The 72089-nt window shown below is 42.0% G+C and overlaps 1 protein-coding gene across 1 annotated transcript; it reads left to right on the forward strand.

Moving 5' to 3' along the window:
• The first annotated feature begins 1568 nt into the window (after positions 1–1568).
• Positions 1569–31735, forward strand: GABRA6 (gamma-aminobutyric acid type A receptor subunit alpha6). The gene is made up of 8 exons (XM_075009403.1): positions 1569–1650; positions 2172–2239; positions 4582–4802; positions 4888–4970; positions 6812–6955; positions 7392–7544; positions 15466–15713; positions 31445–31735. The coding sequence occupies exons 2-8, from the start codon at positions 2237–2239 to the stop codon at positions 31733–31735; spliced, it is 1143 nt and encodes a 380-aa protein (XP_074865504.1). The 5' UTR covers positions 1569–1650; positions 2172–2236.
• Positions 31736–72089: the final 40354 nt, after the last annotated feature.

Here is a 72089-nt window from a genome sequence, read left to right on the forward strand (position 1 = left end):
ATCTGTTTTGTTGAACCTTAAACTTTGGGACAGGGAGACACCTAATAAACAAACCACCTGTTGTACTACATCCAGTAAAATAAAGATCTCTGTTGTGACATGGACATTCATTGCCACCAGACTCATAGAATCACACTGTCAAATGGGAACTTAAATATATTTGCTTGCAGCCACAGGGAAGGAAATGCCTTTTAAGCAAAAAAATAACAGTTAGTTTGCTTTGATCCTGTGACTTGTTTTCTCTGCCTATTACTGTTAGGAGAGAATACAGCTAGTTATGTATGTTTTGTATGCTCATTATGCAGGTATGCTAGTTATGTATGTTTTGTATGTAACTGAGCAAGATGCATGTATGCAACATCAAGTGGCTTTAGAAGAGTAATAATATCACTGATAGACATGCAAAGCTCTGATCTTACTATCCTTTTGAACAGGCTCTATTAACACAAGTATTGAAGAATGGGATCCCTAGTGTTCCAATCAGTCGTACCTATCATTACTACATTAGCAGCACTACACTAAACCCCTGCATTTAAAAGTGGATAGCACCATCCTGGCATGTCCTATATTGCTCAGGTTTAAACTGAGAATAAATAGTTCTACGTGCAACTCCCCAGGAAAACCCCGTATTAGGAAAGAAAACCAGCTTTCAGTGAGCGAATGTACACTTCTTACCAGAGGTTCAAGAAACCTTACAGCAGGCTAAATGCCTTGTTGCCTTAAATCTGTTGGGAAAAGTCAGAAAACAGCCTACTGGGAAACCTAGATTTTTATAAGTTCTAATGATGCAGAAGCTGCAGAATAATCTCTCTGTGAACCACAAAAATAATAAAAGCTGAGGCCATTTCTAACATAATCTCTGTCAGCAAGATGCCAGTGCTTTTCCAGATTTCCTAACGGGTCCCTGCTAATTCCATGCCAAAACTAGCAGTGGATTTCTTCCTTTTAATCTCCCCTAATGCCTTATTCGATTATTGTCACTGCTCTCTGACTGTGCATCGTCTCTTCCAACTCTAATTCCTCCACTGCAACAGTCAGAAAAGGCAGAACCACAGTGCAGAAGTCAAACCGCATGCATACACACACTCTGTGAAAGGAGGGAGGGGAGAAGAGGAACCAGAAAAGGAGGAAAAACAAACAACACCATCTGCACAACTGCACATTTACATCATAAACCAGTGGGAATTACCAGGGGTGAGAGGAAAAGATGAGCTGTGATATTCGCTCCAGTTGACTAGGCAGAAGGATATCTGGGAACCCTGTCCACAGTGCTGAAGGATGGCTTTGTTGATTTCTTGGATATGGATCACTATCTGGTGAGTAAATTCTTCAACAGTACTCAAGATAAACAAGACCTAACAGCCCATCTTCCCTTCATGGAGTAAAGTCACCTGGGTAGAAGGATGTGTGTGGGGTGTATGTTTCATTCTGCATTTCTCTGATGGTCTTGGCAAAAGAAAGGCAACTTTTGACTTTGCATGGACGAGAAAGTCCTGGCTGGATGATGGCATTGTTGGTGTGTTAATTGCAGTATAGACAAGGTGCTGGGGAGCCAGACTGAGGAAGGGAACCTGTACTCTGAAAATATTACCCGAATTCTGGACAAGTTGTTGGATGGATACGACAATAGACTCCGACCTGGATTTGGAGGTAGAGAAGACTCAGTATGCTTAACGGTAGCTCTCCACTCCCCTTGTGTTTTGTATGTTGTTGAAAAGTAAATCAATCCTAGAGAGGAAACAACTCCATGCCCTGCATTTCTAATCCCTTCTCCTATGGAAAGTCACACAAGTGGAAGGAGTTTTTCCCCATACACTTGAATATAGATGTGTCTCTTTGAAACACATGTAGCACGGTTTGCAGAAAGTTAGCATCTAAATGTGGCCTCTTCATAATGGAGTTGTTTACAGGAAAAACAGTTACCTTTGATTTACATAAAACATTAAAAATCCAAAAGATCAAAGTGACAATTGCTTGTTCCCTGCACCCAGTTTGTTTTGCTATGCACTAGAAGTTCCTACATGGCATCTTTGCTGTGCCTTGGGTACATGCTTATGCCGTTGACAAGTTGCTGCATAGGTGTGCAGATTGTTGAGTGAAATCTTCTCAATAGCATACATCTCATTCCTTCCAACCCTGCAGTGCTCTGAGCTTTTTTAAATGTTCTCTAGGTGCTGTCACAGAAGTCAAAACAGATATCTACGTGACCAGCTTCGGTCCTGTGTCAGATGTGGAAATGGTAAGACCCATTATGAAATACGCACATTAGGATGTAATAAGTAGCAGTTCCATTTCTGACATTAATGCCACACAAACAGTGGGATCTTTCCAGCACAGGAGCTTCACATGTCCCTGGCTCTGGTCTTGTTTTTCAGGATTCATTACAGTGGCATCTGAGTGGACTGTCATTAGAGCAGATTACAAGGCTTAATCTTTTTGACAATCTGTGTCTCTGAGGGACTGAGCAGAGCATTTTACTGTTGCGTTCAAGATAGCTAGTTCCACAGTTTTGTTCAGGGACAGCAGGTTTGAATAATTTTTGGTGGTGCCCAGACCAGGTGCTAGTATCTCCCCCACCACCCGCCTCTTGCCTTGTAAGTCAGTAAAGTGATACAAAAATGTACTAGAAGCAGTAAGTATTTAAGTTTCCCTATGTTGCACAGTGGCAAGAGGGGGTGAGGACTGAGGGGTGTGGTAGGGGACTTGGGACTAGAGTAAATGGTTGGGATATAGGGGGATAAAGGCTCTGGCTGGGGGTGAGGGTTCTGGGGTGGGGCTGGGACCAGAGAAGAGGACTCTCCTGGTGCCCCCTGGCAGCACACTCACCCTGCACCACTGTCACTACACATATCACTGCACCCCAGGAGAAACCCTGAAAGGACAGCTGCTCAAATGCAGAAGGGGCAGTGAGAAGTCATGCTGTGGAGTGCTGGCCATGGGGGAACAGGAGGCTGCACTGCACACAGCGACCTCAGAAGCTGGGTTAGTGGGTGGAGGGAGGAGGGGAAACAGTGAAGCTGTTTGCAGTGAAGCAATAGAAAACAGCCCAAGTTTCTCGCCACAAAGTGGAGACAGGCAGGAGGAAGCCTAGCATCGAGAGGTGGGTTTGAGTGACTTGCCTACAGGCACAAAGAAGTGAAACTTGGAAAAGAAAAACAGAAGCAAGGTAGGGAAAGAAAAAGCCCACAGCAGGCTGACCAATAACCTGGGGATCCCTGAGCTGCTGCACTTATTCCTCAGAACGCCCAGGATGCTCAGGGGTAGCATGTGGGGGTGGCAGGCAGGGCTTGAGGGAGACACCCTGCCCCCAACTTTGGTGGAGCTGGGCTCCAGGCTCAGAATATTCCTGGAACCTGGGCACCACAGGCTTATAGAATTCGCTGCCCCTGGTTGTGCCATGCAGTTTTGGCATGCATTTTCTACATCATTTGCAAGGAAAACTGGAGAGAAATGTCTTGCAAAAAAGATTGTTTAACAAGCTACAGCTATAAGAGCAATTGTTGATTTGCTGAGCTGTGACAAAATGAAAGCATGGATGGGTTAAAGATACATTAACAGCATTAGGAAGATTGAGGCATCAGAGTTTTTTAATTCAGAGATTTACAACACGGCTATGTGTTACTACTCAGACTAACAGGCATGCCATAGTAAAATAAAGCTATGAATAGTTAAGAAGGCTGATGAGCTCAACCCTTTCCTTTTCTTAGTCAAATATGCAAAGCTATGAAGTGTGGCACCAGAATACAAGTAGCTACAGACTCCTATAAAAGTTATTTGTTAACAACAACATACTCAGAAACCTATAATAAGAGTTTATCAAAACTGATCCCCAATTATCACAAAACAGATCTTCATTCTAGAAATGGTGTTCACTTTCCAGCTATGTTTCAGTCTTTAGTTTGTGAATATTGTGTCATAGTAGCTGTATATTTTATAACGTGGCTGGTTAGGTTAGATGTCTATATTTGGGCTCCTGAATAATTTATTTCAGCGCTGAATTTGGGCAACTAACTTTACATACCCCTATCTGAAAAGTTGAGACGTGAAATTAGAAAAAAAGGTTTTGCAAACATCAATTTGCAATAGTACTATAAACTAACTTGACACATGCTGTGTAATCACACTACAATGAATATGTATAAGACTTTGTAGCAAATCTGCAAGATAAACTGCATAAGAAATATTGAAGGCATCTTTTTGTTAACTGTCACTAAGTACTGAAAGTTTCTTTAAGCTGTTACAAAGCATATAAAATTAGACATTTGTGTTTCCTTACAACTGCTATCATTTGAATTAAATTAAGTTTTGTGAGAACAAAGAGAACTTTCTTTGTATTCACATCAAATTATCTGTTCAATGTTTAATTTGCAAATTTGCAGCTGTTCATTAAAATAATACAAAAATAAGGTGTTTTTCTCATAGACTGGCTTCTTTTTTTTAGTAACTACTTAATGATAATAGGATTAAAATGATTGAGCCATGGTGAATGAAAGGTAGTTATCATGGGTGCTAGTTCCTCCACTGAGTTATAGTAGATCAGTCCTGTTAGCCATGAACTCTGCTTGTTTTATTTTCCTATAGGAATACACAATGGATGTTTTCTTTCGTCAGACATGGACTGATGAGAGGTTGAAGTTTGGTGGTCCAACTGAAATTCTTAGATTGAACAATTTAATGGTCAGTAAAATCTGGACACCAGACACCTTTTTCCGAAATGGAAAGAAGTCAGTTGCTCATAATATGACAACTCCTAACAAACTTTTCAGAATTATGCAGAATGGAACTATTCTCTATACAATGAGGTAAAATCCTGCTCTACGGTTTCCTATTATTTTTTTTCTTTAGATAATGAAGGAACTGAGTGCAATTTATTTTATTGTGTTTTAGACTGACCATTAACGCTGATTGTCCCATGAGGCTGATAAACTTCCCCATGGATGGGCATGCTTGTCCACTGAAGTTTGGGAGCTGTAAGTTTTGTAAAAATTTCAGATTTTTTAATATACATTCATATTTGAACAACAGGATGTATGGCCTGTTAGTGACTTTAAGTACTTTGTAAATGGAGTCTTAAGGCAGTCCTTAATAGGAGTTAATTAACATAGGCTCACATCCCAATATCGGAATCTATTCATGCACACCACTAGGACCAGGGCTTTGCATAGACAGAGGTATCCAAGCTAGTGGATCTCATTGCAACCTCATGGCTATAGTTTGTTTTGCTTTTTGCTATTCCAATTGAGTCTATAGTAGCACCTTTTAAACAAATCTGTTGTTTTAGCAGTGAAGGGCCGCGTCTACACGTGCATGCTACTTCGAAGTAGCAGCGCCAACTTCGAAATAGCGCCCGTCACGGCTACATGTGTTGGGTGCTATTTCAAAGTTGAAATCGATGTTAGGTGGCGAGACGTCGAAGTCGCTAACCCCATGAGGGGATGGGAATAGCACCCTACTTCGAAGTTGAACGTCAAAGTAGGGCACTTGTAGACGATCCGCGTCCCGCAACATTGAAATAGCGGGGTCCGCCATGGCGGCCATCAGCTGAGGGGTTGAGAGACGCTCTCTCTCCAGCCCCTGCAGGGCTCTATGGTCACCGTGTGCAGCAGCCCTTAGCCCAGGGCTTCTGGCTGCTGCTGCTGCAGCTGGGGATCCATGCTGCATGCACAGGGTCTGCAACCAGTTGTCAGCTCTGTGGATCTTGTGTTGTTTAGTGCAACTGTGTCTGGGAGGGGCCCTTTAAGGGAGCGGCTTGCTGTTGAGTCCACCCTGTGACCCTGTCTGCAGCTGTTCCTGGCACCCTTATTTCGATGTGTGCTACTTTGGCGTGTAGACGTTCCTTCGCAGCGCCTATTTCGATGTGGTGCTGCCCAACGTCAAAGTTGAACGTCGACTTTGCCAGCCCTGGAGGACATGTAGACGTTATTCTTCGATGTCGCTACATCGAAATAAGCTATTTCGATGTAGCATGTACGTGTAGACGTAGCCAAGAAATGTTATCATTAGATGCCCTCACTTATTACAGAAATTGGTATATTTTGAATGAAGAAATATGCTGAAATGATCACTTGCAATCCACAGACTTTCTACACTCAGCTGAAGGAAACCACCCTTCCACCGTGGGCAATAGCAAAGTCAGTGTAGTAACTCTCAGGGACCTGCACGTGGCAGATACACCACATTAAGAGGTTATCCTGAGAGAAGTGGGGGATCCATGATCCCATGAAGTATTAATGATAACTTATGTTTTTTAATAAGGCCTTTTAATGTTAGCTAGATAAGTGGTTGTTGTAGTCTATATAGCAAAGGCAGAAAATAAAGACAAAGGCTATACACTCAGGGACACCTTTTCTTTTTACAAGGTGCCCATTACAAATATGTAGGGAACACAAAGCATTATGTGCTGATAGGAAAATTTTAAAATTAGAATTTGAATTATTAGAGTAATTTAAACCATCAAGCTGAGGGTTATGGTTAGTCTGCATCATGAGTTCTCAACCTGGGCACTATCACCCTTCTGCCCTTCCTATGTTGCTAATGGGAGAAAATGGGCCTGTGTAGCTGTAGGGAGATAGCATAGAAGTAGAAGTTTGAGAAGAAGAAGCTATTATTACTGTTAACCTCATCCTTCCTGTCCCCTCTCCTTTTTGTTGTGCCCACAAACTGAATGTAATTTTAATTAGATTAGAAAGTGTGTGTAATGGTAAGGACCATGTCTCCTTGTTTATATAGCATCTACCACAGTGGAACCATGTCCTTTGAACACTACTGTAATATAATTAATCTATTGATTCTTTCCTTCATGATACCTCAGATGCCTATCCAAAAAGTGAAATCATTTACACATGGAAAAAGGGACCTTTGCATTCAGTAGAAGTACCACAAGAGTCTTCCAGTCTCCTCCAGTATGATCTTATAGGACAAACAGTATCTAGTGAAACAATTAAATCTAACACAGGTAAGACATGCTCTCTTGCAGAACTGACACATTATGAGATGCTCGCTGGAAATGAACTAAATTGCTCTCATTTTCCTCCATTACTAAAATCTCTGAAAAGATTCCATTTGTTTCCTGCAAAAGGCTGATTTTCCACATATTGTTCATAGGTGAGCAAGTCTAATACAATTTTTAGGAGCATTGCTTTTTAGTAGCAAAGTGATATATATATATATATATATATAAACTAATAACTGATTCACCTTTTATCTTTATCTCCATTGATTCACTTTAGCTTCTACTGATCAGTTAAACTTCGGCATATGGTAGGAGGCTCATGATATGTCACTGCTTCCCTCAAAACATGGCATGTTAATTTAAGACATTCCAAGGTTTACTCCAGTAATGTTCTTTAATATTTTGGCAAAATAATCCTGATATAGTTGTCTCCTAACAGGTGAATACGTAATAATGACAGTTTATTTCCACTTGCAAAGGAAGATGGGATACTTCATGATACAGATATATACTCCCTGCATTATGACAGTCATTCTTTCCCAGGTGTCTTTCTGGATTAATAAGGAGTCTGTTCCAGCTAGAACAGTTTTTGGTATGCTGTGTTAAAGTCTCTGCAACAACTCATTTGATCATTCCATTTATTTATCACCCTTCATTGCTTGTTTGTTGCAGGTGAATATTCACTTCAGCTGCTCTATTTTCATCTGCAAAGGAAAATAGGCTACTATCTCATTCAGACATACATTCCATGCACCATGACTGTAGTCCTCTCTCAAGTTGTGTTTTGGATCAACAAAGAATCAGTTCCTGCAAGAACTGTGGCTGGTATTCATGTTTTTATCATGAAATTCATTCATTGTATTGAACATCTACTGTAGTATGATGGGAACTTGTGTTTAATAGAGAAAGAAAAAGCTTAGGTCCCAGGGAGCAAAACTAAGTTCAGAATAAAGACCCACCATTCATATTTGAGAACTGAATCCTCCCTCTGTTTGTATTCTGTTAAAACCAATCCTTTGATTCAAATAAAGTCTTACCAGTAAAAATAATGAAAATTAAATTTATAGTTTTAAACTGGAAAAATCTATGAAAATTATGTTAAAAACTGAAAAAACAAACCAAAATCCCATCACAAACACTCATTTCTGCTGATGTTTCTTAACGTTGAGCTGCCTTCTCTCCAATAGCCTGAAATAATGATGGAGTATCAAGTTGTACATTTTATTCCCTGATCACTGTTGTTTTGGTTCGTATTTGATTTTGATTTTGTAAGTTAAACTCTTCTTCTGTTTATAGCATTCTTAATTTTGAACCTGTATTCTGCCCAGCAGCATCAAAGACAAAACTCCTATTGACTAAATGACTGAGTAGGACTAGAGTATAATTAGAGCTGAAAAGAAAATTCTCATCAAAACTATTCACAGTGAAAAACTAAAACTATAGTTTTAATGAGGTTTTCCCTATGTAATTGTTCAAGTTCTAGATATATTATTGTTAATTTTTGGAGCTCTGTCCTATAGTCATTGTACAGACCAAATTCCTGTATTTGCTTTTTATAGTAAGACTGCCGTGTCTAGGGTCGCATTTTCTGCAGTAGCCTACAATATTGGATACCCAATATATATGCAGGTATTCTTGTGCATATTTGAGCCACTGGACACCTTGGGCCCAATTTTGAAAAGTGCCAAGTGCACATAACTCTTATTAGCTTACAATAGGGTTGTGTGTGCTTGTTTGTTTTTATAATCCCAACTGCAATTGGGCACCCTTAAAGATAATAAAAGGGAATCTAATATTAGAGGCCAGTTTCAAAAGTTTGGGGATTGATTTTTATTTTCTTAAGCATTCAGGCAGACTGAAGGATATAATTATGTAGTAGAATGAGTTGATATAACAGACCTTAAAGAGTGCTTTACCACTGTTGAACTGCAGTTTGTACAGTGTAAATGTGGGTTTACAATCGGACATCATAATATAACACTCCCAGTATTGTGTAGCTCATGGAATACTTACAGATGATCAGAAACATAGCACAGGATATTTGGTAAAATATATGCTATTTACCTGACAGACTGAATGGGTGACTTGCAACTGCTCAGTCTATTGGGTAAATAGGAATTCAGACTGATGTTTTTGAACGTTAACAAAAATCTGAAATTACAGCGCTTATAAGCCCTTTCAGACTGAAGAATAAATACAGAATTAGCAACAGAGGAATATTCTTAGAAAACATAGTAAATGCAACTGCCATTGCCAGTTTTGCTGCAAATCAGTAATACCAAGCCTGACTCCTTACATAAAGAGCACAAACTCATGGCACTCAGTCCAATGACTGTACCAGAAGGGCTGAAGGATTTACCCCCAATAAAGCCTGAACCTGCAGTCTTTATTCAGACAAAACTCCATTGACTCCAGAGAGTTACACCTGCAAATGATTGCACATTCAGTTCCTTGCTGCCTACAGCAAAATTTCAGGCCCAGTGACAAATTAGAAATTTAAAATGGAAGGCATCACATCCTACTCTACATATAATCGAAAAACACTTATAATTACTATTTAAATACATTTGTCTAGAAAAGTCATCTGAATTCCCCCAAATTAGTTTACAAAGAGGGAGAAGAGAACTTAATGATGGGAGATTGATTAATGCTAGCCTGATAAAACCACTTCTAATATTATATAAATGGGACAATAGTGTAAACAGATTGAATCATTCAAAAAAGGGGTGCAAAGTTATAGTTTACAGAAATTATAAGGAATGCTGTGAGTCCAAGATGAAGGAGAAGAAGGGCCATAAACATTTCCTTGCTAAAGACTCCTGAAAGAAACAATATGGTGGGCAGAACCCTTTCAGGGAGAGTAGGGCTATGGTGTCATTACAGCGAACTGTTGAAAGGAATCAGTCAGAAGAGATTAACCGACAAAACTTCTGTTGACAGAGTGCAGCCACACACAAAAGCCAACTGCAAGAACGCTCTGCTATATTGCCAGAGCATCTGGACTGCCTAGCTGCTCTCTCAACAAAACAGGCACCTGGAAGCACAGCAGACAGGGCTGTGCATTGTTCTGGATGCCTGTCTGTCAAGAGAAGGCCCTCAGAATGTCCACACAGCGTTTTTGCCAACTGAATCTGTCAACAGCAGCATTATGCCTCATGGCTGAGCTGCAGAACACTGCTGGCAAAAGTGCTGAGTTTTGTCAACAAACTGCTGACAAACCACATTTTGTGTGTGGACATTCCACCAGTTTTTTTTTTAACAAAACTATGATTTTGTCAGCAAAACTTGCTAGTGTAACTGTAGCCTATGGCTACAGCTACACAGGAAGCATCTGTTGATGGAAGTGACTGCCTGGTCCTCTCTCGACCGAACAGCTGACTGGAAGCTCTGCAAACAAGGCTGCATCATGAGCCAAAAGCCCTTTCTGTCAACAGAGGTGCCCTGGAGCATCTACACGGATATTTTGTTGACAGGAAACTGTAGAGAAAGGCATTATACCTGAATGTGGAGAGGTATAATGATGCTGGCAGAAGTGCTGAGTTTTGTCTACAGACTGTCGACAAAGCACATTTTATGTACATACGCTCTGTGAGATTTTCCTACAAATACCCAGTTTTGCTGCAAAACCCTCTCATGTCAATGTAGCTGAGGTATATAGCTACACAGCAAAGTTATTTCAGAATAATGGCTGATATTCCAAAACAACTTTGTGAATGTCTACACAGCAAAACCTCTATTTTGAAATAATTTCGAAATAGCGGATGGCTTATTTCAAATTCTTTAAATCACATTCTACAAGGAATAGCGTCTATTCTGAAATAAATATTTTGGAATGGGGCTTTACATACAGGGAATAGGGGCTATTTTGAAATAAGCTATAGTGCTTCCAGATGATCTACTTTGAAATTGGCTCTATTGTGTATGGAAGCTCGATTTCAAAATAGAATAGCTGAATGCTATTTTGATATGAATTTTGTGTATATATGTATTATTTCAAAATAGAATAGCTGAATGCTAGTTTGATATGAATTTTGTGTATATATGTATTATCTCAAAATAAGCTATTCCAGAAAATCTCTTCCAGGATAGCTTATTCCAAAATAATGCTGCTGTGTAGACATAGCATAGTACTGTGTACTGCTCTGTATTTGAAAAGGGCAGTGGATTGCCAGAATGCATTTCTCCATATGCATGTTATGCCCAGCTAGGACTGGAATAAAAGTTTCAGGTTTTTGGGGCTTATAGCTAAGTTTGCCTCTCTAAGGGTCATATGCAAGTTTTCCTTGAGCTCACACCCACTGCGCTCATGGTCTCACCACTTCATCCAGCTGCCATCTCTGTCTCAGGCTGTGTCTAGAGTGCTGAAAATTGTTGGCAGAAGATACAGAAATTGTGCAAAGCATGATGAGTATCTTCTGCCGACACTCCTGTCAGGAGAGGCTTTCCTGACATTTGCTTCTCCACATTGGTCCAAATGTCAGGAAGATCTCCCTCTGCCAAGACATCTTTTCTTCCTCATGGAGTGAGGATGACCAGGATGTCTGCAGAATGCTCCTGGAGCAGCAGATTTCTATTGGGAGACCTCCAGGCTCATATAGCCTTGGAGTCCTCCCAACAAGTCCCTTCTATCTGAATATTTTGCTAATAGGTTCAGGATGAAAAATCTTACAGCTGATGGTTACACTTCAGTGCTCTGTCAATAGAAGTCACTGTCAGAAGAGATTTGCTGACAAAGCTTCTGTTGACAGAGTGCAGCCACACACTAAAAGCGGAATGGAAGAGCACTCCACTCTGTCAACAGAGCAGCTGTATTCCCCAGCTGGTCTCTGGACAAAACAGGCACCCGGAAGCATAGCAGACAGGGCTGTCCATTGTTCTGGATGCCCTGTCTGGCGAAAGAAGGACTCCCCCCAGCATCTACACAGCTTTTTTGTCAAGAGAATCTGTCGACAGCAGCATTATGCCTCACTGGCAAAAGTGCTGAGTTTTGTCAATAAACTGTCAACAAAACACATTTTGTGTGTGCACGCTCCACAAGTTTTGTTGACAAAACCAGGGTTTTGTCAGCAAAACTTGCTAGTGTTACTGTAGCCATAATCTTTCTCTTTGTTTTTTGTGTCATGATGGGAGTCAGAATTTGACCTTTGAGATATCACATTCGTTAAAATCTCAGATGTGGAAAGATTCTGAAAGCAAAATTTTATAATGCAGGTAGTGAAATAAAATGAATGTTTTACAGTTATGCTAACTGAGCTCCCTTAAAACTCACTGAGAAATATTGAAAATCTAATGCCAAAGATAAATATCAATGCAAGATGTGGAATTTTGATTCTGGCTTATTCATACTTTTGTGATAAAATATCTGCCAGGTTTGGGGTGATGTATATTTAAAAATATCTTCAATTTGCATATTATTAATATCATATTACTACACTCAAACAGTGGTATTCAAGTAAAAATTATTAACAAGCTGCATCTTTTGAGATTTTCAGAAAATGCTAAAGTAATCAAATCACATCGTCCAGATGCAGCAGTGAGATGTTACATCAGTATGAGATGACACTGCATCGTTATCACTCATAGGATATCGATACATCAATACAAAATAGCATAACAACATCTGCTATTTTCCCACCCACTCAACCTTTTTTAATGACTGGGAAGGAGAGAAGTAGTGCTCTGAGTATTGACAGAGAGGTAGCCGTGTTAGTCTGTATTCTATCAAAACAAGAAAGCAGTCATGTAGCAGTCTTTTAAATGCTACATGACTGCTTTATCATTCTGCAACCTGTTTACTTTAATATATGCTTTCCCTAGATCCACCTGCAACAGCAAAGAGTGAACATTGATCTTGGAAGCCTGCAGGCAATGACATCTCTTTCTTTTGTCAGGCACCTGTGGGGAATAAATGAGCCTGCGTCTACACTACAGTGATTTTTTGAAAGAAGTTCTTCCAGAAGATCTCTTCCAAAAAAAAACAACAACAAAAACAAACAAAAAACAAACAAACCACACAACCTTTTTTTAAAAGAATACATCCACACACAGGCTGTTCCTGAAAATCTTCAGGAAGAAGGGGCTTCTGGAAGGAGGATTGCCTTCAGGGAGATCCCCCAGGGGCCCATGCCTCTACATGCTGTTTTGGAGTCTGGAAGAGCTCCTTCTGAACTCCAGATCATGTGACTGTATGCTAATGAGGCACCAGAAATTTACATCTGTGCCTCATTAGCATTTTTGGGCCATTTATTCACATGCCACTTTTGGAAAAAAGTGTCATGTGTAGAAACGGCCACACAAAAGTGGATCAATCCTCTCTTTTGGTAGAGAGTGTCCACACAGACCCCACTCTTTAGTGAGAATGGGCCAGGGATCGAAAAAGCTGGTGTCATGGGGACTGCTTTTTTGAAAAAAGGGCTCCTGAGGCACATGTAGGCTGTGTCTACCCTAGCAAGTTCTTTTGAAAGATTTTTCGAAAGAAGGAGCTCTTTTAAAAGATCCAGTGAAGTGTCCACACACAAAAAAGTGTTCTTTTGAAAGTAAATTAAAAGAATGAGGCACTCCCTTCCAAATCAATCTTCCTTTCCCATTTCAGGGACAGCACCCCCTTTCAAAAGTTTCTTTCGAAAGAAAACGTGTATATGCTCCACAAGCCCCTTTTTTTGAAAGAGCAATCCTCATGGGGCTTGATTTTTCAATCCCTAGCCTGTTCTTTCAACAGAGTTGGGGCTGTGTGGATACTCTCTTTCAAAAGAGCAGATCACCCTTTCGATCCTCTCTTTTGTGTGAGCACACTTTTTCAAAAGAGATCTTCTGGAAGAGCTTCTTTTGAAAGATCTCAGTCGTGTAGTCATAGCCACACACTTTTTTTCTGAAAGAATCTTTTGAAAAAAGGTGCACTTCCTCATCTGGGAGAGGAAGAGGGCCGCCGGAAAAAGTGCTGCATTCTTCCCACTTAATATCGAAAGAATGCGTTTTGTGTGTAGATGCTCTGTGACTTCTTTTGGAGAAGGCCCGTTTTTTTCAAAAGAACTGGCTAGTGTAGATTCAACCTGAGTGATCACCCTATTCTCACCTGAAATAGGAAGAATGACTAAAAGGTTAATAAGCCATATGTCTTTCATAAGACGTGAAAAGTGTAATGTGGGGCAAGAGTTTAGATTTGTTCTGTTAGAACAAATGTGGACCTCAAAGGTTATGGGGATTTTCCATACCTACTTATTTCCAGGAGTATGCAAACTGGGTTAGGGAGGGGGAGACCTATAAACATATAAAATATCTTAGTAAATTGTACAAACACTTTAATCAAATTAAGCAATGTTTTCCCAAAGAATTAAAAATGCTGCATATGAGACTATTCCTTGGACACTTCTTGTTCTTACCCCAAAATTCTCAGAGACCTATTCTGCCACTGGTCTTCATGCAGAACTCCCATGAGTTCAATAACCATTCTGTATGACATGTAATGTCCCTCCAATGTAACCCCAAAGAGGGAGTGAAAGGATGCTGAAATTAAATATTATTAAGTACAATATTTTAACTGAGATTACTGCACTAGACGGTGCTCAGTAACGCAAACTAAGATAAGATAAAGATAAGATAAGGAGTTTTAAAATCTGAGCAGTTCCCTGCTTATATGGGAATTGCCAGGTGTGGTCCTCATGCCATTCCCAGGGGCATCCTTAGGATTTTGGGGCTCTATGTAACACTATTAAACTGGTGCACCTATGCCCAGGCAGCCAGCAGGTAGGGGTTGATGAATTTTTAGAGTTGTGATTTTATAATCTTCAGCAACACTAATGAAATATTTTAAAGCATATTTTAAACTAAGGTCCTATCAACTAACATAGTACATTCAGAAACTGTCAATATATAGCTGAGGTTTGCAAATGCCTGCTAAATGGCTTTATTGCCACTTGAATGGCTCCTTCATTGAGCTGCTAATAAGACTGGCAGGTGGTTGGTTGGTTGGTTTTTGTTTTTTTGCTTTTAAGTTAACTTCCTCTCCAAAGGAAGCAGAGTCACACAACTTGGATAGGCAGAGGCAAGTGGGTGGACATTTGAGAATCAGTGGTGCCTCAGATTTGGGTGCCGACCAGAGCTGCATATTCTGCATATAGACAAGTAAGGCCCAGGCCATTCCATTAAGTAATGCTATAAGTACTGTGATTCAGGTAAATCATGAAAATCATGCTCCATGAAAAACCTGCTCCAGAAAATCATGTTTTCAGACATACTGTTACATCCATGAACAGAAAAAAATCCCTGCTCATTAGGTAGGTAGCTTAACTTCACTTTGGTGCATCATTTTAAAATACAGCATAGGGTGTCATGTGGCTTATTCACTATGATTAGATATATAAAGTATTTGAAGCACATGGAGTACCTTGTGGTCAGCTGACAGGTAGCATAATAGTCAAGTAACAAAGTGTGTAATCTATATATTTATAATTGTTTGTAAACAATATGGCTATAAGCAAAATCCTAATATCTGAATTTTCATGGTTATTTTAAAGGGATTACTACAGTTCTCACCATGACCACTTTAAGCATCAGTGCACGCCACTCTTTGCCCAAGGTATCTTACGCTACTGCCATGGATTGGTTCATAGCTGTATGCTTTGCCTTCGTCTTCTCTGCACTTATCGAGTTTGCAGCTGTCAACTACTTTACCAATCTTCAGACACAGAGAGCAATGAGGAAGGCAGCCCGGGCAGCAGCACTAGCAGCAGCAAGTGTACCAGCAGAGGACGAGATTGTTTCGGTAATTGCTCATTTTTCTAATAATAAGCATGATATAGAAAGAGACGGACAAAGTAGTGAATGCAGAACAATTGAACAATATTCAAGTGATCTTAGTTTGGAAGGCAGAGTCTACATTACAGTGATCTTTCGAAAGATGATCTTCTGGAAGAACTTCTTTCAAAAGAGTGCGTCCACACACAAAATGCGATCGAAAGGATCCGATTGTTCTTTTGAAAGGAATTTGAAAGAGAGCATTTTGTGTGTGGATGCTCCACTTGTTCTTTCAGAAGAGGGCCTGGCTTTCCGAAAGGACTTACTAGTCTAGATGCGGCCAAATAGATTACATAATAGTCACATCAATTCAAGTTATTGCTCTAACATCGGAAAGTGGAAGTTGTTCAGCTTCAGTTGTTCACAGTAAGGGGAGATATTTTTTCTTCAATTGTTCTGATTTGTATAAACCAAAATAGTTATGGAAAAATAACAGAGTGCTATACACCAGTGCTTTCTTTAACCAAATGTTTTATGTACTGTGATTCAGGCAAATAATCATACATATTTGGATTATATTTTAGTAAGATAGCAGAATTCGCAGTACACTGTTCAAAAGAAAGAGAGAGTGCATTGGTTAGATGGTTACTGTAATATATATATAAAATAAGTGGTTCAAATGAGAGAAGAGAATTAGCTTTTACATAACCTTGGCATCCAGGCCCAGCCTTAGGGCAAGCTGAGCAAGGCAGTTGCCTTGAGCCCCAGGCCTTTAGGGCTCTGTGCTCCAATTGACTATAACATCTACTATAGCATCTACTGGTCTATTGTTATTATAGTCATATTGACTATAGCATCTACTGGTCACTTGGATCCACTGGGCCTCCTTGTCAGCATGTCACCTCTGGCCCCACCTACTAAACAGGTCCTGCTGGGCTGGCTCTGTTGGCATCTGTTAATTGCCCAAAGAGCTGTGTAGGTAGAAGCTTTGAGAAAGATACAGATATACAGTGGTTGAGGAAGAGAGAGAAATTCAGAACTTGAGGTAGAGAGAAATGCTTTCTCTTATCAAAGGCAGGGTACGTTAAATGATTAAAAATTGGTTTTAGGTATTTTCATTACCCAGTCTCCCTAAGTAACTATGCAGGACCCACTATCACCAACTTCAGTTTATTTATATGCACAACACTAATGCAAGATAAGTTGATATTATCATCATCACCTCCATGTATAGATAGAGAACCAAGGCAGAGAGCTGTTAAGGGACTCATCCAGAGTCTCACAGAAAGTTGGTAGCACAATTGAACCCACCTCCCTTCAGTACCAGCCCCCACTGCCTTAACCAGGAAGCCATCCTTCTTCTCCATTTCAAATATCAAACTTTCTAGTGAAAACAATTCTATCTGAATATATCTAAACCCTCAATTTAAGGGACCTCGCCATAATGGACTTCGGAAATAACGGATACTGTCTGCTAGACCCTGCCCCCCACAAGATAAATGCCAGAGACTCACCATAGCCGCCTCTGGGGCTGGAGGAGCTGCCAGAGCAGCTGGCGCTGCTGGGGCTGGAGGGGCCACCACAGTGACTGGGGCCAGAGGAGCCAGGGGGGCTGTGGTGGGGTGCAGGAGCTCTCCTCCCCTGGCCCCGTGTGCGTAGAGCATATCAGCACTTGGCTACCACCTCCTGCAATGATGCTGAGCAGCAGCCATGATGTCAGAGGCTGCTGCCTGCTGGCAGGCTGTGGGTGACCTTCACACAGGCAGCTCAGAGCCAGGGACTGGAGGACCTACAGCTCTGAGAACTGCAGGAGCTGTAGAAGGATCCAGGCTAGTATTCAGCTCCTCTCCTGGTAATAGGGTGAGGGAAATGCAGGTGTGAGGGAAGAATAGGGCAGGAATGGGAAAGGGAAGAGTTGGGGGAGGGGTAGACGACAGGAGTGAGTGATGGGCTGGGAAGGTCAGACCATCATCATACAGTATAACCATTCAGAAATCATGGCCTTTCGGCATTAACAGACACCCTTTCCCCAGTTAGTCCATTAAATTGAGGGTTTACTGTAAAACTAAAACCAAAAAGCCACATCTACACAAGAAAGTTTTGTTGACAAAACTTGTGACGTGTCCACACTAAAAATGCATTCTGTGGACAGTAAATTGACAGAACTCAGCACTTTTGTCGACAGACTTCTGCCTCTCCACCACAAGGCAGGACACCTTTCTTGACAGAATCTGATGACAAAAAAGCTAGTGTGGATGCTCTAGGGGACCCTCTGTTGACAGACAGGGCTTCTGGGTCACCGAGCAGCCCAGTCTTCTGTGCTTCTGGTTGGCCATTCTGTCCCGAGAGTGGCCAAGCAGTCCAGCCACTCAGGCAACAGAGTGAATCACTTTTTCAGTCCACTTTCGTGTGTGGCCATGATCTGTCAACAGAAGTTTTGTAGGAAGATATCTTCTGACAGTAACATCTGTTGGCAGATCTCTATAGTCTAGACATAACCTAGTAGTTTAGGTGTACCCAAAACCAATTAATGAGTAGCAGGATACATAACAAAGGTGTAGCTGAGCAGCCTGCTGCTGCTTCTCCATTGAAATAAAAAGGTTAAAGAATCCCCCCACCCTCACCTCCCAAAAAAACCTCCCTCAAGTAAGACTGACTTGAGAAAAGCCAGCTATGTATAATACAGTTGCAGAAGTCTGCAGTAATGGATAATGAAAAAGTGGATTTTGAATTTTGATGAAAACTGAAAATAAATTTTCATAAAGTTAATCTAGGGCTACGTCTTTGAAGGGGGCATGGTAATCAGGGGAATGGGAGATTACTAATGAATGGAGCAATGAATACACAGCAGTTCATTTGGCTAATTCTCCCCCACGGCAACTTCAGAGTGTCAGACTTCAAAGTGCTGGCATGCCGTACAGCCACGGGAACTTCGATATGCCTGTGCTACTTCAGAGTGCCTTTACTCCTCAAAATTTTGGGGAGCAAAGGCACTTCGAAGTAACACGGGCACTTTGACGTGCTTGTGGCTACACACCTACCGACACTTCAAAGTTTGATGCTTCGAAGTTGCTGCGGGGGACAACTAACCTAACGAAGTGCTTTATATTCACCACAGCATTTCATTAGTAATCTCCCATCTCCTACCAGGCCACCTTCAAAGTTGGGGGCAAGTGTAGACAAGCCCTAGATGTATATGTAGATAATATGTAGAATACTTACATTTTTATTATTCTAAAGAAACCTTAATAAGTTTCCTCATCAAAACTTACATGAATAAAAACATAACATATTTGTTAATGTTCACAAAAAGTCATTTTTAAAATGTCATGACATTTGAGAAAGGTTCCATTTTTAGAAATCAGCTATTATCATTTGACTGAAGACATTACATGCCCTATGGGCTATATATTATAACTGCAAATTAATGCTGCAAAGGTAAAATGCTACAGCTCTAAAAACAAGGAGTACTTTAAAAGATTCCACTTCCTTTTTATTTTCATGTATAGCTTTTTCACAGGAAATCACTCAGGTGAAAATCTATTTATCTATCTATCGATCTATCTATTGCCTATTTCTATGTAAAAATCAATCACATAACATAAGAAAATATGAATAAAAAGCATATCACTATCTTAGTTTAAGAACTCTAAATTGGCAAGGTTTTTCTTATCTGAATACTTCTATAATGTTCTTCATAATTTCTATTATTTTAAAACCTAAATGTATAGAATATGAAAAGAATATAATATGAGCTAAGAGAGCCCATTTTATATAAACTATGAAATTACTACAAAGAGGACAGAAAGAGGAGAAAAGAACAATGTAATTATGGTCCATAAAGACTTAAAAGGCAAACATGTAATTTTACACACTTTAAAATCTAACCCTAGTAGTCAGAGACATCATATTATATCCAGAAAAAAAAACACTTACTTACGTATTGCAATCATTATATTCTGACATTCCAGAATTAAAAAAAAAATGGAGTAAAAGATCTAGTTCCTCTTCATAGGTACACAAACTTTTGCCTTTCTTTTGAAGATATTGATGCAAACAATAAAGCCTGAGCAAGACAAAGTGGCTCAAGAAGGCCTATCAGGAAAACTTGCTTGTCTATTTGCTGGTCCCAGAAGAAGAGGTGAGGAGATCCACCCACAGCATTTGTTGCTAAAGGCATCATAAACCTGATTCTTCAAGGTGACCTCAGCTCCCACAGAAACAAAGTTTAGCAGAACTTTTCCATCTTTAATTCTAGACTTTCTAGTGCAGAAAACATTACATTAATGTTTCAATTTTTCAAATGCCAAAATCTAGTCAGCACTTTCATTATTCTCACTCTCTTTATCAGTGCTCTGAGTCTTCCTTTTGGATCCAGCATTTGGGGTATAATTCTGTTCTTTCTTACAGTGATGTTACAATGGTGCAAAATCCATAGTAGAGAGAGCAGCTACAGAGACATTGTCCTTCACGAAGGAACACCCTTGTTTTTGAACTCTAGTGCAGATCACAGAGGGGGTTCAGTTTCCCGAGAACAGGGCCCATTTTCATCTAGTTAACCTGCATGCTGAGTGACTACAACAAGTGACTTTTCCTAGTTTCGCTCCTCTACATAGCCCATTGTGGGATGACTACAACAGATGCCAGAAAGCAAAGGAGGTGACACCTGTTCTGGTGAGGGCATTGCTCCCCACAGCTGCTTTCGCAGTCATGCTGGTGGCTCACCCAGCTATTGAAGGGATTTACATATTCTCCATAACACTTCAGTGAAAGCTGAACACCAGTTAAAAGATTGACCTTGGAAAATCAATAAAGCAAACAAAGAAGTTTAAAACTCTCATTTTGTAAAGTTTTCCTCTCAAGGGTTTAAACCACAAAGAAGAAGAGAAGTAAGTACAATCAATACTTTCCTCTTTTAACTGTTTTAGCAATACAAAACAGCAAGTGAGTCATAAAATATCTAAAAAAACAGCCTACAAATATTTTTCTTAATGGAGCTACTTACAAGTCATTTACCGGGACAGGAGCAAAAGGCAACCAATACAAGCCCTATACAAAAGTCTCCATATGGTAAGAAGTTGCAAACAGCAGGGTACAGAAGCAGAATTTCAGAGTTTGTATTTTCAGATGGTCACTTGTCATTAGCTACATGTGGAATATTGTTCCACTTCCACTCTGCTGGTTTGTATGGGAGTGTACGGTTTCCTCAGGAATTGGAAGGGGAAAACCCAGGGAAACCTAGTAAGAGCCAGGATTGCTTACCAACTACAAGAAGGAGATACAGCAAGTAGTTGCAAAAGTGGCTTCTTTACCATTGCAGCTGATTGATCATCAGATGTAAAGGCATGCTGGGAAAAATTCGTGTAAGAAGGCAACCCTGGTTCACAATGCTGCCGGTGGAAGTTCTGAGTTTTGTCAGCAGTTTGTCAACAATGTGCATTTTCTGTGTAGATGCTCTGTGGATTTTTCCAACAAAAGCCCGGTTTTGCCAGAATAAACCTCTCGTATTGGAGGTCTCCCAACAGAAGTCTGCCACTCTGGGAGCCTTCTGTCAACACTGGCAGAGGGATTTTTTTCCAACACTTGGCCCCATGTAGATGGGCCAAATGTTGGGAAAGCCTCTCCCAACCGAACTGTCAGCAGGAGATATGCAAATACTTTGTGCAATTTGCATGTTTTCTGCCGACAATTCTCAGCAATCTAGACACAGCCTCAGGTTTTTTTAGCTGAGTACTTTGCTGGTCTCCCTCAAAAGAGTTTTAAAGAGAAGAATTTCTCTCTCACCGCTTCCTAAATGACCATCAGGTTCTCTGCTTCATGTGCTTAAAAGAAATTCCTAAATTAAAAATCTTCCCCTTCTCCCATGCCCTCAAGTGTGCTTGCCTCCTTTTTTGTTCTGCATATTATTTCTCCTGAAGGAAAAAAAATAATCTTCCTTCCACTATGATACTTGTGTGTGTGTGTGCAAGTGTGTGTGTGTGAGATTTGTCATCATCATCATCAACAAACTTGGCCTGTTGGTGTCTGATGCCTCTCTCACTATTTCCTTCCATCTTTCCCTGTCCAGTGCAGAGTGGCTTAGTTCCTGTAGACTATCTCCGCACCAATCTACTACATCATCTACTGATTCTCTGTGAGTCTGTGTGTGATTGCCAGGGGTTTAATTTTACCATTTGGGAATTTCAAGAAGGAATGTGGTGAGCAGTGTTTGTGTCGCAAGGAAGTGAACTGTTTGCTTTCTCTCTTTGTAGAGATTGCTTCTTAGACAGTGAAAGTTGATGTAGAATGTTAAGGTCAGACTAATTACTGGAGAGCCTAGAATCAGAAAAAATAAAAGGGTTGTATCCATGTTAGATTGCGAACTGCTACCAATACACATTCATTAGTGATATTACTAGTGTGAGTTCCAGTATAAATGAGACATCAGCTTTTTTGCTATTATGTCCTCAAATCCTGCCATAATGAAAGTGATGGGATGGTGCAAATGACCTGGGCTTGTCCACACAAACACTTCCATTGTTGATATTGTAATGGTGACCTAGTGCTCATTTGCCTTAGAAATCCCAGTGCAGCAGACTAGAACAGACAGAGATCTACTATTGATGAAAAGATTTAGTTTCTGGAATAAATATCTCATCAAATTAAAGTGAATTAAAAAATATTCAGTTTTTTACAATTCCAAATTTAATTTTGTCTACCACAAAAATAATTCAAAACAGGGTAGAATTGTACTTCTCACCCTTTTGGATACTTCATTTTGTTCAAATACCTGTATTATTCAAAATCTCTTGATAATATGTTATTAAGTAATCCTTCACTAAAATGATCTAATCTAAAAATAGAGAAAGCACAGGGCCAAATGGTATTTTGTCACACTCAGTGGAGTTGCCACAAACTTTCATTAAATCTTTGGACTTCATGGTTTCGATAAGGTACAGTGGGCTGAATTCTTGCTCTCAGTGAAGTGATACAAACCCAGAGTGACTTCACTGGTTGCCAAGGAGTCACTCTGAATTTATATCAGGTGGCTCAGAGTGGAATTTGGCTCATTGTATTTGTCAGCTGCAGGTGATCCCTGTGTGAAATAGAAAACTATGGGCATTTCATTTCAACATATGACAGCAACAAGCTGAGAATGCACCTGGGCCCTGATGGAAGCCCATTTTTATTCTTACAGTAACTACATTTTTTCCAGCATATCAAAAATCAACTCACAAGCTACAGCATAGGAAAGCAAAGCAGCTTGTAGGTTTTATTCCATTTAAAATATATGTATATGAATCAGATTGTTTCTTCTTCACAGCTTTCTTTATTCAGTAGGCCAAGATCCTGGAAGCGTAGCATGAGTCCCTAGAGGAGCCTCAGAGAACCTTCTGGAATCTTGTTAACTTTTAGAGGGCGCCAGGATTCACTCGTACAAAAGAGGACAGGGACCTAAGTTGATTTGTGTGGGTGCCTTGTGCAGTATTCAAGAGCTTTTGCAGCATGACAGTCACACAGCTTTCCAGGGATTATTTCCTAGTGCAGCTGGTCAGAATTTTTCACATTTTGATAAAAAAAGAAATGTGAAAAACAAACAAAAACAATGGCCAATTGAATATTTATGTGAAAGCATTTTGCTGTTTGTTTTTTCAAGTGGCTCTTTTTCATAAGCCACAAAGTGATATGGCTCAGACAGTGCAGGATTCTTATTTTGTCATGAAGCAATGGTCTTCAAGTGTACTGGAATCTCATGTCTTCCCAGTGTAAAGGATTTAGTTTCCTGTGATTAGATGAGTCTAAATATGTTGGTTATGTTTAATGAGTATCCGTGTGTGGCTGAAAGGAGAGAACAACTGTTGATAATATGTATCCACGTCAATGAAACCTTTCCTAGCACCACAAAGCTGGGGGATGAGAGAGCAAAGAAATCATACATTAATCTGTTTTAAATGTTTTATATTTCAGGACGGGAGGGCTTTTTCACCATTTCTGTTCAGACATTTTTAGTATAGTAAAGCAAAATGATCTCTATAGTCACAGCAGCACATATTAAAATAGTACCTAACAAATGTGATTGCACTGTAAAATGAAGCAATGCCATTTCCCTTTTTATAACACAATGGGAGTCAGTCCTTTGATTAAATGAGGATTTAAGGCCACTAGTTAGTGATTTAATTTATATTATCTAGCACTATAGGAATGTTCTACAGTCACAGATATACTAATAAGAGAAAGGGGAGAAGAAAGTAGGAGATAATGTTTTTTTTCTTGGTTAAGGCTTGTCCGGGCATATTTAGCCTTGGCACTAATTTCATTTTCATTCCAGAGTGATGACAGCAAAATTCTATATCCTTAGTCTAGTAAATTATACAGAAATTAAAAATATCACATTTTTCTATCTGAAAGTTTAGAGTTTATTGACATTGATTTGTTTTTACTTCACTGCACTAACAGGAAAAGTACATAATCTGAAGTGATCAGAGGAGACAGCAACAAGAACAATACAAAGGCTATTTACACTTGCCCCCATCTTTGTAGAAGTAGCCAAAGCAGTTTAAAGTTTATTCGTATCTAAGCACATGCATAAAATGATCATTTTAGTGCCATGCCACAAGCTGCAGTGACTACAAAATCACGTGTCCACAGTGCAAAGGAAGGCAAATTAACAAATTCAGTGTGATTTTAAGTTAGAAATATCTAAAAGCTTCTCAAGACAGTTAAGAAGAAAGCAGTCTGTGAAGAGCTTCAAAAATATCTCACAAAATTAAGCAATTGAAAAACAACATGGCAAATGAATTTTAACATTGATAAATGTAAAGTAATGCACACTGAAAAAAAATAATCCCAACTATACGTACAAAATGATGAGAACTAAGTTAGGTATAATCATTCAAGAGAGAGATCTTGGAGTCATTTTGGATATTTCAATGCAAACATACACTCAATGGCCGTATCTACACTAGCCAAAAACTTTGAAATGGCCAGGCAAATGGCCATTTAGAAGTTTACTAATGAAGTGCTGAAATACATATTCAGCGCCTCATTAGCGTGCGGGTGGCCGCGGCACTTCAAAATTGATGCAGCTCACCGCAGCGTGGCTCATCCAGATGGGGCTCCTTTTTGAAAGGACCCCGGCTACTTCAAAGTCCCCTTATTCCTATGAGCAAGGTTGTGAAGACCAAGAGTTTAACGGGGTTCAAGAAAGAACAAGATAAATCCATGGAGGTTAGGTCCCTCAATGCATATTGTCTAAGATAGGTAGGAAAAGTATCCCTAACCTCTGTTTGCAGAGGTTGGAAATGGATTACAGGAGGGGGATCACTTTGGTGATTACCTGTTCTATTCATTCCCTCTGGGGTATCTGGCATTGGCATCTTTTGGAAGACAGGATAGTAGGTCAGATGTACCTTTGGTCTGCCTCAATTTGGCTGTTCTTATGTTTTTGTGTTCTTCTTATGTTCTTCTTATGTTCAGTATCTGAATTGAATAGACTCCTGGCTGCTTTTCTTGTGGGCATGTAGTGGTATGACCATAGTTAGTCCTAGACAGCACTGTACCACTCTGTGTAGTACAAGCTGCACCTCTCAAATCCGGTACTCCCTTGTCTGGCACCATTTGTCATCTGGAATGACCACAAAGGTTGCCAGATGAGAGAGTAGCTGGCAGGTGCAGGAGCCCCAGCCAGGCTGGGAGCCAGACAACTTCCTGCCTTGTGGCTGCTGGACAGGAGGCTGCTGCAGGTCAGGATCCAGTGCTTCCTGGCAGCAGGGGCCAGGAGTTGCCCCCGCCCTCCCACACTGTGTCATCGCAGAGCCAGGACCCTGAGCTCCCACTTGCCCCACAGCAGCAGGGGCTGGAATGCTGCTGCAAGGCTGGGAACTGGAGCTCCTTGGCAGCAGGGGCCAAGAGTTGGAGCCCCTGCCTGCTCTGTGGCAGCAAGGTGCAGGAGCCTGAGCCCCTGCTTGCTTCACAGCAGTGGGGGCCAGGAAGCTGCCATGGTGCCTGGAGTTGGAGCCCTACCTGCCCTGTGCAGTGGGGCCTGAGCTGCAGCCCCTCATTGCCCCATGGTAGCACGGTGCCAGGAGTCTGAGTGCCTGCTTCCTCCACCAGAGCAGGGGCTGAATGCTGCCACTGGGCTGGGAACTGGATTCCTCCAGCAGCGCAGGGCCGGGAACTGGAGCCACAGCATGCCCTGCATCAGTGGGAGCTGGGAGACTGCTGTAGGTGGGACTTGGAACCCCACCTGCCCTGTGGCGGGGGTGGGAGGGGTACAGGGGCTGGCTGGAGCCCTGTGGCAAACCCTGGGTGCCTGGACTGGGGCCAGAGCACCAGTGGAAGGAGGATGGAGGCTGAGGCCTGAGCACAGCCCTGCACTTTACCTGATGCATCAAATTCTTTTGTTTGGAACCTGTCAGTTCTCAGGCATGCTGGGTAATGGAGGTACAACCTGTACAGGACTGCTTGTTTAGTTTTGTGCAAATGTTCACACTCATGGCTCACACTCCAGGTATGGAGCAATTTCTTTTTTCATCTTGTTACAACAAAACAGATCTGAGTGGTCAACAAAGAAGCCACTTATTCTTAGTACCTAGCCAATTTTTTTCGCAATTTGTCAAATCAGTCTTTGAGATTTTTTCATAGATCTGCAGGACAAGTCTCCTTTACTATCCTGTAAAGGCGGTGATTAAAATAGCTTCCTAGTTTTGTCAGAGAAAACACTCAAAGGGGGAAATCCGGATAGAGAATATTAATAGCTACAGCAGCTACTCAGAGCTCAGCTGTCACAGAACCTGAACTACTTCCATGCACAAAATTTATCAATTTAACTTGAACGAGAGGTATAAATTGTTATTTCCCGTTGCTGCTTTTCTTTTTGCCTACAGACTCTGAGTGAATCTTCAATGGTAGCTACCAAAATGAGAAAGAGCTGTATTATGAGCTGAAGAATAATTTATAATAATAACAGTGATAAAGATCATCCATTGCAACAAAAGAGACGAAATCCTAGAATTCCAAACTGGAATTTTAAATTCATTTTAGCAGCTATGTGACATATTTTGTCTCTAGACAGTTATACCAGCTCTGCCTGATATTCCTCAGTCATGCCCAAGGAACTGGCCACCAATGGATGGAACAATAATGTGTCCTGGCTCTTTCTGGCTGCTGAAATAGACCATTGAAATGTAATTTAAACCAATACTCATGGTCCGTTCAATTGTTCCAGTTGCCTTCGCCCCCTGGCTAGGTCTTTCATGTCTTCTGCTGAGCACAGCTCAATGGGGCCCAAAGATTGCAACTAATGAATCTATTCCACACATTGGCTATGCCTACACTAGCCCCGAACTTCGAAATGGCCATTTCGAAGTTTACTAATGAAGCGCTGAAATACATATTCAGCGCCTCATTAGCATGCGGGTGGCCGCGGCACTTCGAAATTGACGCGGCTCACCACTGCATGGTTCGTCCCAACGGGGCTCCTTTTCAAAAGGACCCCGCCTACTTCAAAGTCCCCTTATTCCTATAAGTAGGTGGGAATAAGGGGACTTCAAAGTAGGCGGGGTCCTTTCGAAAAGGAGCCCCGTCGGGACGAGCTGCGTGGTGGCGAGCCGTGTCAATTTCAAAATGCCGCAGCCACCCACATGCTAATGAGGCGCTGAACATGTATTTCAGAGCTTCATTAGTAAATTTCGAAATGGCCATTTGCATGGCCATTTTGAAGTTTGGGGCTAGTGTAGACATGGCCATTGAGTCTGCAGTCAAGGATTCTGTTAATGTAGTGCTAAATGAGGATATGCAGGAAGGCCCTTGAACGTAAGAGAAATATTAAAATGAAAGGAGTCTCCTGTATCTTGGAGTGGGAATATATCTGCAGCTGATGTGAAAAGAATGGTCTTTCATGGTATGGTAGGGATAGAGGTACTGGAACAATTTGTGTAGCAGGGATGGAATCCTTAAAGATTTTCAAGGCCCAGCTTGACAAAGCCCTCACTGGAGTGATTTTGATAGGCGTTGGTCCTGCTTTGAGCAGGGGTTGGACGAGATAACCTCCTGAGGTCTCTTCCAACACTAATCTGTGGTGCCGAAAATAGCTAAGCTGACCCTCGAATGATGGAAACCACATCAAGTCACTGCGGTCTGGTATGACCCCTAGTTTTTGCACCTATGGCTAAGGATGTTTAATAAACTCACTGACAAAATCACCACCTCAGCTCTCCTCAACCAACTCTCTATACAAAAGAATTTGCTATCTTCACATTAAATAGGGACCCATAAAATATTTGTGCACCTGCTGCAAAGGCATCATCAGCAAACATTGAGCCTATTTTTGTTCTCACTATTTATACTTACATAATCTGAGGGGGTGAGCATCCTAGCCTCGGCTGAGGGACTTGGGCTAGTCCAGTTTGTGTTAATGCACGAGAAACAGTTCTTTGAAGTTGTAGCTTGTTCTGGAACTTGAACTCTAAAGCCTAGGAAAGGGGATGGGCTTCAGACCCCAAGCTCAAGCATGAATGGCAACTTTAAAACAATGTTTACACAACTATTTTTAGAGTATTAATGTAACCACTTCCAGCCTACATGGTTGAGTCTACACTAGCAAGTTCTTCTGAAAGATCCTGTGGATTGTCTACACACAAAGGCCGTTTCTACACAGGCCACTTTCTTCAAAAGTGCCATTGTAATACCAGCCCGAAATATGCTAATGAGGAGTGGATGCAAATTCCCTGGGCCTCATTAGCATATGGTCACATCATCTGGAGTCCGGAAGACCCTTCTTCCGGACTCCAAAATGCCGTTTAGAAGCGCGGCTCCCGGGGAGCTTCTGGAAGGAAGTCCTTCTTCCAGAGGCCCCTTCTTCCCAAAAATTTTCAGGAAGAAGGGGCCTCCAGAAGAAGGACTTCCTTCTGGAAGCTCCCCAGGGGCCCCGCTTCTACACTGTGTTTTGGAGTCCGGAAGAAGGGTCTTCCAGACTCCAAATGACATGACCATATGCTAATGAGGTGCAGGGAATTTGCATCCACGCCTCATTAGCATATTTTGGGCCATGTATTACCATGCCACTGTCAAAGAAAGTAGCCTGTGTGGAAATGGCCAAAAAGTGCACTTTTGAAAATAAATTGAAAGAATGTGATGCTCCTTTCAAAATCACTCTTCCCTTCCTGTTTCAGGAACAGCACCACCATTCAAAAGCTTCTTTAGAAAGAAAATGTGTGTAGAAGCTCTGCAGGCCCTTTTTTTGGCAAGAGCAGTCCTCATGGGCTGTGCCTACATTTGCCCCCGCCTTTCAGAAGAAGCATGTTAACGAGGCAGTTTGGAAGATGCTAATGAGGCATTGGCATGAATATGCAGTGCCTCATTAGCATAATAGCAGCCATGTGCAAATAGGAAGAAGGGGTTTCCAAAGTCAGAGGAGTCCTTTAGAAAGGCTCCCGTCTACATGGGCGGTGTGCATTCCGAAAGTGGCACTTTCAAATCATGCACGGCTGCCATCATGCTAATGAGGCACTGCATATTCATGTCAGTGCTTCATTAGCATCTTCTGAGCTGCCTTATTAATATGCCCCTTCCAAAAGGAGGGGGCAAGTGTAGACATAGCCATGGGGCCTGATTTTCTGATCCCTGGTAGATTCTTTCAAAAGAGCAGGGGCTGCGTGGACACTCTTTTGAAAGAGCAGATTACTCCTTTGATCATCTTTTTAGTGTGTGGATGCACTTTTTCAAAAGAAGCCTTCTTTTGGAAGATCTTTGTAGTGTAGATGTATCCCATATGTCTACCTGGATTGTGTAGATAAATACAAGGGTACCTCCATGACTTCAGTGTAGTGAATCCTTGTTTATATCAGTGTAATTCATGGCAGAATTTGGTCTAATCTAGCTGTGTTAGAATGCTGCAAACTGGTAAGTAACATGATGTAACAATAAGCACTTTAAAAAAGAATTCTGCTCATTCTCCTGTACTGTGGGAAGACTAGCCCTCTTGTACTAAAGCTAAAGACAAACCACATTACATATCTCACAACATGCCAGTTTCATGTGCAGGGCACAAAAGCCAAATGGGATTGTGACTTGGAGTGAAAGTACTGGCTTAGTTCAGCCAGTCTGTTTAGAGAGAAGGATTATTATGAAAATATAAAAATCAAACATCTGTGTCCCAGATAGACCAAGCCCCACAGTATATATGGCACTTATAATCCATCTGCAAAACATGTTACTCTTCAGTTATTTGATATAGTGTGGAGAGTGGGGCTTGAGATTCAGAAAATAAACTTTGGGGGAGGAGACATGTAGAAACAGGAGAGGCAGAAAAATAGTATATATTGTGCAAACGGGAGTGTTTTTTCACAATGCCTTCTGTTCATGCCTTCTTAGATGGACTTCTGCATGTGGGTGCACTTCACACCGACCTTCCATTGATTTCAATGGGAAAATCAACAGTGCATCCATTAGCAGAATCTGGCTTCTTGTGAGAGTTGTGTGGTCCTCTTTCATAATCTACTCCATAAATGTATCTACTTCTTTTTTGAACCCAGTTATACTTTTGGCCTTCACAGCATTCCCCACCAAAGAGGTCTGTAAGCTTATGGCATGCTGACTGCATGAAGATAAGAAGTAATATCACAACTCTATTTTATGTATATTCTGGTTAATCCAGTCACCTGGGGCCTTCCCCTGATCACCATCAGTTTTCAGAGATAATGGCCAGTGGCTCTGCAGTCACATCAGCCAACTCTCTCAGCACCTTCAGATGCATTAGGTCCAGCTCCAGGGACTTGTGCATGTCCAGCTTTTTTTAAATCACCCTTAACTTGTTCTTTCACTACTCAGAGTTGCTCACCTCCTCTCCATACTGTGTTGCCTAGTGCGGCAGTCTGAGAACTGACTTCATCTGTGACGACCGAGGCAAAAAAAAGCACTGAGTACTTCAGTTTTTCCACATCATCAGTCATCTGGTTAAGGAGCCCCAGTAGAGTTTATCCATGCTTAATAAGCACAGTCAACTTGTTTTTGGTCTTTCTGAATCAACAGAATGGGAAAATGTTTTACAAAAAACTGTGTATTCTGTGTATAGGGAAGGGAAACAGAGTGCATCAGTGGATCTAGATGAATTTTATGGATTTCATGGGTTCTGAGAAGTGTCGTTTGGCCAGGGGAGCAATGGAGGAACAGATGTGACTGTCGGTGATCAGTGATGGTCAATGCTATTCTGCCAAGCATGAAAAACAACAGGGTTTCATTTTTATGAAACATGAATTAATTTAGAGATAGCTGAGGACAGACATTTTCTGTAACTAGAATTCTTCTGCCCCTGTTTTATAGATTAATGTATGTTTCATAAAAATGATACTCTGCTGTTTCTCATGCTTGGCAGAATAACATTGACCATCGCTGACAACACTTCTCAAAATAATAATAATAATAATAATAATAATAATAATAATAATAATAATAACTGTAGAACACGTTTTCTTCTATCATCTTTTATCAAAGCTCTGAGCCTCAGAATATCTGCATGTTACGTGGCATATGAGTGGTGCACACATATACACCTCAGGACTTACTCTGACCATTAGCACATCTATTTTTATTAGTGTTGTGACTCCTTTAAACAGTGCCAGGACGAATACCAAATTAGAAGAAAAAATACTCAAACAGAAAGTCAAGCAGAAAAGCAAAAGGAAGCCTAAATTCACTATGCTGAAAGAAACTGCAAACATGTGTCTTACATCTCGCAGCTGTGACCCTGATAACTATACAATACACGTTTTCTCCCCACAGCATTCTGACTCAAATTGTAACCTGAAGAAGCGAATGAACTCCACAGCCTCTCAGACAGACCACTCTCCTGAAGCCAGCATAATTTCAAATAGTGCATCTCAAGGTCAACCACCACCTATTCATCCATCAGCCTCCACACTGCCACTGTCAGTGCCACCAGCAATCGGAGGCACTAGTAAAATAGACCAGTATTCTAGAGTCCTCTTTCCAGTGGCATTTGCAGGATTCAACTTGGTATATTGGGTTGTTTACCTTTCAAAAGACACCATGGAAGTGAGTAATAGCATTTAATAGTTATTATAACTGTTACAGAATGGAAGTTTGCTTTGGTGGCCTGCTCTTTTTTAAAATGTAGCCTTGGAACTTCAGTTATTCAGTTATTTGCAGCACAGAAATTTGTAATGATATAAATTGCCAGCCAGGGAGAATGAGGTTTTGAAGACAAGGAAGTAATGCTATTCATAGAGGAGAAATTAAGAATTTTTCTTTCTACATATTGTTACACTTTGAACAGGACTGGGGCAGCTGTCCAAGACTATTCTCATCTCTCTCTGTGTATATATATTCACATAGGTCGTGTCTACACTAGCCAAAAACTTCGAAATTGCCATGCAAATGGTCATTTCGAAGTTTACTAATGAAGCACTGAAGTACATATTCAGTGCCTCATTAGCATGTGGGCGGCCGCGGCACTTCGAAATTGACGCGGCTCGCCGCCACATGGCTCATCCAGACGGGGCTCCTTTTCGAAAGGACCCTGCCTACCTTGAAGTCCCCTTATTCCTATGAGCAGATAGGAATAAGGGGACTTCGAAGCAGGCGGGGTCCTTTCGAAAAGGAGCCCCATCTGGACAAGCCACGCAGCGGCGAGCCGTGTCAATTTCGAAGTGCTGCGGTCGCCCGCATGCTAATGAGGCGCTGAATATGTACTTCAGCACTTCATTAGTAAACTTCAAAATGGCCATTTGCATGGCCATTTCGAAGTTTTTGGCTAGTGTAGACGTAGCCATACATATGTCTTTATCATTTAATGTTGCTAGCCAAATAACAAGCAGTCCTGTAGCACCTTAAAGACTAACAAATTTATTAGGTCGTGAGATTTCATGGGTAAGACCCACTTCTTCAGTTTTTTGGAGGTGACAATTAGTATCCAGGGTTTATATAGCAGGGAGTGCAGGGGAAGGGGAGAGGAAGGAAGGAGGGGAAAAGGGGAGTTATCTGTCACTAATAGGACCAGTAGATGAAGCAATTTAAGTTAAGTAGAATGTATGCCATTCCTGCAAATATAAAAGGTGGGGAAATTACCCTTGTAATGCATAAGATAGTTGAGATCTCTGTTAAGGTCTAAGTTAAGTGTGTCAAATTTGCAAATGAATTCCAATTCAGATTTGTGGTAAAATTTTTTGTAGAAGAATGGTCACCCAGTCACCTCTAAGTTTATCAGTCTTCCAGTTCCTGATGTCAGACTTATGTCTATTCTTCCTTTGGTGCAGAGACTGTCATGTTCATCTAATGTACATGGCAGACAGGCATTGCTGGCACATGATGGCATATATCACATTAGTGGATGTGCATCCCCTGAGAGTGTGGCTGATGCGGTTAGGTCCAGTGATGATGTTGCTAGTGTAGATATGTGGACAGAACTGGCAATGGGGTTTGTTGCAGGGATAGGTTCCTGGGTTAGTGTTTGTGTGGTATGGTGTGTGGCTGCTGGTGAATGTTTTCTTGAGACTGGGTGACTGTCTGTAGGAGAGGACAGGTCTGTCACCCAAGGCCTGTAAGAGTGAGGGGTCATGTTCCAGTATAGGTTGTAGGTCAATGATGCTCTGGAAGGGTTTAAGCTGACGGTAGTAGGTGATAACAAATGGTGCTCTGTTATTTTCCTTGTTGGGCCTATCATGAAGTAGATGACTTCTGTGTATGCATCTGGCTCTGTCAATCTGTTTTTTTACTTCCCCAGGTGGGTAATTATGGCTTACAATTGCTTGATAAATATCTAGTAGGTTTTTGACTCTGTGAGTGGGATTGGCACAGATACACTTGTATCATTACGTGTCAGAGGGATAGCCATTTTAGTCTGTATCTGCAAAATCAATGAGAATTCTTGTTGCACCGTATAGACTAAAAGATTTTTGGAGTATAAGCTTTCATGGGCAAAGACCCACCTCATCAGATACATTCCCACGAAAGCTTATGCTCCAAAAAAATGTGTTAGTCTATAAGGCTGCATCTTAGGGCTTGACTGTAGTCAGTGGATTGTGTAATATGTCCTGGATGGAAGCTGGAGGCATGTTAGGTAAGAATAGTGGTCAGTGGGTTTCCAGTATAGCGAGGTGTTATTGTGACCTTTCTTGATTTGTTCTGTAGTGTCGAAGAAATGGTCCAAAGTATTCAGTTTGACTCTGGTCTCATCACTCTGGCTCCTTTATTTTGCATATATAAAAACTATGCTGAGTCTATCAGTTTCAAATATAGGGGTGGATATAGGGCATACCATACCACAGCAAACATTTTCTTTATGTACATCTCTACCCGTTCTAATAACATGCATTCTTAACTATGCACTGCATCATGCGTTTTGGAAAACAAACCCTTAGTCCACAGGTTGTGTATTTTTTCACTTCACTTTACATTCCAGGTTTGTCTTGTCCATTGTAAATGGTGACGAGGAATTCCCTCTTATCTCAGCTGCTATAGACATTTGTAGACAACTGATCAATTTACCTTGCCCTTGCCATCATCTCAACTAAGAAATGAAGCAAGTAATTTACTTATGGCCAGGCCTATGCTACATTTAAGTACAATGACATTCCTCTGAAATGAGAGGAAAGCAAACACATGTTAACACAAGAGAATTATGGGAATTTTTCTTGAAGAAAATAAAGTATATAGAAATTATTCAAAACTTGGCCTAGTCTTGAGTGGAAATGAGTTTTCTTTGTCCCTAAATAGCAATTGTCTATATCATAAAACAACCATACAGTTTAGCATTTTGACACAGTTGCCATTATTGCTCAACACCTCTTCAAGGCTGGAGTGGCAGTAGGGCTGGAGGGCTATGGTTCTAACAGCAAAGCTGTGAAATGAGGCTAACACAGTGTTCTGCCTACAGCTTACCTGGTTTTAAAGTTAGTGATTTTAGAGTGCCTCTTATTTTTTCCTTTCCTGAAATTCCTATAAAGAAAATTGAAGTGTTGGTTAAGTTTTATGTAAAGGAATCATGATCTGAAACCACAGACATCAGTTTTTAGATCACAATGAATTTTGATAGTCATCCTATGAGCCTCTGCAAAGATAGGTTTATAACTGAAATGCTGACAGATGTTTAACTGCAGCAGCATGGATGTACCATTTACAATATGAAAAATCAAATCATTAAAGCCAGTAATCTAAGACGACTTATTCCCTTTCTAGGTAAGCTCAATTTGCAATTAATTTAGCAGTACAATATCAGTATGTGACTCGCCAATCACACATGCAGGACACCAGAATAGTGATACTGTCAAATATCTTTGCACGCATGAACTCATCTGGTGAGCAAAGTGGGAGGTACCATTCCAAAGTCACCAGGATAGACCAGCCAGGTACAGGGATTTATGAGTGAAGAATACAACATATGTTTGAAAAAAGATATAGGTTGCTTCAGTAAAATTTGCCCTAGATTTGCAACAGCCCTAAATTTGGAAAAATATACCAGGGATAATACATTTCCCTAAATAAACTTTATCCACTCAATTTTACATGAGATATGTGGTCCAAAACCAAAGAGCAATGAATAGTGTATTAGAAATATAGCAATTCCCATTAATGCTTGGCACTAGTGGTCCATCTGTTCCAGTATCCAGTCCCTGATATTGGCCAGCTTCTTCAGAGGAAGGTTCAAGAAGTCCTGCCATAGACAGTTATGGGAACATCTGCCCCGAGAGAATTTTTCTTCTTTCACGGTCAGGAAGAATTTGCTTTATGACCTGAAATATGAAGATTTATATCCCTTCCCCAACTGTGTTGGATTTTGGAACCTCAGTACTATAACTCTGTCTGTTTTTGTTATGCACATAACTGGAGATGAGCATGGTGGCACAGAGGGAGGACGCTTTGTAAAGTCCTGAAGGAGAAGATGCACAGTAGAATGTGATGCAGAAACCACACAAAAATGAGAGTGGGGAATTTACTATAGTAGCAGCAGATTAGCTAAACCATCAGAAAGAAGTGGCTTTTTCTGTATACAGAACAATATGATAGGTGATAAGACCTAGCATATTCTTGAAATATATATAATACCATGCTTCACTTTGACCACTGGAAAATAAAGCGAACTGCAAAAGAATGAACCAGAGTTATTATCATGCATACTAGAAGTGAGCATTGCTGATCCCAGTAGCAAATATTGCTTCTAATCCTGAGGAGATTCTCCCTTACAATGTGCTGCTGGTTTAAGCCCGCTGAGGTAGCTGGGAGTCTGTGGTAGCTGATTGGTGTTATTGATTGATGGACTGTTGGCAGCTCATGACTGACATTTCTCCTGAATCTTTTCTTCCTAGTTTTTTGAACCCACATCAATGCATCTTCGTAATGATCATCAGCTGAACTAATGAACGACACGTTTGACAAATCACTGGCCATCACTTAGACCTCAGTGACTTTAAAGGATGGATGTCTATCTCTGCCTACAGTAAATGTGAAATGCAGTGAATTTATGTGGGACACCAACTGGAAATTTAGACTCTTGGCCACTTTAATGGACAGATTCTGTATAAACTAGGTCTGAGATGGTGATATGACTGCAAGCTCCAGTTCTTATTTTGTTAAATGGTTTACAACTAAGAATTATACTTGTTAATAGTTAAAGATATATCTTGAATCAAAATTTGTATTTCTTACAATATCTCCCCTAAATGCTTGAAAGAGCACTAATGAAAAACTGATTCCGAGGCCACATGAGCAGGCTCAGCTTCATTGCAGACAGTGGGACTGTTGTCAGTTTACACCTAACATCTGTGAGATGTCCTGTGAAAGAGGGCTGAAGCCTGTCAGTTTTTCATGATGAGCACTGTACATGTGTATCTTTGATTTTATCATCTCATTTAAATGTAACATTCAAATGAATATTCATTATTATAAAAAATTCCAAGCAACATATGTAATGGTAAATGGAACAGAACACGTAAGCCATTACTTGTTAATCTGATCTGGTGAATTGCAGTATACACTTTGGCTAAAGCTATATTAGAGAGTTTTGTCAACAAGATCGTGGTTTTGTTGACCAACTGGTGGAGCATCCACATGCAAACGCTGTCTGCAAAAGTTGGCATTTTCACCAACAAGCTTCTGACTTTCCCAGATGAGGAAGAGTGCCGTTGTCAACAAATTCTGCCAGCAAAAAAGCTGTGTGGACAACCTGGGGGCCTGTTGTCGACAGACGGGGCTTCTGGTTCACAGGGCAGCCTTGTTTATTCAGCTTCTGGTCCACAGTTCTGTCAAAAGATGTCTGGGCAGTCTAGCCGCTCTCTGTCGACAGAGCATATTGCTCTTTCAATCTGCTTTGGGTGTATGGCCACACTCTGTTGACAGACATTTTGTCAGAAAATCTCTTCTAGTGCTTCTAGTGTACCTGTTCCCTTTATCTTGTCTATAGTCATAAAAAGAAAAAGTACTAAAAGCGTGTTTGGTGTCAATTTCATCACCTTTAGATCTGAAAGTATTTACTATTCCATACATACTATTATGGCTACGGTTATGCTACAGCCATCTGTTGACAGAAGTTACTGTTGGAAGAGATCTTCCTGCAAAACCTCTGTCAACAGATGATGGCCATACACAAAAGTGTATTGAAAAATGATGCACTCTCTTGACAGAAATGGGGCCCTGTACTCTCAGCAAAAAGGGCGGCTTGATGAACCAGAATCCCAAAACTGGGGTTTTGTCGACAGGACTCTGTAGTGTAACTGTAGGTTTTTAGCAAAGCAAGGTCTAGCCATTGTTGTAGTATTTGCATTCCTTACTTCTTTGCTTTCTGACATTTTATGATACACCTACTCTTTATCTCCATTATCTGTGTTATTTAGGAATATAATTGGAGAGAAATTACTCAAGCCAATAAAATCTGAGTTTTCTTTCTAGTAAGCCAGTGGATGTTCGTAGGCATTGAGAACAACATGCGGTAGAAGTAAACGATGAACTCCTACATTTATATTGATTTGTTGTTAATCTAAATGGAATTAAAATTAATAGGATGATTAGGTGCTGCAGTGGTTCATAGATTCATAGATCTACCATTGCTAAGTATGTTTTGCTTCATCTAAACCAAAATGTCTTTTTCTTCCTACTTCAAGATGCATGGTGGCTTCTCCTGGTCTGGAAACCAGACAGAAGACACTACATTAGAGTCTCAGTTGAATTTCAGCCTCCCTGCTTCCCACTCACATGTACTTTAAGAAGGCAGAGTACGTTTCAGTCTAAGAATGCTTGGGCCAATATAGTATTTGGAAGTGCAGACTATGCAAAGAGAGGTCCTTAAATGCAGGGTTTTTTTTTTTTTCAGAGGCAACAAACAGGCATGTTTGAATGTCTTTGTAAGTGTACAGAATTATTTCCTATTTGCTCTGAAACCAGCATTGTGAAGGAGTTCCCCTAATTTTAGTCTTTGTACAATATCTTCGGTGAACATGGATAATCTCCTAACTTTGTATTTTATCATTTGTAAATATCTCTTTACTTTAAAGAACAGCATTTCAAGAGCTCAAAGGTGTTTGTATTTCAAAATGAATATGTGGCTTGTGTACATCTATTCATTTTTGCTTTACAAACATTTTATAAGTACACACACATGCACACACACCACTCTGAATAATCTACAATCATTTTAAAATAAGTTTGAACAGCTTTGCTTATAATATATACATGTGTAAAGATGATGGGAAAGTTAAACTGAAATTGAAAAAAGCTTAATTTTGCATTTAACCTTGTTTTAGTTAAAACAAGTCAGTCTAAATATAAGCTTTGAAACAAATCCTGAGATTTGCTTGGCATCTACAGTTTCCACTGATTACAGTGTTTTAGACTATATGCTGATTCAATTAAACTTATCTAAATTTGAAAATGTCATAATGTATTAGCTCTTTCAAAACTGACCTTGAGTTCTCAGTTTTTGACTCTATATATTCAATATAGAATGGGACAAAATTCTGTTCATCTGACTTTAATGGTATTTCTTTCTCAGATGGATAAGGTGAAAAGCAGTTGCTCCTACATATCTGTTCAGATACTAGGTAAAAATCTTTTTTGGCTCCTAAATGCTTTGTAGATGCATATTTCTTCAGGGTGTACTATAGTATATAGTAATGTTAACAAAAGTTAAATTATAGATTAAAATAAATGTAATTACTTATTACTTCCAACTAATTGTGGTTTTTAATAGTCCTGATACTAGCATTTAAAGCAAAGGAAGGCAGTGGAAAACAGAGGGTGAGAGAAATTGAGATACTTGCGTATATGTAGCTAAAATTAAAAGAAATTAGTCTGATTCTGCATTGCTTGAAAATATTTTTTCCTGTTTTGAATTTCTCATCCCTTTTCAGCCAGTGAGAAGAGAAGCTCTCATTCTACTTTCTCAATATCATTCATTTTTAAATGTATTTTTATCACACTCTGCTTTCCAAGGTAAGCAATCCCAATCTTTTCAGTCTCTCTTCATGTGAGAGAAGTGAAAAATGCCTGCAAAATGCACTATGTTGCTGTAACACATATCTGCTAAGTTTACTGAAGAAAAACAAATTATTAACAATATGGAGCCAACTTCATTCTGTTTCACATATCTTGAGCAAAATTCTCACCTGAATTCTGACTCTAAAATGTGTTGCACTGGTGATGTACAAATGTATAAAGATCACTGCTTGATTTTCAGTTATCAGGTCCATATTACCATGCTGAGTGTTGTGTGTCATCTGAATACACTGGACATAGAAGTCATTGACAATGTATGACACAAATATGACACATGACAATTTGCTTATAGTTTGTGAGCTTAACTACACAATAAATCTTTTTGACAGTCACTTATAAAGGAAAGGTTTGGTTACCTCCCTCCCCACCTGCCACTTAAGTCTACTAAAAAGAAAGCAGAGCAAACAAGCAAGCTTCCAAATACTTGAGGGTCCACTTTTGTGTTCTTTGTTTCCAAGGCACTACCCTTCTCTTTACAGGACAGAGATATTTAGTGGCTGTATAATACATTGCAAGGCCAAAAGCCATTACACAAAACACCTCATTCAATGACATTTGCATATTTTTATGGGGGTCAAAGTGAAAAGCCATTCCAGCTGGGTGATTTGAACTGAAGCATTCTCAGAATCAGACATCTCCACTGAACAGGGTCCACAAAGCAACATTACTCCCATAGGGCCTGGTTACTGCTGCCCTGATGTTGAGCAACACCTTACTACAGGATTGCTCTGATTGCATTTTTTAAATAAGGTAACTTCTAAACAATGCAAATATTGAAATGAGTCATTTCAGTTCTTCCTGGTCCAGCTCATTTCTATGTACTTATAGTCTTATTTACATTACCTCATGGTGACTAGATGTAAACAGCTATAGCTCTCACTAACCCAAATCCTGCCTGTACAGATTGCACAGAGCTGGGTCCAGGGAGCCTGCTGAGGCAGGCCAACAGGGGTGGCCATGGACTGGGAGGCATTCCCCTTTAGTGGTCTGGCAAAATTCCGTGCCTGGGACCAATGAGATCCTGAGGGTGCCAGGCAAGGGAGGTGCAACTTGTATTTTATAATAAGCTGTGTTCTTCAAATGCAAGCCTGTACAAACTTCAGAGGCTGCAGACCCTTGTGAAGCAGTTATGACAAATAAATTTGCACCCCCCTGTCAAAGCCAGTTTGGAAGAGCATGCACATCTCCACTCCTGAGGACTTTTACTGATGTTCTTACTCAGGGAATGTAGGATATAGCACTATGTATACCCCAATGTTTACAAGTTTTCTTTAGCTTTTTTCCAGGTGATGATTATCATCAAGTGAATTAAACCCAACATGAAATAAAGCAAAACTCAGTCCTGCAGGCTGTATCAGTTCACTATTTGCCTAACCTCAGCTGATAATTTTCTCACACAACTCTAGTCATTATGAGGTAGTTTAACTGAGAATAATATTAGTGCAAGGAATATGAGGGACCAGCAAGAATTGTAAGGACACTTTTTAGGAAAAAATACCTTGTTAACAACATCTTTCTCAAGGAAGTAATAACAAGAATGCAGGACAACTATTGGTTAAGAACTAGGCCTTGCTACCTCTTTCACAAGTGTGCAGTGTGTATACGTGTGGGCAGGGGAGAGAGAGAGAGGACCCTTCTTGTTGTGCCACTGAATGGCACACATAAGAGGCACTCCTGCTTAATTTTGGCCTGATCTTGTATGGTGCTGAACACTTGCGACTCTCTTTGACTTAAATGAGGCACAAAGGCACTTAACACCATTTAGATTTAGGCCCTTACTTGCTAACAGTACATTATGCCCTTCCAAATAAGGTGAAGAAAGGCAAGTGGCTGGATGAATGGGGAGATCTTTGATAGTTTTCCAGGCAGGGTATAGCCTCTGTGTCTAGATAATTTTCACTTTCCAGATCCTCAAGTTCTTGAAACTTCTCTGAAGCCTCCAGTTACTGAATTCTACGGTTCTAGAATCCTCTAAAGAATAAATTCAATATTCAGCAGAACAGGAGAACTTTGATTTGAGAAACCTCAATCAGTTCCACAAACCCTTTTTTCCCTTCCTGGAGAAATCACATCACAAAAACGATGTAGGTGAAAAAACAAACAAATTAGACATCCCTTCATATCTTCGCATTATGATGCCTTCAGTGTATTATTAGCATGCATCACTTTATGGTCTGAAGGGTAAGGAAGAATTTTTTCCCCAGATCAGGCTGGCACTGACTTTGGGTTTGTTTCACTTTCCTCACAGCATGGCACGTGCAGGTCACTTTTTATGCTTATATGACTATACCTCACAATTAATTTCTTGCCACTGCAAAGGGCCTCAGACTCTGGTGCAGCTCAGTCGCTTCTATTCCCTGCATGTGGCCTACAAGAGTTTAGTCTCCTGACGGCTGTAATACTTAGGTCTAATTTTGGTTGCTGGGCTAGGGAGCAGGTGCTGGATGTAGTGGGCTTTGACATGCAGGTGATCAGACAAGGTGGTCTCTTCTGTCCTTAAATTCCACAAGAAGAAAGTGATGCAGTGCTTTACTTTGCAATTAAAGCTCATTTGCAATTTTGAGATGTTCATTTTTATGAACTCATCAAGCTCAAGTTAGTTTGTAAAATAGGTTCTATTATGCTTCTCAAACTCGAAGCCAGGGACCATTATACCTTAACCAATCAGATAGAGTGCTTAGCTGGTGTTTGTGATAGGGTACGGCGCTCTTTCAATAGCTCTTCTCAGTTCATGCTACATTTCTTCCTCCCTCAAACTGCCCAAAAAGAGCTCTTGCATTTATTTATGCTTCAGTGGTAAATAAAACCCCCTCAGCCATGTTAAAAATAGCCATATAAAACTGTTGTACCACATGATTTGTACAAATATATGTATTTTCACTAAGCCAAAGAAGAAATGCTTTGCAAAACCACCTCATGCAAAGACTAAACTGTGTGGCTTTTTCTAGTTTGTGGGAAATCCTGAAATGTTTAAAAACAACAAGAAAGCCCATGGCATGTTTTAGACTAACAGATATTTTGGAGCATAAGCTTTCTTGGGCAAAGACCCACTTTGTCAGCTGTGTGAGTGGAGATTCCAGAGTATGGTGTCAATATACAGGCTCATTAAAAGGAGAGAGTCCCAGTCAAGAGGAAGGCCAGAGCTGACAAGGTCAATTCAGTCAGGGAAGATACGGCTCATTATCAGCAGCTAATGTAGAGGTATGATGAGGCCAAGGCACAAATGGTGGCATAGTTTTGTGACTTTGTCCTTACCCACAAATATTTCAGATCTGAGGACAATCTATACCTTCAAATCAGTGGCATCGCTATGGGGACCCACAAGGCCCCACAGTATGCCAACATTTTTAAGGCTGCCTTGGAACAATGCTTCCTCAGCTCTCATTTACTTGCACCCCTCCTTTACTTGTGCTACATTGATGATGTCATCTGGACCCATGGAAAGGGGGCTCTTGAAGAGTTCCACCATGATTGCAACAGTTTCCAGCCCATCATCAACCTGAGCCTGGACCAGTCCACACAAGAGATCCACTTCCTGGACTCTACTGTGCAAACGGGATAGTCACATAAACACCACCCTATACTGGAGACCCACAGGTCACTATGCTTACCTACATGCATCCAGCTTCCATCCAGGGCACACTACACAATCCATTGTATACAGCCAAGCACTAAGGTACAACAGCATTTGCTCCAATCCCTTAGATATAGACAAACATCTACAAGACCTTTACCAAGCTTTCTTGCAATGACAATATCCATCTAAGGAACTGAAGAAACAGATTGGCAGAGACAGATGTGTACCCAGAAGCCACAAGCTACAAGACAGGCCCAGCAAGGAAAACAACAGAACACCACTGGCCATCACATACAGCCCCCAGCTAAAATCTCTCAAGCACATCATCAGCGCTCTACAACCCATCCTGTACAATGATCCCTCATTCTCACAGACCTGGGGAGCAGGCCAACCCTCACCTACAGACAGCCCGCCAACCTGAAACAAATTCTCACCAGCAACTGTAGACAATACCACAGGAACTCTAAATCAGGAACCAATCCCTACAACAAATCTTGCTGCCAACTCTGCTCACATATCTACACCAGCGACACCATCACAGGACCTAACCACATCAACCACACCATCAGGGGCTCATTCCTCTGCACATCTACTAATATAATATGTGCCAGCAATGCCCCTCTACTATATACATTGGCCAAATTGTACAGTCTACGTAAAAGAATAAATGGACACAGATCATGTATCAGGAATGGTAACATACAAAAACCTGTAGGAGAACACTTCAATCTCCCTGTAAACTCAGTAACAGATTTAAAAGCAGCCATCCTGCAACAAACAAAGAAACAAACAAACTCTAAAAACAGACTCCAAAGTGAAACTGCAGAGCTGTAATTCATTTGCACATTTGACACCATCAACAAAGGATTGAACAAAGACTGAGGGTGGCTGACCAATTACAAAAGCAGTTTCTCGTCTCTTGATGTTCACACCTGCTGATAATGGGCCACATCCTCCCTGACCTTCTCAATTCTGGCCTTCCTCTTGATTGGGACTCCCTACTTTTCATGAACTTGTATATTTAGAACCTCCTCTGGACTCCCCTCTCATGCATCTGACAAAGCAGTTCTTTGCCCACAAAAGCTTATGTTCCAAAATATCTGTTAGTATGTAAGGTGCCACAGGATTGCTTATTGTTTTTGCAAATGCAGACTACACAGCTACCCCTCTGATACTCAACCATTCAAGTATTTATTTAACCATTTAATTTAATCATTGCTCTAACAAAATCAAAATGTGTATTTTCAACATTTCAACACTTTATTTACAAAAATGATAAAAAATAAAATTTTAAATTCAAAATAAAAATCATTTAAGTCTGAAAATAGCAAAATAGATTTTAACCTTATCAGAAAGCTTTATTTCCATTTTAAAATAAATAAGTTTTAGCAATACTAACACATTGATCCAGAATTTTCTTAACAGCTTTATTCAAGATATTATTATAAGATCCTACTAAGGACAGCAGTAGAAGAAAATTAGTGATTTTAGTACATGGAAGTGATTACACTACAGTGATATGTCGATAGAAGTCACTTGTGGAACAGATTTCCCAAAAAAATTTCTGTCAACAGAATCGGGCCACTCACAAAAGCCAATCAGGACACGGCTCTGCTTTGTCGAGAAAAAGGACGAACTGCCCTGCCACTGTGTTGGCTAAACAGGCCCCCAGAAGACAGGACTCCCCATTGTTGTGGATGTTCTGTCAATGAGGAGAAGGTTCCTCATAGCATCCACACAGCTCTTTTTGTTGACAGAATCTGTCGACAGCTGCATTATGCCTCATGGCTGAGAGGCATAAAGTGGCCAGTGAAAGTGCTGAGCTTTGTTGACAAGCTTTTGACAAAACACATCTTGTGTGTGGATGTTCCACCAGTTTTGTAGATAAAAACTGGGGTTCTGTTGGCAACACTCACTAGTGTAACTGTAGCCTAGGTGGTACCATATATAGGCATGGCAGCTAAGGCTACTCTCAGCAGGGAAAAAAAGGATGCAAAAGAGCAAAATTTTATTGCTATCAGAATTTTAAAATGTCTGTCTTTGATCCGTGGTTCTACAGGTCTTTGTTACTAGTCATTGCTTTTACAAGGAGATCATTAGTGCCTGAAATTAAATTCATTCAGCTTTTATTATCACCATGATTCCTGAAGCCACTTTTATTTTTTTTAAACTTTACCTCTGATATTAGACACTATAATCTTTTTCATATATTCCATAGTACTGGAGGCAGTGACAAGTCAAGCATTTCATTGAATTCTATGCTTGTCTTAAGAAGTAACTGATCCTTCTATTTTAGATAACAATGGCCATTTTATATTAAAATTTTGCTGTAAAGTTTTTTTATTACTATTTTTGTGTTCCACATACAGTGTTTAAGAAAAATTCTATACAGATGGTGTAAATCATTTGGATTTAATAAAGCTAGCAATCCATATAAAATATCTTAGTTACTACAGTACTTGTTCCTCTCTCTAGGATCATGACACAAATATTCACTTTTATACAGTCAATGCATTTATTCTCAGGTTTTAATTGGTCATAAAAATTCCTTGGGGTAGAACTTACAATAGTATATTTTCAACTTGAAAACCTTACATTAGGCAATGGACTCAGAACTTCTCTGTCCCCTGATTCACTCCTCATACATACATACACACTAGGGCTACGTCTACACTAGCCAAAAACTTTGAAATGGCTATGCAAATGGCCATTTTGAAGTTTACTAATGAAGCGCTGAAATATATATTCAGCGCCTCATTAGCATGCAGGAGGCTGTGGCACTTTGAAATTGATGCGGTTAGCCGCCACATGGCTCGTCCAGACAGGGCTCCTTTTCGAAAGGACCCCGGCTACTTCAAAGTCCCCTTATTCCTATGAGCAGATAGGAATAAGGGGACTTCGAAGTAGCCGAGCTCCTTTCGAAAAGCATCCCATCTGGACGAGCCGCACGGTGGCGAGCCGCGTCAATTTCGAAGTGCCGCAGCCTCCCTCATGCTAATGAGGCGCTGAATATGTATTTCAGCACTTCATTAATAAACTTCAAAATGGCCATTTGCATGGCCATTTTGAAGCTTTTGGCTAGTGTATACACGGCCTAGGTGTTAGACAATGAAGGTTTATATACAGATATCTTTTTATTCAGATATCTTTTATTACTTAAACTATAAGTTATCTTATTCCGATTTTGGAAATGAACGAGTAAACATAACAGTAGATTTCTAACTAATGTTGCTTTATTAAACAATACAGATCTGTGACAGGGTGAGACCAGGGAAGCAACTTACAAGAGGGAAGGCAGCACAACACAGCCCTGGCAATTAGGCAGAGCATGAGCAGCTGGGGAAGAGGCTGCCCTAAATCAGTTAGAGCCAGCTGATCCCATTTAAGGCTGCCTTTAACAAACCTTCCTCTAATAGGACCTGGGGATGAGAGTGTAGGGGGTGGTTGGTGATTCAGATAAACAAGGAGGGAGTTAGAGAGAGGTTGAGACATTGGATATTCACCCCTCCAGAGACAGCGGAGGTGGGGAGCAGCTCTTGTAGGTAACCTGAGGGCTCAGCCAAAGGCTGAGGGGATAGGGGACTGAACCTGTTTGAACCAGGTGGGTCTCACACCTGCTGTACTTTGGGACTTGGTACCATAGCTCAGACCCCCAGCAGGGGCAAACGGGCCTCACCTTGTGCGACCATGGCCTGAGCAGAGGACTGGGGCCCAGGAGTTACACGGGTTCTGTCATAAATCTTAGAGCAGAGTCCACAACCACATTGAAATGAGCCTTCCAATGCTATTACAGTGTTCATCAAAGAGGAACCCTGTTCTACTTAGAAACGAATGGATTTATTAGGCCATAAGGTTTTTGTGGGTAAAACCAATTTCATCAGATGAACTGGAGGGGAAACACTAAGGCAGGTGTATATGTTAGAATATCACTGCAAAAGAAAGTAGTTTCTATCCACTGTAAATAAGGGTGATCAGTCAGAGTGATTATGGCCATTCTGTGAAGCAAATGGAGAGATGTGGATATCCATCAAGGGGAAATTGCTCATGTAGAGAGTTAACCAATTTAGAGTCTTATAGAGAGCTAATTGCATAGTTTTAAATTTACAAAGAAGCTCCAGTTCAGCTGTTGCCCTTTGTAATCAAGTTTTGAAGCTCTTTGGAGAAGGATGGTGTCATCAATGAACGCCTGTAAAGGGTTTGTAAAATCACAGAATCCGGAAATACCTCCACAGCGTAAACACAGACTGTTTGTAGCCTGTATTGGAGCAGGTTGTAGGGACTGGCCATAGACACTGAATCATGTAATGTGTCCTGGATGGAAGCTAGAGGCATGTCGGGAGGAACCGTGATCCGTAGGCTTCTAGAAAGGGTGATGCTTATGTGACCATTATTTATTTGTACAATAGGGTCCAGGAAGTAGATCTTTTGTTTGGACTCATACAGACTGAGGTTGATGGTGGGATGGAAATTGTTGACACCCTGGTGGAATTCTTCAAAGGTCTCCTTCCTGTGGTTGCATGTGATGAAGATACCATCAATGTAACACAAGTAGAGGAGGGATACTAGGGGCCAGGTGCTCAGAAAATATTCTAGTTCAGCCATGAGAATGTCAGCATACTGTGGAGCTATGCAGGTACCTATAGAAGTGCAGCTGACTTCAAGGTATCAATTTTCCCCATAGTGGAAATGGTTGTGTGTGAGTATAAAGTTGCATAGTTCAAATCGACAGAGCCAGACCAGTACCCAGAAGTCAGAGAGTGCACCCTGTCAGGTCTTAAGCCTTGAGACTCACCTCTCTCAGGGTGAAATGGAACCTCAGTATTCTCCCACTCTTAGACAAAGTTTTTGACTAGAGTACCCGGTGGTCCTAGTGAGCATACCCCATAGCGGAAAAGGGATTTGACACAACACAGCAGTCTTAAATTAAAGTACAGTTTAATAAAACCGTAAATGAATCATAAAAGAAGTATCCTAAAACGATTAAAGTGTCTCAGTAGCCGTGTCTACATGTGCCGGCTACTTCGAAGTAGCCACGCCAACTTCGAAATAGTGCCTGCCACGTCTACACGGGGCGAGCGCTTTTTCGAAGTTGACATCGACGTAAGGCGGTGAGACGTCGAAGTTGCTGTCCCCATCAGGGGATGGGAATAGCGCCCTACTTGGACGTTGACAGTCAAAGTAGGGCACCTGTAGCTGATCCACGTCCCGCAACATCGAAAGAGTGGGGTCCGCCATGGAGGCCATCAGCTGAGGGGTTGAGAGACGCTCTCTCCAGCCCCTGAGCTCTATGGTCGCCGCTTGCAGTGGCCCCTTACAGCTCCCCACCCCCTGCCTTCCTGTGCAGGAAGCTGAGAGCGCGTGCAGGCAGCAGCATTGCCACGCGGCTAGCCTGCACATGCCTCTGCAGCCCCAAGCCACACCCCCCCGCTGCGATGGCCGCCCGCCAGCCCCCAAGTGCCCCCAGGGCACCCCCCCAAGGGGAGCCAGGGCTCCCAGGCATCCAGCCAGCCTGGGAAAAGGCAGCGGGGCCCCTCCTGGATGGAGGCCGAGATCTGAGACCTGCTGGGGCTCTGGGGCAAGGAGGAGGTGCTCCAGGTAATGGGGAGCAAAAGGCGGAACGCAGATACGTTCGCTCGGCTGGCCGAGGGCCTGGCCACCCAGGGTCACCCTGCCCGCACTCCTGACCACGTCAGGAGTAAGGTTAAGGAGCTGCGGCAGGGTTATGCCCGGGCCCGGGATGCAGCCAGCCGATTTGGGGCCGCCCCCGCCACTTGCCCCTTTTACAGGGAGCTCAGATCCATCCTGGGCCCCGGGCACACCTCCTCCCCGCTGGCCACTCTTGACACCTCGGCCGATGAGCCCCAGCAGGCCCTGGAGGCAGAGTCTGCCCCGGAGGCCAGCCCTGCACCCCAGGGGCCCCCCCAGGAGCCCACCCCGGGATGCCGGAGGAGGAAGAGGGGGAATCCTCCTCCAGTGACGGGGAGCTGCACATCATCCTGCCGTCCTGGAGCTCCAGCAGGGCGTCCGCCCACCGGGTGTCCCCCGACCGTGGGAGCGGACCGTCAGGTATGTACCCCCCACGGTGCACACCCCCAGGGTTGAGGGGCGGGGACAACAGACATGACCAGGGCCCTCCACATGCCCAGATGACCATGGCCCCAAGGACAGCAGTGGCATGTCCCTCAGAAGAGTGCATCAGCCCCTGCACCCCCCAGCTGGACAGTGCCATGCCCCATCCCTGGGGATGGGGGGAGCGGAACCTAGGGTCCCCTGGAGGGGACGAGGTGCGATACCCATCAGAAGCAGCAGCAGCAGCAGCATCTCCCGGGGACGGGGATGGGGAACCAGCAGCAGAGGGGTGGGGGGACAAGGGCCACGGCTCGGGGGCCACACTAATGGCTGTCTCCACTCTTCTTCCCCCCCGTGTTCTGCAGCTGCACCATCGGAGGGCCCGGAGAGTGCCAGCGAGGTGTCCGTGGTCCCGGAGAGCCCAACGGGGCCATCGCTGCAGGTCAGCCCCTCAGCGGAGCACCAACCAGCCCCAGGGCGGGGCTGACGGCAGAGCCACCACAACCAGAGGACGGCGACGGACCCCCAGCTGCTCGCGACCCTCCGGCGTCAGCTGCAGGTGTCGGAGCGGCGCCTGCGGGTGGACGAGCAGCAGCTGGAATGGCAAGAGCGGGAACTGGCCTGGTGCCAGGAGGCATGGGGGGCCTTTATGCGCACTTTTGAGCGCATAGCGGACTACCTGGCCCCCCATGCCGCGCCGCCCGCCGCTCTGCCCGCCCTGCCCACCCTGCCCACCGCTCCACCCGCTGCTCCACCCACTGCTCCGACCGCCGTCCCACCGCCGTCCGCCACCCCGGGGCCTTCCACTGAGGGGGACCTGGGGCCTGCAGACACCCGCCGGCCATATCTGCCGGTTCGACCGGCCCCCAGCCAACCTTGGCCAGGGCTGAGGCCGAGGCGAGGGTCGCGCCCGCCAACCCCAGCCGCCGGACAGTAGAGGGGTGTGGGGCCCAGGACATGGACCCCCTCCCCCTATGTACATATCCCCCATCATACCTATTTGTTGTATATAGTTTGTGTTACACCCCTGCTCTGTTTTATATGGTACCTGCCCCCCCATGTAAATAGTTCCCCCCTTTTGTTTTGCTCTCTCTCTATATATATACATTTATTTGTACTATTAATAATAAGAAAAATCACCGGTTTTGGTTTCAAAAACAACAGGTCTATTTTTATTTGCAAGAAAAGGGCGAGGGTGTGCTCTTGGGTGCTCTGTGGTGTGGGCGTGGGGGCAGGGAGTGTTGTGGAGGATGGGGGGGTGCAGTGGGGGGCCTGCTAGTGTTCATCCCGTGGCCTGGTCGAAATGGGCCCGCAGGGCCTCCCGGACTCGGATCCCCTCGGGGTCCACCTGGCGACTGGGGGCAGTGGGTGGCTGCATGTCAGCCCTGCCGGCCTCCACAGCCCAGCCCTGAAAGAATGCCTCCCCCTTGCTCTTGACTAGGTTGTGGAGTGCGCTGCACGCACCCACAATCTGGGGGATGTTGGTGGGGCCTGCATCAAGGCGGGTGAGGAGACACCTCCAGCGCCCTTTGAGGCGGCCAAAAGTGCACTCAACCACCTGGAGCACATGGTTCAAGCACGTGTTGAAGCGCTCCTGGCTGGCTGACAGATGGCCCGTGTAAGGGTACATGAGCCAGGGCCGGAGGGGGTATGCTGCGTCTGCAATGACGCAGGGGGCATGGTGGTGTCGACCACAGGGATCTCCCACTGGGGGATGTAGGTCCCCGCCTCCAGCCGGTGGCACAGGCCTGAATTCCTGAACACCCGAGCGTCGTGGGTGCTGCCAGGACACCCAACATAAATGTCAAGGAAATGGCCCCGGCTGTCCACCAAGGCCTGGAGGACCACAGAAAGGTAGACCTTCCTGTTCAGGAAGCGTCCTCCTCTGTGCTCCGGAGCACGGATGGGGATATGGGTCCCATCCAGAGCCCCGAAGCAATTTGGGAAGCCCAGGCTGTCAAACCCCATGATGGCAGCATCCGGGTCCCCAAGCTGCACGAGCCTGTGGAGGAGCAGGGCATTGATGGCGCGGACGACCTGCAGGGGAAGGACATGGGAGAGCCCCAGTGAGGGGTGTGCAGGGTGTGTCTGCCCCCCCCCAGGGCTCCCTCCCCCCCAGGGCTCCCTCTCCCCCAGGGCTGCCCTCCCCCCCAGGGCTCCCCCCGCCCCGCGGGTCCTCTTACCTCCATGAGGACAGCCCTGACAGTGGCCTTGCCCACGCCAAATTGCTGCCCCACGGATCAGTAGCTGTCTGGAGTGGCCAGCTTCCAGACAGCGATGCCGACCTGTTTCTCGACGCTGAGGGCACGGGGCATGAAGGTGTCCTGGTGCCTCAGTGCGAGGGTGAGCCACTGGCAGAGCTCCAGGAATGTCTGCTGGGTCATGCAAAAGTTCTGGAGCTAGTGCTCGTTGTCCCAGTCGCCGAGCACCAGCTGCTCCCGCCAGTCGGTGCTTGTGGGGTAGCTCCACAGCCAGCGGCGTGTGCGGCAGGGGCCGGGGGGGGCGGGGCGGAGGACAGCAAGTCTGGGGCTGCTTCATCCTCCCCTGGGAGCAGCTCCTCTTCTGTGAATAAAAGGTGGTCAGCTGCCTCCTGCATAGCATTGAGCAGGGCAAGTACTGCTCCTGCAGGGGCAGCTGTGTGGACCTCTGGCTGCTGCTGCTGCTGCTGCTGCTGCTGGGGGTCCATACTGCTTCGACGGGTGTGTGTGCCTGTGGCTCTGCAGACCGTGTGCTGTGCAGGCTGAGTGTGTCTGGGAGGGGCCCTTTCAGGGAGTGGCTAGCTGTTGCCCCGGCAGTGCTAGTCCGCCCTGTGACCCTGTCTGCAGCTGTTCCTGGCAGCCTTATTTCGAAGTGTGCCGCTTTGGCGTGTAGACGCTCCCCGGCAGCGCCTACTTCGATGTGGTGCTGCCCAACGTCGACGTTGAACATCGACGGCACCAGCCCTGGAGGACGTGTAGATGCTATTCATTGAAATAGCTTATTTCAATGTCGTTACATCGAAATAAACTATTTTGATGTAGCATACACGTGTAGATGTAGCTAGTGAAGGCTTCCCCCACATTACAGGCCAAGCACAAACTAAATGCTTTAGTTCCCTACCCCTAACCCTACCTCCCCCAGCTTCTCTCTTTTTATCAGAATGTTCCATACAACAGCTCCTTAATAATTGTCTTGCCTCTGGCTATGAAGGATTTGTTTATAGTCTTTTTAATACGTTGGATCTCAACCGCTGGTGAAACATGCTTTATAACTTAGCTGGAGGCAGGACAGTTAAGTTCCTTTGAGTTAATAGTCAAACACTGTTGCTTAATCCAAGTATTTACCAGGAAATATTTTGCATGGAGTTACTGTCTGGTCTTCCTTCTTGTTTCCTAACCTCTTTCTCATAAATCAAACCAACATATGCACACTATTAAAAGCCCAATGACTTAATATACAGGAGCTCTCCAAATCACTATACTGCATTCATGAATTATTTGAACCACATCCTTAATGAGACCCACTGATTATTGAGCATTTTTACAATGTTGTAAATTTGGACATATCATATCTTCAGCCCAAGCACTGAATTATCCAATAACCTAGTGTTAGCTCCCATAGAGAGAATTTTCTCTGCTAGTACTGCCAACAGAGGATTTTCTCTTCTGTTAACTTAGTTGTGAATGTAAAAATGTGTAACTGCAAAAATGTATTCAAATCACAGTGTATATAGTGATTTAAAGCAATGAAAACACAGCTACACCTTATGCTTTTACATCTAAGAATAGCAAAATTCTACAAATAATGTCTCAGTTGATGTCAGTCGGAGTTAAGCATACAGAGGGCAATGTATGGTTTTAGCTGTGCACCTGTGAAATATAGACAGAACAGGGGAACTGAAAAGTTCAGCTTTACCTCTGAATTTTCTGCCTGTTTTGGCTTAACTCGAGTTTTTATTTAGTTTTATTTCAATTAATTATTTTATGGTTTGGGCTAGGAAAATTTTTAGTGAAATTCATGGATAGAGTGAGATCTGAGTAGCACTTTATATGTTAATCCATTAAGAAATTTGGAAAATTAGTGGAAAGCTAATTTTTTTGGTTTTTGAGATTTCACCTCCCCCACTCTAAGAATCCCACAGGCCCTTAGTTGCTCTTTTGCTTAAAATCATTCTGATATTAGTCACTTGGGCTATGTCTAGATTACAGATATTTGTCAGCAGAAGTTTGTGTCAGAAGATATCTTCCAACAAAACTTCTGTTGACAGAATGCTCTTGGGAATCTGGAGCTCCAAAGGTTTTGTCGACTGAATGGCCATTTTGCTGACAAAACCCTCTAGTCTAGACAGAGCCTTGAGGTACAATTTGTCCATCTGTCTCAACGTACCTGAATGTTTTTTCCATTTAGGCAACATGGACCAGATCTGCTACTGGTATAAATGTACATTAGTTGAAGGCCTTTATTCTGATCTTACCTTCAACAGTGTAAATCAGGAATAATTCCACTGAAGTTAACAGAATTAGTCAGAGTTAAACTAACGTGAGTTTATATACGAAAGCTGATTTAAATATGAATTTTTATTTTTATGTGATAGTCCAAATGGAATGGCAATGTTGGCTGACTCTAGCAAAGAGCAATCTGTTACAAAAAGTACAAAATGCATTTGAATAAAAGCAATCCCTAAAAGATCAAAAAAGGTAAAAGCTCAAAGAATAGTGATAAGTATAATTAATTAAACAAATTAAGGCAAATATGTCTCTATAAGTTGCACTTAGCAATTTCGTTCAAATTAAAAATGGCTTTGCGCACAATGGCTACGTCTACACGTGCACACTACATCGAAATAGTCTATTTTGATGAATAACGTCTACACGTCCTCCAGGGCTGGCAACGTCGACATTCAACTTCGACGTTGGGCAGCACCACATCGAAATAGGTGCTGCGAGGGAACGTCTGCATGCCAAAGTAGCACACATCGAAATAAGGGTGCCAGGCACAGCTGCAGACAGGGTCACAGGGCGGACTCAACAGCAAGCAGCTCCCTTAAAGGGCCCCTCCCAGACACAGTTGCACTAAACAACACAAGATCCACAGAGCCGACAACTGGTTGCAGACCCTGTGCATGCAGCATGGATCCCCAGCTGCCGCAGCAGCAGCCAGAAGCCCTGGGCTAAGGGCTGCTGCCCACGGTGACCATAGAGCCCTGCAGGGGCTGGAGCAAGAGCGTCTCTCAACCCCTCAGCTGATGGCCGCCATGGCGGACCCTGCTATTTCGATATTGCGGGACGCAGATCGTCTACACGGTCCCTACTTCGACGCTGAACGTTGAAGTAGGGCGCTATTCCCATCCCCTCATGAGGTTAGCGACTTCGACGTCTCGCCGCCTAACGTCGATTTCAACTTCAAAATAGCGCCCAGCATGTGTAGCCGTGACGGGTGCTATTTCAAAGTTGGCACTGCTACTTCGAAGTAGCGTGCATGTGTAGACGCGGCCAATATGAAGGGAACATGAAGGACTTCTAATAGCACATAAAAGACAAAATCTTCAGGAGGAGCAGGAATTGAGATGCCAAAAAGACCACTGCATATGACATATTTATTAATTTACTTTTATTCTTTGGGTAGAAAAACAGTTTCTAGATCAGAAAATGGCTTTCTGCCTTTGGAATGTGTTCATTAACAGCTCCTTACAGAGCAATTCCAGGAGCATTATTGTGGGCTTTTTAAATTAAAGCCAGTGGGAAAATGCACTTCATTCAGCATTAATAAAACAGCCATAGAAGTTAAATAAGGTTTAAAAAGCTAATTCCAGTGGCACTATACGATGCCTATCTACATGATTCCAACAAGCTAGATTTATTTTAGGGACGTGAAGTAATTTGTTCACTCCCAGTGTACCATTTCACTAAATTTTATACCAGTCAAGGATTCACTACTTGTATAATCAACATCCCTTCACGTTACATTCAGGTAAGAGATCCTGTATGTGCGTTTAACCCTTTGATTTACTAAGTCTATGTCTACACTTGCCCTCTTCTTTGAAGGGGTCATGATAATCTGGGTGATGGGAGATTATTAATGAGGGGCTGCAGTGAATATGCACGACTTCATAAGGCAAATTGTCTCCTGCGTCAATTTTGAAGTGTCATACTTGAAGTGCCAGCATGCCTCATAGCTACGGGCACTTCAAAGTGCCTGCACTACTTTGAAGTGCCTTTACTACTTCAAAGTGCCTGTGACTACCCGGGATGCTGGCACTTAGAAGTTTGACACTTCAGGGTTGCTGTGGGGAAGAATTTGCCTAATGAAGTGCTTCATATGCATTGAAGTAATTACTTTAGTAATCTCCCATCACCCTGATAACCATGCCCTCTTCAAAGGCTGGTTTGGTGTGCAGTCTTCTTATTGCATCTGCTCAGTGCCCATGCCTGGCCATCACTCCACCTTCTTCACTTCTTGGAGTCTGTCCATTTCCAGGTCTGAATGACCTGTAGGAACTGGGACGCGTATGGGCACATTTCTCAGTCCTTGTGTGAAAAGGGGTATGTCATAATTATGAGGGTCAACCAGCAGCCTGGGAGTAAAAGGGTTAACCTCCTGAGCCAGGTGGGGCTGGCCTATAGGAATGTAGGTAAAAATTGAATTTTGGCTCCTCCCTCTTCTGTTCTCTGTCTTTTTTCTTTTTCTGCTTCTCAGCCATGAGGGAGAGAGACACAGAATATCTCCCTCCAAGAACAGGCCCTCCAATCTTCTGTAAGTAGGGTAAAGTTTAGATAAATCCATTAGGCTTTATAGTTTTATGGTTTGGGAAGTGGGATCTGATGTCTGTGCACTTTTTAAAAATGTTCTTTTACTCTCCTTATAACTAAGTTCTAGGCCCGGGGTGGAAACTCCCCATGTGTTTTACTTTGTAACTCTTCAATCTAGTCATGAGGCTTGCAACACAAATATTGTTGTAATAATAAAAGTTCTCTCTTTTTCTTTTTATTAACCTGGTATTGGTTAATGTTTGTGTCCTAGTTTTTTTACTTGTGGGGCTAAGATTTCCCAAGTAGTCTCTCCCTGGTTTCCTTTGTATTACTTGGGTGATGGCAGCAAATTTTATCCCCAAAATCTAAGGGTTTTTAGGATTTTGGGAGAAAAGTTTATACCAAAACCTGGTAGATAAGGTTTTGGAGATACTTTTGCTGACCCCCACTTCTGCATTTATCTTACTAGAGTGGGGAAGGAGCCATAACAGGTTATGAGGAAGATGTGCTACAGTGTAGACTGAAAATTAAGTAACTGAGACAAGTCTGTCATAAGACTCGTGAACTGAACTGACACTCCCATGCTTTACTGAAGACTTGCAGTTTCTATAAAGAGCTGGACAGGATTTTCAGCAGTGACTTCCACTGCCAAGAGCCTTGTAGATTCTTTGTCGGGCAAGGAGGCAGTACACAGAGGACTTAGCTTGGAGGACAAAATTATAGATCAAGAGTTTGAGATAGACAGTTTGAGAACTGTTCTCCACTGCTGACAGACATTGTCTGAGCAGCCACTTTCCGGGGACTAGGAAAGGTAAGTGGCTGTGCTTGTGGAGTGCAGGGCTGAAGGCATGGAAAAGTTGGAGCCTGGTGTTTCTCTGAGAAGCACATAGCCCTGTGTAGCTAACCAATATGGCTGAGCAGGAAGTTGACGCTCACTTTGATCTCAATGGAATCTTCCAGAGAGAGGCTATGGAAAGTTTTGGAGATGTACTAGTAAATTTTCTGCCTCAGATTCCATAGTACATCTTTGACCTTCGCCGATACCATTTGTCAATTCTTGTACAGGAAACAAAGTGGAACATAGATGGGCTGTGTGTGGAGCACAGTGAAAGCCACAAGGCACAAGCCTGGAGAAGTTGTGCCCTGGTTGCCTTGTCTATACTCTGAGCACAGGATATCTGCCAGGGTGTTACCTGCCTATGGGAATTGTGGCATAATTAGAGCTATGTTTCCACAAAGGGAATTTATTAGCCCTGTATAGAATTTATTTCGTCTGTAAGCACAGCTGCCACCCTCCCTCGCTCACCATGATTATGGTGATTGCCAGGACACATTCCTGGCAAGGGTCAGCAGGAAATGAATGGAAAAGGGGTTTGTCAGGTAAATGTTGTAATGTAGGACTCATTGTTAACAGACTCCTTTGTGTGCATTGTGCTCAACAGAGATCTGGGCAGCCCCTCTACACACTGCATCAGAGAGAGGGCAACAGGAAAGGAAACATTGTAGAAGAATCAGGAAGGACGTGGATCATGGAAAACTGAATAAATCAGCAAGTGAATCCAGACATCAGGAACTATGTTTCAGTAGGAAGATGAGGAATGACTAGGATAACCAGTCCTTTGTCAGAAAGACCACAGTATGCGTGATTCTGAAGTGTTTGGTGAAGCAGAACAGTGAGGTTCATAGAATCATAAGGTTGGAAGAGACCTCAGAAGGGCACCAGTTCCAACCCCCCGCTGGAATCAGGACTAATCTCAATCATCCCAGACAGGCTTTTTCAATATGGGACTTAAGGACCTTTTGGAAGGACATTCTACCACCTCCCCTAGTAACCCATTCCAGAGCTTCACCATTCCAGAAGTTCACCCTATTCACCCCTGCAGATTAAAAAATACGTGTCCAGCAAACCCTCCCCACTATGCTCTCACATTCCTTTCCATTCTTTGGGAGTCCTCCTTTTACCATGCACTCTACACTCTCTCCCGACTTTGATTATTATACCTCAGTCTCCAAGCATTGGTGCATTGTAACCTGTTGCTGGCACTTTCCTTATCAGGTCTCATGGGTGCTCTATTGCACATTATTGCACTGTTTTCAATGAAGAAAGGCTCATTTTTATAATGGTTCTATAGCGTCATTTACTGTTTAACAGTGTCACAGACCAGTCACTGCAATCCCAGGCACAGGCACTGAAGCCATTGTCCTGGCTTTGTGTTCAGCTGGATTGTGGGAAGGGTGCAGTGTGGAAATAACTGTCACAGAAGTTGATTTAAGTGCCTCTCATTTTCAAAGTGCATCCTCAAAGCCTCCCTGATGTTGACAGCAGCCCTCTCGGCCTCTCTGCCAGTCGTAGTGTCTGGCTGCTCAATCTCTGCAGCCAAGTGCTGTGCCTTAGTATGCCACCCCTGAGCTAATAATTCCCCTTATATTCACACAAATTATTCAAAGTGCAGTACATTGTGATAGCCCTGTGGATACTGTCTTCAGTGAGGGCTAGACACCACCATCTCAACTTCAGTCTCCCAAAGGCACATTTCACCACCATGCAACAACTGCTCAGCAGGTTGTTAAAACACTCCTTATTGCTATCCAGGTGCTGCATACATGGTTTCATAAACCAAGGCTGCCACGGATAAGTCATGTCTTCCAGGATCACAATGTGCATTTCCACCTTCCCACTGCCCCTCTGTAATCCTGTGGTCTGGAAAGAAATTTCCCCCACAGCTTTCTTTACAGGCCAGTGTTTCTGCAGATGTGTATGTCATGCACCTTTACAGAACTTACTGCACTGAGGTCCATTAAACACTCTTAGGCCGTGTCTACACTAGCCCCAAACTTCGAAATGGCCATGCAAATGGCCATTTCAAAGTTTACTAATGAAGCACTGAAATGCATATTCAGCACTTCGTTAGCATGCAGGCAGCCGCGGCGCTTTGAAATTGACGCGGCTCGCAGCTGCGTGTCTCATCCAGATGGTGCTCCTTTTTGAAAGGACCCCGCCTACTTCGAAGTCCCCTTATTCCCATCTACTCATGGGAATAAGGGGACTTCGAAATAGGCGGGGTCCTTTCGAAAAGGAGCCCCGTTGGGACGAGCCGCGCAGCGGCGAGCCATGTCAATTTCGAAGTGCCGCAGCCGCCCGCTTGCTAATGAGGTGCTGAATATGTATTTCAGCACTTCATTAGTAAACTTCGAAATGGCCATTTACATGGCCATTTTGAAGTTTGGAGCTAGTGTAGCCATAGCCTTAGTGATCCACAAGCGCCTGCAGCACCAATGAGAAGTACCCTTTCCTGTTGATGTACTTGGTGGCAAGGTGGGCTGGCACTAAAATTGGAATGTAAGTGCTATCTATTACCACCCCTCTCCCCCTGGTCAGGAAATTCCATGTCTGCAAAGCCAGCTGCTTACATTCTGGCGTCCGCACATCACAGGTGTTGGGGGGTGAGTGGGGGAGCAGCTTAGCACACAGCTCCAACCTAAAGTTCTGTAGCCACTGGTCTTCATCCTGCACACACATGATGATGCAATCCCACTAGTCATTGCTGGTTTCCATAGTCCAAAAGTGCTGATCTACTCTGTAAAGCTACTCAGTGACTCCCAAATTCAATGACAGGTTGCTTCTGCCCATATCATGGACACTGTCAAACTCCACTGAGCCTTTTTCTTCTGTCAGTAACTTCACAATGATCTCCATTGCCTTGTGCATGGTCATTACAAAATGTAACAGAACATATGAGAGAAGTGTGGGATCCATTTTTTCTTGCTGAAGATGCCAGGTTGCATAGCAGAGAATGGTTGTTGGAAAAAGAGCATGAAACCACAATGAAAGCCCCTGAGGAAAGCAATGCCTGATGGGATGTTTTCCACAGTCAAAAGATGCCCTATGCACAGTTCTGTGTTTTCACAGTGCCTAGTGACAGATGGTCTTGCCAGGCACCATGGATTACATATCAACAATACATTGCTCCTGCAGTCAGTGGGGGAGCTATAGATGTGCACACAATCTTTTGATAGAAGGATCAAGTATAAACACATTTTGGCAACATTTTCTTTGGCAACTTCTGCACGTTGATCTTAGTTTCCTCAACAAAACTTATAACTTGGATTTCTGATATCCAGAGCACACTGATCACTGTTAATTAGACCAAGAGCATGCAGAACCAAACACACTGATCATCTCAAGCAGAAAGAGTTGTTTTGAGAAAATGCTGTTTTGCGATAATGCTGGAAAGTTTTCCTTTTCTTTCCAGTGCTGAAGACAAATTTCAAAACCTCAAAAATTGTTGCAACAAGAAATTGTAATTTTTTCTGCCAGTTTAATTTTTATACTTTGCTTCTTCTTAAGCACACTGATAAGCACATACATAAATTAGAGTCAAATATATAAGAAATTTTAGGAAGAAATAGTCAGACCACACCAAATTATCTCCACATAAGCAACTGTATTTTGTATTAACAATAGATCACAGTGTCAAATCAGAGGGCAGTTTTGGTTTCTTTTTTAAGAATTTGGGCCTTTCTATTTCTAGCTACTGCGGTATCTGAGTATCTAAAGCTAGAGGCAGGAGATCATGGAAGTTATCCTGGCTGACAACATCTGAAGATACCAAATCTGTGGGGAAATGGGGGTGAAGAGTTATTATGTCATATAGTGGTTCCTCGCTGCTTTTAGTTTTGGGGGGCTTTTATGGCTCAGCCATTGGCAGTCACCAAAATATTTTCCACTTGCAGGCACCAGAAAAACTTCAACAAAAACGCTCAAAAAACATCTTCAAAAGAAACGTGTTGACTACCCCTACTTGCACTCTGAATAGAAAATATTGGTAATGAAACAGAAATATGTCACAGAGCAAGTCAGTTGTAGAGTTGGGAATAGAATATATGTTTCTGGGGTCTCAGCACTTTATCTACTGAATGATGCTGTTTCCTCTATGGTTTCAAATAGAAGGCTATACTTTAGAAGATAGACCATTTTTCAGGATGAGGGAGATTTACATTCCGACATGAGAACATAGCAAAGAACTCTTGACGTACCATATTTGTGGAGCAATCACAAAAACTAATAATGCTTTCAGCGTTCTGAAATCTGCACTATATCCGGGAAGAAAACAGCTCCGGACTTCAAACTCCAAAAGGGCATTGAACAAGAGAATGTAAATTTAGTCCGTTGCAGAAGGTCCTCAAATTCTTCTCCTGATGCAGCTAGTGCTTGTTGCTCAGTAATCCCCATAATCTGAGTGACACTGGTTTGGCACAAACCATAAAGAGGGGATCATTTTTAAGTCAAGACAGAATAAAATGGTGAATGCAGAAAATCATTAAGCCTCGCCTGCACAAAAGGGGATCTTGGAAAAATAAACTATCAGGTCTGATCTGAATACCATTACTCAACACATCAGTACAGTACTTGCATACTGAGATATGTATGTGAAGCATGAACTCAGGGCAATTGTTAATACTGTCTAATTAAATCATGATTATCTTTGACTATAATGTGAATTGCACAAATGGTATCAGCTGAAAATTTCATGTGAGCTTGCTACAAATGTGTTATCAGGGAGCTAACAATATATATATATATATATATATATATATATATATATATATATATATATACACACACACACACACACACACATAACGTGTGAGTCAATCAGAGAGATGGCAGTGCAAATGTGCAGACAGAACTATAGAGAATGCTGGCCTATTTTAAAAGGCTCCAACTGCTTCCAGCTTCCCACTGGCTTCAAAGGGACTTGCAGATGCTCTGTGCTTCAGAAAACCAGGCCATTACCACAAAATGGATTGCGCGATCACTGAGAGTTTTATAAAGGACCCCTTGGCATATCATTTTATGATATATTTTTGTCTTGTTTTATGATTTATTCAAACATTTTTAAGAAGCATTATGAACAATCCCTCTTTGAAACGTACATAATATCTAAATATATCATGGTGCCTTTTACTGGAAGAATAAGTAAATCTGTTCATATCCATTGTCATTCATTCAACCCCCTGGCAATCAATCTCACAGCATTTCTCTCACATTTCTATGGAATGTGCCATGCAGAATTTTTCTCTTATTGATTTGAAGAATAGTGCTCACTAAAAGCACTCCCAAAATACAAAGATTATGCTCCTTCAATAATAACTGGAAGGGGAAAGAGACTCCAGCTGAATGAATCCTACACAGGCACTTTGTTACGATAAAAAGCTGTCTCCTGTGAAAAATATTCCTGCATAGTTTACTCCATGTCATTTTTTATCAATTGTCACATAAGTCATAAATAATTTTTTGTACTGTTCAAGTAAGCACAGTTTGCAGAACAAGATTTGCCAAATAATTTATTCTTTTTTCTCTGAAGTATCAAATAATTTTGTGTGAATAATTAGCTTCATTATCTGCTTGGAATTAAGGCTCTCCTTCTCCAACGTTTTTTTGTATAACACTTTCTTCCCCAGGTAAACAACCAGGGAACCAGCATCTGTTATATAATCATTTGGTCCAAAATTATAGAAAAATTCCAAAATTTTTGCCATCGAATTCCTTAACCTGAAATCCTTATTCAAGCATCACTCCCAATTAAGAATTGCAGAGAGATGTGTGTCAAATATATGACAGTGTATAGTTTTAAAGTTTCCTGAGCTGATGCTTCTCAGGAGGAAGAGTGGTTTTTAAATCTTCAAGGTGCCATTTCACTAACTAAATGCTAACTTTATATTCATTTGCATCCAACAGCATGTCAGACTATAGCCAGGGAGTAATGAATCAGTTGATATCTGTGCAAACATCAAATTGTGCTACTTTTACCCTTTGTGTCACACTTCATTTTTGCAATATAATGCTGAGGTACCTGTATGTTCATTTTGCAAATGTTCTCAGTGTAGCTGAGATTGTATTATGATTCTCTCCTAAACTGTCGACTTAAAAGTTAGGAGTTTAATCAGGACCTACATCAATATAACGTGTCGTGTAGTGGTTGCAAAATGCTAATGTTCCTGCTTGCTTGTGCTCTATTCTAAAGTTAGTTCAAAAATGAAGCAAAAAACAAATTTTACCAAAATGTTGAACTGCAAAATTGAAGCCATACTATCAGCCTATGCCTACGTTCGAGAGCTTTGTTGACAAAACAGAGGTTTTGTCGACAAAACTCACAGAGAATCCACACACACAATTCAGAACTCCTTCGTCAACAGATTTTGTCAACAAAAAAGCCATGTGGATGCTCCAGGGGCCCATTTGTTGACAGAGAGGTCCTCCATGGCTCCAGTGCAATCCATGGTCCACCACAATCACAGCTCAATGCTCTCTGCTGCCCGCTGCTTTTAAAGCTACAGGGAGCCCTGGAAGACCTGTGGCAGGAAGCTGAGTGTGTGGAAGCAGCGGGCACACAGGCTCTGATGCCCATGATCTCACACCCACCCACCTCAGCAGCAGCACATCGATGGCTGATGGCCAGCAGCCCCACAGGGCCCTCCAGGGAGCCAACAGAGTGGTCCCAGGAGTCTCTTTCCCATGGGCCACCAAATACAGCACCCTGTCCTGGACAGATCGCAAGTTGCAGGACCTTCTGGGGCTGTGAGGAGAGGAGTTCCTGCTTCTGGACACCATTGCCAATGGCAGAATGTGCCCACCTACTGCTCCCTCATCACTGCTCTGGCCTCATGGGGCCACCAGCCCAAACAGTGGAGCAGGTGTGGGGGAAAGTCAATGGATGTATATAAAAAAACTGTATGTCTTTAAAAATAGCCGTGTTTCTTAGCATCACTACTGTGATTACACTCTGCAGGGGTATATATTTTTAAATGCTACCAACATAAACATAGCACAACATTTTGAAGAAAAACTGTCTAAAATTAAGTACCTAAATTCATATTTAGGTATCCAAAAGAGTGGCTTGATTTTCAAAGTTGCTCAGAACTCAGAGCTCACATTTGCAGAGAGCTTGCCTACTATACTCTTCAGTTTAGAAGACTGCATTCAAAAGCAGAGCCAACCACATTTCTGTGCTGTAATGTCCCTGTGTGTACGCTGCAGCCACAAACTAAAACATTCCTTATTCACATTAATATAGCCTTCCTCTGCAATAGAGTCCATACAGGAGAGTAAGAGCACAGCACTGTGGGTGCCCTGCTATTCACACCCCAGTAGTGACTGCAGGGCAGTAGAGGTATAGTCAGAAAGTTTTACTGCCTCTGCTATTGACCCCTGCTATTAAGCCAACCTCCTTTAGAAAAACTTGCAAAGGCCCATTCTTTTATTTTTACAACTTATCCTTAAAGCAGAAATTAAGCATGGAAAAAAATTAACCTTCATGGTAAATGTTTTGAGGAGAAACAAGAATTCAGATTTATGAGACTTTTATGGAAACTATTTTATCTCCTTTATAAACATTTACATACACATATGTCCACTCTGTTTTACACACAGACACTTTGGTGATCTGTCCCATATCATTGAGCAACCTCTAGAAAATTTCAGCATCTGAGAATACCTAAAGTGTGGTGTGTCTCAGCTGCTTTCTCTCTTTCCTCACAGACTGCTTCTGGAAGATCCTTGACAGCCTTGAGGCACCCACTGAACTGGGAGGGATTATTCCTCAGCTCAGAGATAGTTTCTGTCACCTTGAACAGTAGAAAGTGGGTTGATCAAGCTGGAGAATGAAGATAAGAATTTGAGAACATAGTGACCCCTGTCCACCCCCGCACCCCGACCCAAAAAAAAAATCAAGCCAACCACATCATGTTTTGGAGGCTTATTTATCATAGTTAATCCAAAATTATCTCTTCTCATGTGTGACTGAGGACTCTAACCTTTTACAATTATTTTATTAAAAACATGTGCTCTTGCTTTTGACCTGTTGGTCTTACATTTCCATCTCATTATCTCTGTGAAAGACTCTTAGCTGTCTAGTAGGAACAAAAAGATGGGTAGGAAACTCACACTTTAATTAACAGAGAAACACTTTTGGCAGGGCTTAAGGGCTTCACTCATGCTGCTAAATAAAAAAAACTGTCAGCTGTGCTTGTTAACATGAGCGGATAATTATGAGGCTTGTGCACTTATTTTTTGGATAAATTTTCACTTAGCAGCCTTATTAAAATTATGTCAGGTACTACTAATAACTGCAAGGAATGTAAAACCAGTCATGTGCTTATCACACTCATGATTTAGACACCAATTCTTAGTCCCAGATTTTCAAAGAGAAAGCACATACACACACACACAAACCCTGCACAGGTATGTGGTAAATAGAGTTGTATGCAACCTTTCCTTCAACCTCAAAGCTAATGGTATCTTTGCCATACTCTTCAGTGAAAACAGGGTCAAAGCCCATGTAGCAATTTCATAGGAACTTTCATAGAAATTGCCACACTGCATCAGACCAGCATCCCATCTAGTCCACTATCCTGTTACCAGCATTCCTAGATATCACCTGATTTAAAGGCAGATGGAAAAGCCACCTGGGAGGCACTTATGGAATATTCTGACCAAGAGAAATTTTCTTAACTCACATGAGCTGGAAGTTGACTTTAACCATCATGCAGTGGGTTTGGTAATTCTTCCAAAATGCTGGTTTTGGTTTTGTTTTTTTTTTTAAGATGTATCACTGTAATTTTAAATTGTCTGGCTATCCAACGTCAATCCTTTCGAACAATCCAGTGCCTCTTGAAATGTGTGATATCTTGTGTTGATGAGTTCTACAAGCTAACTTTACTTTGTATTAAAATTTGTTCACTTTTGTCTCTTGTAAAAAATTCATGTACGTTGCCAATCTACTTCTCTATACCATTAATTATTTTGCATATGTGTGGTTACCACAAAAAGAAGACCAGTCCTTTCCATCTCTTGTTACAAGAGAGATTTTTATGTGAATAATATTTGTTGTCCATCTCTGAACCCCCAGGAGTGTCTGCAATCACCTGTTTCAGATGGGCTGATCAGAACTGAACACAGTTCACAAATCATGCAGTGTGCATGTGTTTGAATGCAGGTTTGTATAGGCATTTTGGAAGACTAGATGTTCTTTGTGAGCCTTCACATTCTTCCAATCATAGAATCATAGAATCATAGAACACTAGGACCGGAAGGGGCCTCAAGAGGCCATCGAGTCCAGTCCCCTGCCCCGACGGCAGGACCGACCACTATCTACACCATCCCTGATAGACATCTATCTAATCTGTTCTTAAATATCTCCAGCGAGGGAGATTCCACAACCTCCCTTGGCAATTTATTCCAGTACTTGACCACCCTGACAGTTAGGAACTTTTTCCTAATGTCCAACCTAAACTTCCCTTGCTGCAGTTTAAGTCCATTGCCTCTTGTTCTCTCCTCAGAGGCCAAGAAGAACAAGTTTTCTCCCTCCTCCTTATGACACCCTTTAAGATATCTGAAAACCGCTATCATGTACCCCCTCAATCTTCTTTTTTCCAAACTAAACAAGCCCAATTCTTTCAGCCTTTCTTCATAAGTCATGTTCTCCAGACCTTTTATCATTCTAGTTGCTCTTCTCTGGACCTTCTCTAATTTCTCCACATCTTTCTTGAATTGGGGAGCCCAGAACTGGTCACAATATTCCAGCTGAGGTCTAACCAGCACAGAGGTAAGCAGTAGAATGATTTTTCGTGTCTTGTTCACAACACACCTGCTAATGCATCCCAGAATCATGTTTGCTTTTTTTGCAACAGCATCACACTGTTGACTCATATTTAACTTGCGATCTACTAGAACCCCTAGGTCCCTTTCTGCTGAACTCCTTCCTAGACAGTCTTTTCCCATTCTGTATGTGTGAAACAGATTATTCCTTCCTAAGTGCAGCACCTTACATTTATCTTTATTAAACTTCATCCTGTTTACTTCAGGCCATTTCTCTAATTTATCTAGATCATTCTGAATTATGACCCTATCCTCCAAGGTAGTTGCAACCCCTCCCAGCTTGGTATCATCTGCAAACTTAATAAGCGTACTTTCTATGCCAATATCCAAATCATTAATGAAGATATTGAATAGAACTGGTCCCAAAACAGACCCCTGTGGAACCCCACTTGTTCTGCTTTTCCAGCTGGATTGAGCACCATTAACAACTACTCTCTGGGTGCGATTAGCCAGCCAGTTATGCACCCACCTTATTGCAGCGCGATTTAAGTTGGACTTACCTAGTTTGTCGATAAGAATATTATGCGAGACCGTATCAAATGCTTTACTAAAGTCTAGGTATACCACATCCACTGCTTCTCCCTTATCTACAAGTCTCGTTATCGTGTCAAAAAAAGCTATCAGGTTGGTTTGACATGATTTGTTTTTTACAAAACCATGCTGGCTGTTCCCTATCACTTTACTACCTTCCAAGTGCTTGCAGATGACTTCCTTAACTACCTGCTCCATTATCTTTCCTGGCACAGAAGTTAAGCTTACTGGCCTGTAATTTCCTGGGTTGTTCTTATTCCCCTTTTTGTAGATGGGCACTATATTTGCCCTCTTCCAGTCTTCTGGAATCTCTCCTGTCTCCCATGACTTTCCAAAAATGAGAGCTAACGGCTCAACTACCTCTTCTATCAGCTCCTTGAGTATTCTAGGATGCATTTCATCAGGCCCTGGTGACTTGCAGACATCTAATTTTTCCAAATGGTTTTTAACTTGTTCTTTTTTTATTTCAAAAACTAACTCTACCCCTTTTCCACCAGCATTCTCTATGTCAGGCATTCCTTCAGACTTCTCTGTGAAGACCGAAACAAAGAAGTCATTAAGCATCTCTGCCATTTCCAAGTTCCCCGTTACTGTTTCTCCCTCCTCACTGAGCAATGGCCCTACCCTGTCCTTGGTCTTCCTCTTGTTTCTAATATATTTGTAAAAGGCCTCTTGTTACCCTTTATGCCTGTAGCTAGTTGGAGCTCATTTTGTGCCTTAGCCTTTCTAATTTTACTCCTGCATTCCTGTGTTATTTGCCTATGTTCATTCTTTGTAATTTGTCCTAGTTTCCATTTTTTATAGGATTCCTTTTTTAGTTTGAGATCATGCAGGATCTCCTTGTTAAGCCAAGGTGGTCTTTGCCCATATTTACTATCTTTCCTACATAGGGGAATAGCTTGTTTTGGGCCCTTAATAATGTCTCTTTGAAAAACTGCCAACTCTCCTCAGTTGTTTTTCCCCTCAGTTTTTCTTCCCATGGGATCTTACCTACCAGCTCTCTGAGTTTACCAAAATCTGCCTTCCTGTTCACATGTATCATGTACTTCTAAAATATTCCATTTGAAGCATGAACTTTCTCCTTTTTTAGTTAAAATTCTATTGATTTTGCTATTCAACTTCACTTTTGCACACACAAGTTGAATTTTAAGGGCAAATCACAACATGTGCACATCCACACCTCTCAGTTTGCTAGAGATGTTGAAATACAGGTTTGCACTCACAATCCAATTGCAGGTATAAAAAGATGGGTCTAATTTACGCCTGGAATGGGGAGATGCGGTTTAGATTCTAGATTGCTATAAGGAAATCTAGGTTATAATCCTGGTTGTGCCATCGGCTTCCAGTATGGTTTTTGATAAATCACAGTCTCTCTGCATCTACACTACAGTGATCTTTTGAAAGATGGTTTTCTGGAAAATCTCTTCCAGAAGATCTTGTTTCAAAAGAGTGTGTCCACACAAGCAAAAGCAGCTTGAAAGATGGATCCAGTCTTTCGACAGAAAGTGTCCACACAGCTCCACTCTTGTGAAAGAACAGGCCAGGGATTGAAAAATCTGGGGCCATGAGGACTTCTCTTTCAAAAAAAAAGAAAAAAAGGGCAGGGAGGGGCATGGATCATCTACACATGCTTTTATTTGACAGAAGTTTCCAAAAGGAGGTACTCTTCATGATCGGAGAGTGGGAAAGGGCTTCTGGAAGAAGTCCTGCATTCTTTCCATTTTCGATCAAAAGAGCACATTTTGTGTGTGGACTCTCCGTGTGTTCTTTTGAAGAAGGGCCTGATTTTCTGAAAGATCTTGCTAATGTAGATATGTCGACTGTGTCCCAGTCTACTTCCCACCCTCTTCAGTCCTATTTAGATAGTAAAGTCTTTAACTATATGTTGAACTGGCAATAATCACACTGACAGCCTAGGTGGGCCTCTAGGTGTGACTGTAATTAATATAATAAGCAATAATATGTATATATATATATGTATATATATATATGTGTATATATATATATATATATATATATATATATATATATATATGGGCTGTCCGTGACCTACAAGCCTATGACAGTGCCATCTCTGGGTAGAGTTAATGTCTGAGTCTTCATCCTTGCTATTCTGCAGTTGTTCAGATAATTCGTCCTACTTGCTGTGAGTAGAAACACCTCCCACTTTCAGAAGTGATATTTTTAAGCATATACTTAGCAGCAGCTGTTATTTAGAATGCACTCCTAGCACTTTGATTCTAATTGTGGGAATGTGTAATCAGTTCAAGTGCAGAAAGGAGAATTCAAGAAAAATTCTAAGTCACAGATAATTACTATTAATAGAAAATATACCTGAAAGAGAATGCATGTCATTAGATAAGTATCACTGCAGTTTCTAGCAGTGCAGTGAAAATAAAGCTCTTTGTCATCTGCAGAAGCACGACCTTTAGAGTATCAAAGTCACAACACTCACCAGCATAGCAGTAAGCCCAGACAGGAAGGGCATTGCTATACTATTGGCCTATGGCTATAGTGTGAGATATGAAACTAAAGTCTGAGCGATTTCAAGGTATTAAGAAGTGAACCAATACCATACAAATGCACACTCTGAAATAAGTCATTGCTGGTATATTGCTATTTACTTTAATGTATCATTAGAAAAAAAATAAAATTCATTGTTTGCATGACATATATCCTTCCACTATGAAAAATTAGTTGCTGGGAAAATACTTACTAGGGAAAAGATGCCAATGTTTTCTATACTATTTTAAATATAAGTTATTTGTAAATATATTTAGATAATCTGTGAGTTTTAAAGATTCTGTGGATGACTATTTATTTTAACAGTGATTTTTAATTAACCACTTTTCTGTTTCCTGCACCTCAAATTCACCCAAAAAGCAAAATATTTGCAATGAGTTGTAAAGACTTTCATGAAACTCAAGTGCATGAAGCAGTTGAGCAGCAGGAGAGGTGAAAAGGAAAAATGGATAGAGGTAGATAAAGACAAGGAAGATTGATTACAGGATTAACTTTACAGTCAAATCTGTGGAGGGTTAGGGTTAGGTTAGTTTTTACAGTTAAATCTGGGTAGGACATATGCAGATGCACTAACATATCATCACTTTTAAAACAGAGGAACATTTTTTTTTAATTTTTACCACCTATGATTTCTCCTATCCTGTTGCTAGGATGGGTGTTAGTTAAAGGAAACCTGTAAATTTTGCTTGTCTTTAATGTGCAGCTCCAAAGTTGGAATTTCCAATAATTATCAATACTATAGCATCTGCTACTGCTTATCGGTTAATAAGATGATGCAGGGACAGAACATGTGAGATCACAAGTTAAGCATCAGCTCTGTATTTCAAAGTGCTTATTGTGTAGCATCTCCATGATTGAACTGCTGTCCCTCTCTGTTTTATTCAGAAAACTAAATTACAGACATTTCATAGAAATTGATGAAGTCAGCTACTTGCAAGAGCAGATCAAAGGATGGGTCATTGTGAAGACTGAATTACCTCACACATTTTTAGAAAGACAACAGCAAAAAAAGAGAGTTAGCACTTGGAGAAACTGAAATTATCCCTGCTTGCAACTTTGTCAACCAGGCTTTTTAAATAAATAAAACAATGCAGTACGTGTTGGAGCACTTTAATTTTCCATCTGGTCTCCATTTTGAATACTGTTCACATTTGAAAATAGATGGTGGATGAGACAACCTCCTCCTGTCACAAGTGCTTGCAAATTGTCTTTTTTTAAAACACTCTTCCTCCCCTCCTCTTCCAAAGCTGGAGAGAGAATGATTGTCAGAGTAGTTTGAGGTTTGGGGAACTTAATCTGTGTGAACTACTGGCTTGATTATAAACAATATTTGGAAGCCTAGAAGAAGTATTCATGCAGCAAGAATGTCCAGGTTAACATGTCAGCTTTACTCTTTTAAAACTATTTATTTTTGGCATGGAAAGCAGTCCCAAAAGGGTTTCATCTGTTAGAAAAATCCTATTCCCTGACAACTACTTAGTTGAATCCCTGCCACAGCACAGATGGTTCCCAGGTAGAATTCTGCTGATCTTTATAAACACACATGCAGATACTGATGCATGTAGAAACACATACAGAAAGCGGAAAATAATATTGCCTGGTAATGTTAAGTTTATCATGGATTGATAGCTGGTAGTTTATCATGGATTGATAAGTTTATCATGGATTGATAGCCTGGTAATGTTAAGTTTATCATGGATTGATAGTAACAGAATGTCTTGAAAGTGACATCTGTGATCTCAGATGGGAGGGAGTCATGGACTTCTACTACCAGCTGACCAAGGAGTAGCACTGATGTCAACTGTGCAAGATTTCTTCTTCCATCTGGAAGAATGATGGTGGAAAGCTGCTACCACAGCAGTAGGTGAAGAAAGAAATTTGTAGTTAACAATTACCTGCACACTGTCTCTGGACCATTTTTGATTTGAAAAAGAGGGAAAATTAGCATACCTAGAATTAGCTTTTACTAAATACATTAACCAAATGACAATTCTTATTACAGGCGGAGCCAGGAATCATAATGTATTTCCCCATCACCACCTACATAATAAAATAATTAGCAAGAATTAGTTTGGAAGAATTAAGATTTTATTGGTAAACACCAATTGCACACTACATGCAAACTACAGAAAATATATTTATATTGATAACGGAAATTTACAGATAAGCAAAATAAGAAAACTTCTTTTTGGGAACCTATTAGAGTAAAAGCTTTTGAATTAGTCTTGTCTCAAATATGCTAGTGATGAATGGTACAATCTGATATGATTTGTTGATTAAGTATTTTTACACCCCTCCCTCTTCTCTTCTTCAAACTAACTAAGTCCAGATCCCTCAGACTCTGCTCATAGGTCATTTGCTCCAGGCCCCTAATCATTTTCATTTCTCTCCACTGGACCCACACCCATGCATTCACATCCTTTCTGGACTGGGGGGCCCAGAACTGCATGCAATGCTACAGATGTGGCCTTGCCAGTCTTGAATAGAAGGGAATAATGACCTGGATAAGGGAATGGATTGCACCCTCAGAAAATTTGTGGATAACACTAAGCTAGGTGAACAGGGTAAATACATTGGAGGGTAGGGTTAGAGTCCAGAGTGACCTAGATAAATTGGAGGACTGGGCCAAACAAAATGTGATAAGGTTCAACAAGGGCAAGTGTAGAGTCCTGCACTTGGGATGGAAGAATCTGAAGCATCGTTACAGGCTGAGGACCAACTGGCTGAACAGCAGTGCAGCAGAAAAGGACCTGAGGATTACAGCGGATGAGAGGCTGGATATGAGTCAACAGTGTGCCCTTGTAGCCAAGAAGGCTTAATGGCATATTGGGGGTG

Source organism: Carettochelys insculpta, chromosome 15, assembly GCF_033958435.1.
Source record: "Carettochelys insculpta isolate YL-2023 chromosome 15, ASM3395843v1, whole genome shotgun sequence".
NCBI classification, from domain to species: domain Eukaryota; kingdom Metazoa; phylum Chordata; order Testudines; family Carettochelyidae; genus Carettochelys; species Carettochelys insculpta.

Bases quoted from the DNA above. Each gene is read 5' to 3' on its own strand.
- GABRA6 (XM_075009403.1), top strand. The intron at 4,803-4,887 runs GTAAAATCCTGC...ATTGTGTTTTAG, and splicing joins ACTATTCTCTATACAATGAG to ACTGACCATTAACGCTGATT. The intron at 15,714-31,444 runs GTAATTGCTCAT...TTCTCCCCACAG, and splicing joins CAGAGGACGAGATTGTTTCG to CATTCTGACTCAAATTGTAA.